Raw genomic sequence first — 72,089 nt, 5'->3', positions numbered from 1 at the left:
CTACGCTAATGCAGTCTACCTGGGTGCGCCTCAGGGAACAATCAAGAAACTTCAGATAGCTCAGAACTGTGTGGCTCGCCTCTTGATGGACATTCCAAAGCGTAAGTCGCCTAAGTTAGCACTTAGCCAACTGCATTGGCTTCCTGTCTCGGAAAGAGTCAGGTTTAAGGCAATGTGTATTGTTCATAAGTGCATCTCCGGTAAGGGTCCAGCTCTGCTTCAGTCCATGGTGAAATTACATGACACCAAGAGGACTCTGAGACCGACAATAAACATCTGCTGGTAGTGCCGAGGATTAAACCGTCACGGACTGGAGGATGGCTGTTCTCCTATAGCGCGGCCAAATTTTGGAACCAGCTCCCAGTCTTTATTCGCCTCGAGGCTCACCATCTTAGATTCAGGAGGCAGCTGAAGACTTTTCTTTTTGCCTGTTTAGTGATGAATGATTAGTGTTACAGGATGCGCTGGGATGCTCTTGGGTAGCCATGCGCTATATAAGTGTGTAGTCATTCATTCATTCATTCATTCATTCATCCTGGGAGCAGTGTGATTTGTGTGAATGAATGACTTGGCGGTGTTATGGGCCCCACCGACGAGTAAAGTGTGATAGCTCAGGGTTAATTCGCCCAGGGTTAATTTAGACCCTGAGGACTGGTCTAGGTATCGTCCCATCTCTTTGTTACCTGGGTTGAGTAAACTGTCAGAAAAACACGTCAATTCTTTGCTGTCAGCTCATCTTGAGGACAATAATTACCTCCATCCTACTCAGACCGGCTTTAGGTGTCATCAGGGCACGGAGACCGCTCTGTTTGCGGTGGTAGAAGAGTCAAGGAAAATCTTGGACAACGGAGGCTGCGCTGCAATTATTTTACTGGATCTCAGCGCAGCCTTCAATACTGTGAATCATCACATTTTGATCCAAAGACTCAGGGAGGTGGGTGTTGTAGGCATTGCCCTAGAATGGCTGACGTCCTTTCTTTTAGACAGGTGTTTTGTGGTCTTTGAAGAAGGGGCACTCTTACACCAGAGGACCTTGCAATGTGGAGTCCCCCAGGGATCGTCATTAAGACCCACCTTGTTTAACATCTATATGAGGCCATTGGCAGAGGTGGTTCTTCCCTGGGGGATCCACACTGTTATGTATGCTGATGACACTCAATTAGTGGTGTCTCTTAGTCAGCAAGATAAAGCTGATTCGGGTCTAGGGGCATGCCTTGCAAGGGTTTCTGAATGGATGGATGCGTTCTTTCTTAAACTGAATGGCGCAAAAACTGAGATTATGATTCTTGGCCATGATGCTCCTAATATTCTGGATTCGTCATGGTCTATTTGTCTTGGTTCACCGCCGGTCCCAAAGACACAAATTAAGAGTCTTGGTGTCTGGTTGGATTGTAACTTGAATTTTAAGGCTCAGGCAAGTAAGGTGGCCGCAAGTTGTTATGGTATGTTAAGGATGATGCGGAAGACTCTTCCCCTTCTCCCTTTCGACGCCAGGCGCATGGTGGTTCAATCTTTGATCTTATCGCGGTTGGACTACGCTAATGCAGTCTACCTGGGTGCGCCTCAGGGAACAATCAAGAAACTTCAGATAGCTCAGAACTGTGTGGCTCGCCTCTTGATGGACATTCCAAAGCGTAAGTCGCCTAAGTTAGCACTTAGCCAACTGCATTGGCTTCCTGTCTCGGAAAGAGTCAGGTTTAAGGCAATGTGTATTGTTCATAAGTGCATCTCCGGTAAGGGTCCAGCTCTGCTTCAGTCCATGGTGAAATTACATGACACCAAGAGGACTCTGAGACCGACAATAAACATCTGCTGGTAGTGCCGAGGATTAAACCGTCACGGACTGGAGGATGGCTGTTCTCCTATAGCGCGGCCAAATTTTGGAACCAGCTCCCAGTCTTTATTCGCCTCGAGGCTCACCATCTTAGATTCAGGAGGCAGCTGAAGACTTTTCTTTTTGCCTGTTTAGTGATGAATGATTAGTGTTACAGGATGCGCTGGGATGCTCTTGGGTAGCCATGCGCTATATAAGTGTGTAGTCATTAATTCATTCATTCATTCATTCATCCTGGGAGCAGTGTGATTTGTGTGAATGAATGACTTGGCGGTGTTATGGGCCCCACCGACGAGTAAAGTGTGATAGCTCAGGGTTAATTCGCCCAGGGTTAATTTAGACCCTGAGGACTGGTCTAGGTATCGTCCCATCTCTTTGTTACCTGGGTTGAGTAAACTGTCAGAAAAACACGTCAATTCTTTGCTGTCAGCTCATCTTGAGGACAATAATTACCTCCATCCTACTCAGACCGGCTTTAGGTGTCATCAGGGCACGGAGACCGCTCTGTTTGCGGTGGTAGAAGAGTCAAGGAAAATCTTGGACAACGGAGGCTGCGCTGCAATTATTTTACTGGATCTCAGCGCAGCCTTCAATACTGTGAATCATCACATTTTGATCCAAAGACTCAGGGAGGTGGGTGTTGTAGGCATTGCCCTAGAATGGCTGACGTCCTTTCTTTTAGACAGGTGTTTTGTGGTCTTTGAAGAAGGGGCACTCTTACACCAGAGGACCTTGCAATGTGGAGTCCCCCAGGGATCGTCATTAAGACCCACCTTGTTTAACATCTATATGAGGCCATTGGCAGAGGTGGTTCTTCCCTGGGGGATCCACACTGTTATGTATGCTGATGACACTCAATTAGTGGTGTCTCTTAGTCAGCAAGATAAAGCTGATTCGGGTCTAGGGGCATGCCTTGCAAGGGTTTCTGAATGGATGGATGCGTTCTTTCTTAAACTGAATGGCGCAAAAACTGAGATTATGATTCTTGGCCATGCTGCTCCTAATATTCTGGATTCGTCATGGTCTATTTGTCTTGGTTCACCGCCGGTCCCAAAGACACAAATTAAGAGTCTTGGTGTCTGGTTGGATTGTAACTTGAATTTTAAGGCTCAGGCAAGTAAGGTGGCCGCAAGTTGTTATGGTATGTTAAGGATGATGCGGAAGACTCTTCCCCTTCTCCCTTTCGACGCCAGGCGCATGGTGGTTCAATCTTTGATCTTATCGCGGTTGGACTACGCTAATGCAGTCTACCTGGGTGTGCCTCAGGGAACAATCAAGAAACTTCAGATAGCTCAGAACTGTGTGGCTCGCCTCTTGATGGACATTCCAAAGCGTAAGTCGCCTAAGTTAGCACTTAGCCAACTGCATTGGCTTCCTGTCTCGGAAAGAGTCAGGTTTAAGGCAATGTGTATTGTTCATAAGTGCATCTCCGGTAAGGGTCCAGCTCTGCTTCAGTCCATGGTGAAATTACATGACACCAAGAGGACTCTGAGACCGACAATAAACATCTGCTGGTAGTGCCGAGGATTAAACCGTCACGGACTGGAGGATGGCTGTTCTCCTATAGCGCGGCCAAATTTTGGAACCAGCTCCCAGTCTTTATTCGCCTCGAGGCTCACCATCCTAGATTCAGGAGGCAGCTGAAGACTTTTCTTTTTGCCTGTTTAGTGATGAATGATTAGTGTTACAGGATGCGCTGGGATGCTCTTGGGTAGCCATGCGCTATATAAGTGTGTATTCATTCATTCATTCATTCATTCATTCATCCTGGGAGCAGTGTGATTTGTGTGAATGAATGACTTGGCGGTGTTATGGGCCCCACCGACGAGCAAAGTGTGATAGCTCCTAGGATTTATAGTGATGGTTTGGAGGTTTGGTTTGGAGCAGCGCTGGATCACGTGTGACTCAGATGTCACACGTCCTCTTCATGTATGTAATTAATTTAGAGCGCGGTCCGCGCGTGCACATACTTGATCATCCACACTAGCTATCCTGTTGTGCTTCCCAAATTGAATTAGGGAAGTTTCTGCACAGCAATTGGATACCATATAAGTGACCAATTAAACCAAAATGAATTTCAAGCTACTGACCAACAGAAGAGTGAGGGAAATACACTCCCCGTCTATGAACATCACGCTCTTATGTGAGTTTCATTAATTAATTTTAGGAGCGTTAAATCAGTGCACATGGTGTTGGAGCAGAGGGGAACAACCCAAAACCTAGTATTTACTCTTACTTGGGTGGTAAAAGCTCCTGCATATGGTACAGTGGAAAATTTGAAGCACACAAACTGCTGTCTAAATCTGTGATGCCAGATCCCTCAACAAGGGAAATTGTGATACGTGAATGGCAGTAACATAGCAATACTCGCGGTTGGTTGCATCATTGGGTGGAACATGCATACATATTGTGTCTGATTGTGTACTAGGTGTCAGTGACATGGGAGCCAGCTGGGAAGGATACAGTTTGATGGTGATTTCCAGGATGCCCTAGACTACACCAGTAAGATATGAGTAAGATATGAGAGGAGATGCCAGAGAATGAATAAAATTCCGGTACCAGCATTATTGGGGAACATACAGGAAACAGCTACATCAGCACTTAGGTCTGCCATTGTCTAAAAGACGCCGGATGTCAAATATTACAGTATTTACATTTTGTCCTCTTTACATTCATGCAGGTTGCTACCTTCATTCTTAAAAAGGGAGTACGAGGGACTGAATCCAAGGCACCCTTATCCCACTAATATGTCACACAAAAAGCCATATTAGTCCGAAAATATTGTAAATTCGGCCCTCTTGTAGTGATTACAGGGTGGAAGTTTTTTTTTAGTTTTCTCCCATCATTTTTAAGTGCCCCTTTGCTAAAATTAGGTATGTTTGGGAGAACTGGAGGGAGGCGGGTGGCGGTAACTTCGCTACGGCCAAGGAGTGGGCGTAGTGTTGCCTGCTTCGCCTACTTTGCAAAGGGCGAAGTAGGCAACACTTCTATGGGGCAGTATTTTTCATTAATTTGTTCTACAAGGGCTTTTTATATGACGCTTTCCTTCATGCCTCTAGGAGGAAATAATTAAACAATTTCTCCACATTGTTGTAAAGGAATTTCGAGTTTTTGAGTCTTGGCAGAGGCTGGCTCAGAATGCTGCGTGGTGAGCCATATAAGATAGTCTGTGGCGTAGGACTACTTCCTTGAGGTCATTGCCATATAAATGACTCAATACTTGTTGAATTGAGTGCAGGCTTGTAGAGATCCTCACTTCAGGTGTCTCTGGGAGGGGGGAATGTGATTTCACTTCATTTTACTATACATTAGATTTAGAAAACATCAGTATATGAGAGTGTGAAAAAGCGGGAAGTACTAAAACATAGATACAATGGGAATACCATAGCAGAATCCGTCAAGATGAAGCCTGTGTGTCTTTAAAGTCGTATCTCTTTGTATTTGTAGCTGGGATTTTATCATGGGAGAGGCAATACGTGGAAGAGGCAATCTCATGTCCAGACAGAGCTAAGATTATCTTTAAAGTTGACAGACCCTTACTACCCAAGTCACCAAACATTCTGTGCATCTGCGTGTCAACTACAGTCCACTAATATTTGAATTTGTATTCAGAATTTCAGAATCCTGTTTCGCAAAATCTGAATTTACGTTAAGTACTTGATTAAATCCTCTGAAATGTGTGATATTCACAAACATGTAGAAAGGAAATTGTCACCCTTGGAATGACCCTATTTGTAATCCTATGAAGAGTAGGAGAAACTATGTGTCAAGATATGTACATTTCAAGGGAGTGTAAGTAAATAGGGTTCTCTCCTGGAAAATGTTTCCAAATAGATTTAGAAAGTGAAAGTTATTCATGCTAAATGCAATAGGTCTCGCAAGTTAGAGCGGTTGCTGTTGAAAATGTTTTTAACCTTTGTTTTTCTATTTGCAGGGGGGTTCTTATATTTGCATAGCACTATTGCCAATGGTATAAAAAAGCTAAAGTAAAAAAACATTGTCATTTTCAACACCAACAGCTCTAACTTAACAAATGCGAGACCTATTGCATTGCAAATGCTTGTTCTTATTCCCTCAACATTCTTATCAGTTAGAAAGAAACTAGGATTTCAGGGACTTCCATTACTTTAGTTGCAGACGTCCCAGAACCTACCCAGCTAGTACTAATGTGTTTAATCACTTTCGTGGCTTCTGTCACAGTAAAATTCATATACTTTCTGTGGTACATCTAGATACGGAGCTCCCTGGCGAGAGACGACGGGCGTTTTCGCTCGAGGACGACTCGGAATAAGACTTCCTTCATCCTAAGGACTATTTGAGTCCTCATTATCTTCCAACACGAGACAGACGGATATCCTTCGTCCTGCGACCTTGCTGTCAGATCCCAGCCATATCTCGGGAGCTATCAGGCGATAGTGGTCGCCCATCTAAGATTTTATTATAGAGGCCCATGGACAATGTTCCTCCAGACTAAATTGCGACGCCCGGCACACTCTTACAGCCAGGTTTTGCTGTGCTCGCATCCCAGGTTGGGCCGTCAATATTAACTAAACAGCCCCAGGATATCGAATATTGGACCATTCCAGAAAGTCTCTACTTGATAGATCCTAGGAACTTGCTATATTTACAGATTAAGATTTTGTTCTTCGATCATCATGGCTACCTGATGAAGGCGTCAGGCCGAAACACGCGTAGACATGAATATTGTTAGCCATGACTTTGTCTGTTTAATATTCATTATCTTATGTTCAATTTTGTTGTTATAGGTCATCTACTGTTGGCACACATAGCTAAGTCCTTTATCAAACAATATCATGTTTTGATGTATCAAAAAAACTTTTAAGCCATGTGTGAATGAACTTGTGTGCATGATTAGCCTTCTAACTCCTTTGCATCAACATTAGTTGTATGACGTGTAGGCAATCTATTAACTAACAGATGTTCCAATATCATGTTTTATAAATTGCATATCTTTTTTTCTCTCTATGTTTAAATAATTGAAACTTTTTCAACATAAAATAATTAAAAAATATATTTTTCAATAATTTTCTTTTCATTCTTGGTCTTTTTTGCATGTATATTTATGTCCACTCGGTTATCCATTCTCTAAATGCTTTATTCACATATTATACTCTCTGTGTACACCTTTGTGCTTTAAACTTTTAACTAGGAGCATATCATCAGCTTTGACAGACAATGCTTTTAAAGCCTTTAGTGCACTCAAATAGCATAAGAGAGAATGACGACCAACATTATATATATATATATATAGAGCTTTTGTTTCGCAACCTTTTGATTTCACTGGGTAGATGCTGTGCTTACCATTCGTGCAATTAGTGCTATCATAGGAATATGTTGCACATTTCTAAGATTTTTTCATCTGATAATGTGCTTGCATGTGTCAAACAAGGTCTGTGCATCCTCTGCAACAATAGAAGGCTTATCAAGCAATGATGTTACTAGGGGTCGATTTATATTTAGGCAGATGGCCCGTTCGTCTGCAATTGGGACAGAGTAAAATACTCTATCCCCATGAGGATGAGCTGCCCACCTATTTTATAAATGACCGCCAAGCAGGAAGTCATTTCTAAAAGTATTGGCAGCAACCACCATCACAGCAGTTACTGCCATTCATTGTACTCTTTGCTACAGGTCTGCATCAGCAGGATGTAGTCCTGTAGCACTGAGTATTGTTTTTTCTTTACAAAAAGAGAATCCCAAAACAGGATTTTCTTTTTGTAAAGAAAAAACATGGTGCTCCCCTCACCTTTGGACGTCTTCTCCCATTGTGGGTAGAGTGTAATTACAAATGTGCTATTCCTTACCACCAGGTTTTATCCATCTAAATTGGGCAGGTGGACATGTAGCCATTTCTCCAGGACCATAGGAGACGTTTGTCCATGGTGGAGACAGAATAGTCTCTGCCGAGGCCAAACTGAAGGTCCACCAACATTCAAATCAGGCAGGTGGACTTTCATGTTGACATTATGTATACTCCTACGCCATTGCAATGCAGTATACATACCACCAACATACAAATTGCCCCCTTATGTGCCCCATATTTGGATCCTCTTGACACACTAAAATAGTAAGATATATATAATTTTTATTATTACTTCCATTAGTTGCTATACAAAACCTTGGTGTCTTCTCTAGAGTCATCTTTACCTCGTCAGTAATGTACAGTACAATTACTTCATTAATTAGGTGACAGGCGTTATACTTACGCAGTCAAATTTTGTAGCTATCCTTGAATAAGGAAACACTAACCTAAAAAGTGAACCAGAGTCATCAGCCACTGCGAGGGGTATGTTATGTTCTATTAGGAAGCAGCCAAAAAACAAAATTTCAGCCAGATTTTTTCACCTTGTCATCAATATTCTCTAGTGCCTGACTGTAACCCAATCTGAAATTTTTGTAGTTTCAGTCTGTGACAGTACACATTTTTTTGTTTTGGCATATAGACATGCTTTACTATTTAATTCCTGCCACCATGGTTAATGCTGAGATCTGATGCACAAATTTCACAAAATGCACTGCATGGTCCATTCCTGAATTTAACAAGCATTGGCATAGCCAATAGGTCTCGCTTTTGAGACTTTATAACGCTTTTGAGACTTTATAAGTGTTTAGCCAGAGCTATTGGCTTTGGTCATTCCTTCCCATACTGATATAAATACCCCGCAAGATGGGTGTTTTTAATTTTAAGTCTTCCTCTCCTGTGCTTACACTCCCTTTAGATGCAATATAAAACAAGCATTTGCAATGCAATAGGTCTCGCAGTTGTTAGAGCTTGAGCCATTGGCATTGTAAATGGCAATGTCTTCTATTTATGTGTTGGTTTTTAAAACATTAATTAAAAGGCATTGCCATTACAATTATGATGTAGGGGGGGGATGCCTCAGCTCTAGATCGCTCCCACTCCACTCTTAGTGGGGCCCTCCTTGTTGTCACCGGGCTCCACTGCTATGCTACCCCACTCCGCCGTCTGCCGGTCCAAGGACCTCGACACCTGCCGCCTTGCGCCACTCCCTAAGACAAGCTGGTCTCCAAGCTCCACACAGGGCAGGAGGCCCTAGGATTACTATCCCCGTCAGCGTATAGTCAAGGCGAGACACAGGCCACAGTAAGGAAACGCCGCCTGTCGAAGCGCGAGCCGAAGATGGAACCCCAGCTTCCCACAGCACCCCCAGGCCGCGGCCACGCGGCAGGGCCTACTTAATATCCACACTAGGGGATAACATCGCCGTCCATCGAAACACGGACTGAGCAGCTATCTCAAAGGACAGGCGTCCGTGCTTTGCTACCTGCCCCCCCTTCCACACCCAAAGGGAAGCAGGCCCCCAGGCACCAGTCAGGGCAGCAGGCCCCAACAGCCCTCACCCGCAGGCTCGCAGGCGAAGCACAGCCCTGAAGAGCCAAGCACTGCCCGCCGATACACGGGCCGAGGGCAGGCCCCTCGCAGCGCAGGTCACCGCAACCCTGGTCCTACAGCACAGGGCCCGATAGCACCCACACCGGGAGGAAGGGGCGCCCAGCACCGCTACAGTTCTGTGAGCTCTACCACTGCGAGCAAAGCACTCCACGCGGGAACCTCTGTCAAGGCCACTCACTCCACAGGGGGGCAATCTCACAGCCAGGCGGGGGAGGCATATAACCACCGGGGCCACCAAAGCCACTGGGAAGGAGATAGCAAGGCCTCACTCTCCCTCCTCCTGCAGGCCTCCCACGGTATGCTGATATACGGACCTAGATCCCCGGTCCCTCTTCTGCCACCCACAACTCCTCGCCGGAAGGTCCGGAAGGTGAGCCACAGTCTCCCAAGAGGGCTCAAGCAACCAGTGGCTGGGGGGAGGAGGGGTCCACAAAAGATACCGTTCCTCAGGCCCCTCCGTGCTAGACACACCATCGCCTGCTGCACCCTCTGACACAGCCACCAGACTCCCAGCGCTATGTCCAATCCAGTCGGGGGGGGGGGGGTTGAGACGGCACACGGACCGACACAAGCAAGCAACAAGGCACCCAGGCGTAGTAAGGCCCCGCGCCCCCCTCTGTCCGTCAAGCCGCACACCGTCCGCCGAGGCGCGGACCGAAAGCAGGGATCCAGTGCCTCTCACCCCTCCTCTCCTCACCTCGGGGCCCTTTGAGCCACAAGTACCACGGTACCTCTCAGCTGTAGCTCCGCACAGCGGAGCCCGATCGTCGTTCACATCTGCTCCCCAGTGAGGCCTCTCTGGCCAGACATCTCCGGACTGCCCGGGCACCGCCGCCGTCCACACCTCAGAGATCCGCCGATCCGCGCCACATAACGGCGCCCTAAAGCCTGCAGTCAGCCTGTTTATCAGCGCTGCGCGCCTCGTGAACAGCACCGCGCGCCCCTCTGCAGACTCCCCTACATTCTAAAGTCAGTCACGTGAACTGTTCACGAGGCGCGCGTCGCGATCCGATTCTTTCGCCCATGCATTCTAATGCAGAAGCTCACACGCGCGACCTAATCCTATTGGAAAATGCTGCACGTGGCCAGCTCCTGACGCCCCTCGTTGTCGGCTGAGCCGACAGCTATAGTTCTCTGTCGAGAACGCGCTTCGCGCGTTTCTAGCCGAGACCTAAAAACACCTGGGCCACAACATCAATAATATAGCATGCCGCAGAAAATGGGCACATACAAAACCCAAAAGTTTTGCAAATATTACAAGTGCGTATTCACACCATCTAAGAAAACATTCATATTTATTGTAAAAGAGTGTGGATACGTTTAAAAAATGTATTAATTGTTTTAGCTCAAAAGGTAGAAGCATGCTGCATTTGCTAACAATGCTTCGCGCTTCTACTTCAAAGACAAATAAACAAACACACTTTTCAAAGCGCACTCACGCTCCCATAACGCTTAAAAAATCAAGATTGTTGAATGTTTGCAAATAAAAAGGCAGAAAGAGCAGCTGTATGACCACAGAGCATTCCTTTTCTACCAGAGAAACCCCACAGGGCGTGTGTTTTCTATTTGAACTCTTCCTCCCCTTTACTAACCCCTTCATCTCATGAAAGACCTTCGGCACTGCATCAATAACATCGCCTGTGTCTGAAAATGTGCACATGCAAATGCTAACAACTTAACAAATACAACAAAATATAACAGTGTAAAAAGCAACATTTCATAAAGTGGAAAGCAGTGCTGCAGCAAAAGTAAAATATAAAGCAGTGCTGAGTGCTGTTTGGCTAATCAAAGTAAAAAAAAAAAAGAAAAAGAAAAACACAAGACAACATATAAAAATGATACAAAAGTGAAACATTCACCTGATTTTATAATCCCTTAGCACACTGCACAAATACCCTTTCCTTCCGGCCGTGTTCACTGGCTTTGATTTGAAGCTAATTACAAAGGAGGGACTGAGGGCGTTTTAGACAGGTCCAGAATACATGCCCTAACAATAATGAAGATGCAAAAGGTATGCTGTTCCTAATATCGAGACAAGGGAAAACTGGTTTTATGTGTTCATGAAGTGTTGGAGGATGAGGATTCCTCCTCTTGGAATATAGGGCCCTCACACACCCAGGCAAGGTGTCATGCTTCATCATGTGGGCTGCTCCTCGTCAGGTCGGCGCTGCAATACCCTGACGGGCTCCCTATGAGGGGCTCTTTGGTGGAGATCTTTTATTCCAAATGATGTTTGGTGCCGTGGGGGTGAGGGGCCTAATTACTGTAGATGAAAGTGTGAAGGTGTATAACCTGAAAGAAATGTTAAAACAGCTAAGGGAGTACCAGCGAAAACTATTTTAATCAATGGGTCTCCCACCGTGATAAAAAGAAACAAAGGCGCATGTCTGAGATTATGTCTCAGGTAGAGCGCTCTATTGTGTGGTGAACATGTTTCTCACCTGGTAGTTAATCAATCTGGTGGCAACTTATAGAGGACCTAATAAAATAAAATCTATCTACACGTGGGTGGTTGCATGGTGTGATCTACCCTTTTAAACTAACCTTGGACATGCTATGTGTAGTACCAGATAGCAAATAACCAACCCTAGTTGGGTTTCTCTATCTACTTCATCGATACCCGGCAGGTATCTCACAAGGAATTTCCTTGTGTGGTTTTGAAAAGTCTGCAAAAGGCCAGCCGGCCTACCCTCTTCTGCCGGGATCGCGAGACGAGGAGCAGCCCATATGACGAAGCATGACATCTTGCCGGTTGTGTGAGGGCCCTTTATTCCTAGAGGAGGAGTCCTCATCCTCTTACACTGCATGACCACATACAACCAGTTTTCCCTTGTCTCTCTATTAGGAGCAGCTTACCGTTTGTATCTTCATTTATTGATTTGAAGCTCCCCTCTTCCATCTCCCACGTGCTAACGACATTGTAAACAAGTTTGCTTGGAGCACTGCATAATAAAATAGGCCCCCACACCCACCATTCTTAACGAACATGACACTGCTGAAGAGAAAACAGACATCTCCAAGTCGAAGATTTACCATCAGCTGCGAGAGGGGTTTACAAAACAACAATTCACCCCCTCCCGAAGGGCCTTGCAGTCTTATGTTGATGAGTATGAGAAACAATGCTGGCGGAGATCAATACAAGCACGAGAAATTTGTTCACAGCCTTGGACCTCCATTTCAGCCCCTACCCTCTAATTAAAAAAGCTTTCAATGCATAGAAAATGCCCTCCAAATCTTGCTCACTTTTCAAAACACTGCATGGCTGCAATGAAAATAACACAGAACCGTGGCAGTGGCATTACATAAACACTGAACAAAAGGGAGGAAAGGGTTATGGGGGGGTCGAGGGCAGGGTGACTAAGGAAACGTTGATAAAAGCCCTAACAATGCCAATCCTCTTGCAGACAGGGTGTGACATAACATCTAGAGCTGCCGATTTTGGAACTGGGAAACAGGGTTTGAGCCTCATTGGCTTTCCCCTGTGCCTTCCCCAAAAAAAAACATGTCGGGTCTCCCCTGACTTCAAAAAATAAAAATAAAACAAGCGAGCTGCGAGGAGGGGCTGGAAAGAAAAAGTAGTGCAGTGAAACAAATATATTGCCACTAACGAAAGGATCCATGTAGCAGGGTCAGTCACCTGGGCGTTAAATAAACAGCCACAAGGCAGAACAAACATTGACTGCTCACCAACCAAAGCAAGAGAATTTGTAAAGGCAGACTAAGCAACCAATCAAAAAGCGGAGGTGTGTTCAAACCTCCCAAGGGGATTACAGCATGCCTCGTAGAGCAGCGCATGCACTGACTATAGGCTCGACGTAAAGATGAATGTTAATTGAGCCATTTTTCTTTGAACGCATAATCATTCTTCTTTCTTTTCCTCCCCTTGGAGGCTTGTGATCTGAACACTTCCCGCTCATGGTCAAACTTATTCCTGTATTATGCAATAAAAAGGAAATTAATAAAAAGCACTGCACTTAAAAGCAAATTGTATTGCTTGTAGGGTTACCACAGAATAAGTGTAATGTATTAAAAATTAGCCTTTTCCATTTCTAGAATTCACCTGGAGAAGTGCTTAAGTACAAGGGGCCAAATTTGTCGACACTTTGCACCGGGTTTGCCTCACATGAGTGATGCAAACAGAAGCAAAGTGTGGATTTTGGGATTTACTTTTCAGAGTTAAAGTGTTTTGCACTGGAAAGTAGCCCCAAAGTAACACAAAGTATGTCTATGCACTATTTTACCTTAATGAGACGTAACATAAGTGGTACAGGGGCATTTCCATGCACCCACCTATGGTTTGTGACTCAAATCCCTATCTAATAAAAAGATAGACAAGGATCATAGCCAATAAAGTATTGCTCCTCGAGGCAGTCAAGAGAAACATCCTCATATCTTAGTATATATGGCGCTTTTCTGCTATCTCCCTTTGATTCAACGCAGCACAGCAACTTTTGTTGGGTTGTATGATGGAACCCCACATGGGTTTATACCAAATACCTTTTTCAACGTAGTCATTACCTCGACTGCGACCTTGTCACGCGTTACTTTACTATGCAGATCGTTACAATAGTTTTACATTAGGGGGCGCTGAACTTTGGAATAGTATAAATTACTATTTCAACTCCAGTCTGCACAACAGTAGAGAAGGTGATGGACTAAAAAATCCAAAACCAGTCCAACGATGCTTCCTCTACAGCAGCAAGTCCTTGTAACAACTTGCGCGGTAAAGTAACACGTGGTAGCATCGCATTCGGGTTAGTGACTTCATTGTAAAGGCTGGTCGTTGTTCTGAGTGTGGGGTAAAGGATGGTTCCCTCTAGAATAAATAATGGTGATTCTGAGCAGCAGGACTAACTAAATACTAGAAGTTATTGTCGGGTGGCATCATTTTGACAAAGCAGAGGGTCTGGCTTATGTTTGAAAATGAAAAATTTTCAGTTTGAAGTTTTGTGTTTATTAGACAGGGAAACCCAACAAAATTAGCTTGGCACTTTTCTGAATTTATCACTTGCAAAATGGAATGGATTAAGAGCACTAAAACTGACCTCCTTGCAGCCAGTCAGTGTCATGATAATTGTGCAGACTGTATGTTCATTCAATCTTTGGATTTTGGACGGAGTATTAAACATATGACATACAATTGTTAGTGATATTTGTGGGGTCAAAAAACTGAGACTTGCAATTTCTCGTAAATCTGGGAAAATGTCAAAAAACCATGGATGTTGCTGGGAACGCCCCCACCAACACCCTTGGAACGCTCTTGTCACGCAGTTTTCTGCAGGAATGGGGCATATATTTATAAGACCATGAAAAGCCGAGTACATGGCTTTACATAGCCTTATAAATACGCAAGGGGCACATTACGCCTCCACAAAAAAGTGACGTTCCAGCGGCGCACACATATATATATATTTATATATCACTCACAACAGGTGTTCCCCTGCAAGGACGCACTCAGAGGCAGTCGAAATCCGCCAGTAGTTGCAGCATTCTTTATTTTGGACGAACCGGCCAAACCTGTCCAATTATAATAGTTGCCCTACGCGTTTCGGAGCTGGTCTGCTCCTTGTTCACGGGCCATTATGCAGATGATTAAGCAGACAAAAAGAGAGAGTACAAATCACGTGTTTTATCGCCCTCTGGTGGGTCTGATAGTTCTCTCAGCTTTCTGGGACTTGTGGTTCTCCCTCTTTCATAATTAAATCCTTGGGTGGTTTCTGCTGTTGTCATCGAAATTTTGTAATTCCAGGAAATCTGTACGTTCGGTGGGTACAAATGTCAGGCCTCTGGAAAGCAGAGAAGTTTCTTCTTGACTGAGGCAGTGATCTGATAAGTTGAAAATGGGTATAGAAAGATCGGCAGTCCCTTCTGGGCCAATGCTGTTTACTGTGGGGGCCCCCATTGGTAATAGCGATTGCGCGTTTGGCGATCCCCTGCAAATGTTGGTTGGTATTGTCGGTTTCTTGTGGGGCGGTTTTGAGGTGGAGGTTGGCCGCGTCCCCGGCCTCTGGCTAAAAAAACACTTGGTAGTAGTGGCTGGGGTCTGTTGTTACTCCCAGATGTACTTGGGCCCTGGCCCGGATCGGTGTCCTCCCCAGAGGTGTTGGAGGAATCAGAGAAAGTAATTCTTTGATTATTTCGGAATCGTCCCCAATGAAATTTTTGTTGATACCTCGGATTCTCCTGATTCTCCTGATCTACTCAGTGGGCTCGAGTATTTACTCCTTTCTGTCCCTTTAAATTGCTCCATTCTATCGAGATAGGGTCCTTCCCAGCCACGCCCACTCATGCCCACTGACCGTCGATCCCTCCCCCTTCTGTCACGCAGTCACTCCCCCCAGTAGTTTCCCCCTTGCAGTCAGCGTTTGATGTCGCTCGCGATACACACGCTGCTCGTTGGCTTCCTGACCCTTGGCTGGCTCGCCGACCCGTATTCATTACGCGATCAGCTCCTGCAATTTTTCAGGTAAGCTGACACCAGCCCTGTTCTGAATTTCTTTCTTCAATCTTGCACATCACGGGCCCTGACGGATTTCTTCGGTTTTAGGTTCCCTGCTCCATTAATTACCGCGCTTACGAAGTGATGTTTTACCGGTCCATCTAGAAGATTCAGGTAATTCACATATCATTTAGAACTGCCTTTCGTGACCACAGTGGGGTTGGGCTTATATAATGGCCGGTCCTTTCCCCTCATAGAACCTAGATGCAAAGACGACTCCCCGCCGGATCCTTGGATCAGGGCCAAATTTCTACCCGTCTACAGGTAAGACCGAACTTCGGTCTTCAGTGCTCCTTTTCCACACGTGTGCGGGTGGGTGCTCTTTACTAACTCCCCTTCCTGTCAAACTGGACTCCTTCCCAAGTGTGACTCTATATCCGTCCCACTAACCAGCATGACGCGCCCTTCACGTCCACGGGTAGACCTAAGGGCTGGATAGCCCTGTATAAGTCTTACCACTTCTCTAGACTATCTAGTGGGCGGAGTGTAATTACAAAATGGCCCTATACATACCAATGTCATTGACTGCCGATCCCCGCGGTGACTTAAGGTTAATTTCCTCTGCCCCAGCGACTCCCTTCCACCCACCCCCCAATTCCTCCTGTCCCCCTGTCATTCTTGAGCTATGACCCCCCTAGGACCCTAACCCTTTTCCCTCTCTCCCGACAGCACCCCAAACGAGACAACCCAGTCCTGAAGATGGTCCACATTCGTTAAGGACCGAAACGCCGTCGACTCCACAGCGCAAATTATAGGCGCATCCTGCTGTGACTCCAATTAAAAATTGCGAATTGTGCAACATAAAGTCACTGATTCCTTGTCACATGTTGAGCTAGTCACTGTATATATTTCACCTTGCTCACCCTGCGCCGTTTAACGCTGTTCACCTTTTTCACTTGCGTGGCCACTTATCACTTGTATATATTGAGCACCAAGTTTTATCGGTTGTCAATTGAATCCTCTAATTGTGTGCTGTATATAATCTTTGTGGCATGAATTTGTCCTTCTATGACTTAAATATCAAGAAACTAAAGATCATTTTTTGACTTTCAATCCCTGTGAATAAGTGTCTCCTTTTTCTGACCGTTGTAATGCATTGTGCATGCAATATAAATTGCCTTTCCATTCATACCTGTTGGGATACTGTTATTCCTTTGTACCTTTGAACCCCAATCCCGATTGGTTTATGGGTCACACTCCTGTTCTTATCTACAGGACTGTTCCCCTGAGGCACAGGGTCAGACTGATTTGCATATGGCCATGTCTGAACTGGGGTGGCGGAGTGAGCTAAAGAATGGTGATGGATTAAACCCAGATCAGTTGACTGGCGGTGAGTGTTTCTAATGTCAACGCTCCGTCCATCACCACCTTTGGTTTTTCTTAGCTATTCCACCTTGCCACTTGACCTCCTCCAATGCACTCTGCAGCAGACAGTCAAACAAGAGAGAGCGAAGTCCATTCTAATGAGCTGCTGCTAAGAGGCATGGGGGCTCTGGTGTGGAATGGTACCTCAGAACGAAAGTATGAGCTCCTGTGAGGGCGCAGAGCTGGCCCTGTCACCTGGCACCACAGACAACTGCCTGGGAGTCAAGGGAAGGGGGCTGGAACCATCCTTTCATCTAAGAAAACCATTCAACATAAGCAGGATTATGTTACTGCCAGGTTGTCAGTTTACACGTGAACTTGTAAGTGTGGGCGGCTTCTATTTATATGCATCTCTCACTGAAACAAGAAACCATTACCTTTTTAAAAATAAAGTACAAGCAGCACATTGTGTTTAATCATTGGCACGGTAATTTTCTTTTTGCTTTGAAATGTTTTTACTTTGAGTGACGTCTAAGTTCAATATTTTCTTCTGGTGTGAAAGCAACACGTGAAAACACTAAGTGAAAATGGAATCCAAATGTGCTGGCATATTTATGAGTGCGATAGCACTTATTGCACGCGTTGCCTTCTGCAGCGTTCAGTCAAGAGGTTGTATACTCAATGATGTCCTCATTTGAAAATATTTGAAATGAGATATAACAAAAGTATTCATGAGAAAATAATTGCTGTGAAGATAATCTATGTCAGTCACTTTTGTATTTATGTGAGTTGTATTGTGTACCCTTATTCATAAACAGAATTTTCTACAGAAATTTGTATTTTTAAAGGATGCACCCGTTTTTGTATTTCTTGAATTTACTGTGTTGATATATTCGCTTTGAATGAATATAGTTAATTTTGTTAATTTGTTTGCATGAAGCCACTCATAAGTGCTATAAGAACTGCATTTTCTTTTGCTTTCCCTGTCACTATTTCAAGAGATGTGTACCTCCTTCACACAGCTTTGCATAGTGTAACAATTAGACCAGGAAATTGATCAGCGTTTTTGTCTGTAAAGTTAAGGACATGACTACCCATATATTCACCAATATATCCTCTACCTCTACTCTCTGAATCATCCTAGTCCTCATTCTACTACTATGATCTCTAAAATAACACGTTCTAGGCTCTTCCCTCCTCTATCCCGCCTTGGCTCACCCCAAACCTCATTGAATTACTATGATCTCCCTAATCGATTTCTAGAGACTCTTCCCTCCTCCATCTTTCCTTTACTCATCCCAAACTTCATCTTATCCCTATGATCTCCCAAATACCATGTGGCACTAATGACCCATGACGGCGGCCTTTATAATTTATTTGGGGACACTGACAGACTGTCAGTGTCCCCAAATAAATTATAAAGGCCGCCGTCATGGGTCATTAGTGCCCCTACAGTGAGCGATGTACAGTGCACCCCCCCCACACGCTTGCGGCTGTGACTTGTGCAAAAAACGCGAGACGGGCGCAGTCCCCTGCGTCCCCCACGTAATGCGTTTCAGGCGGAAAACAGTGGATTGGCTGGCTGGGTGTGGCTGAGACGGCGGCGTTGCCCCTCTGCAGCCAGTGATCGAGTTGCCGAGGCCGGGAGGCCTAACTGTTTGTTCATTGCGATGATGGGGCCAGCGAGATGGAAGCGGATGGCTGCAGACCCTGGTGAGGCATCCTGCTCTGGGGTGGGAGATCCGGAGCGGGTGCGGAGGCAGTGCCGCTGCCTAGCCAGTGAGGTGAGTGAGGCTAAGGGACATGCCGTAGTTAGGGTGACCAACTGGCATTGGTGCAAATTCAGGACGGTGAGTGTAAAAATTCAGGACAAAGGGTCAAAATTCAGGACACAAATTCAGGACAGGAGGTCAAAATTCAGGACAAAACTTCAGGACAATAGGTACGTTTTACAGACACATCAGAGGTCGCGCAATAGTATATAAGTAAGCCCAGCCATTTCCAAACATATTCAACCATTTGCAACCCTATCCATCATGCATCCTTCCATCATTTCACTCATCCATCCCATCATCCATCCCCTCATCCATCCTTTTACTCATCCTCCATTATCCATCCATCCATCCAACCACCCTTTCACCCTATCCATCTGTACACTTATCCATCCACTCTTCATCCCATCCATCCATTCACTCATCCATTCAGCCATTTACCCTTTCACCAATCCAGCCATCCTTTCACTTACTAATCATTCCACCCATCCACTCTTTTAGTCATCCATCCATCCTCTCTTTCTCTCTCCATCGACCCTTAGCCATCCTTCCTTCCATCCATCCATCCATCCATCCACCCATCCATCCATCTACTCATCCACTCATGAATCCATCCATTGACCCTATCACTCATCCATCTATCATTTCACTCCTTTACACATCTATTCATCCTTTTGTCCATCTACCCTCCCTTTCACTCACTCATCCATCCTTACATCCACCCTTTCACTCATACGTCCATTCATTCACCCTTGCACTTATCAATCCATCAATCCATCCATCATTTCACTCATCCACCTACCCACCCATCTTCCACCCAACCATCCACCCACCCACCATCCACCCACCCACTCATCCACCCTTTCACCCACCCACCATCCAATCCACTGATCCATCCTTTCACCCACCCACTATCCACCCACCCCCTCATCATCCATCCATCCTTGTTCCTCATCATCAATCCATCCTTCCCCTCATCATCCATCCATCCTTTTCCCTCATCATCCATCCATCCATCCTTTCACCCACCCACTCTCCATCCATCTATCCTTTCACCTACCCATCATCCATCCATCCATCCGTCCTTCCCCTCATCATTCATCCACCCTTCCCCTCATCATCCATCCTTTCACCCACCCCTCATCATCCATCCATCCATCCTTCCCCTCATCATCCATCCATCCTTCCCCTCATCATCCATCCTTCCCCTCATCATCCATCCATCCATCCTTTCACCCACCCACCCATCCATCCATCCTTCCCCTCTATCCATCCCCTCATTCATTCATCCATCCTTTCATCCACTCACCCATCCATCCATCCTTCCCCTCTATCCATCCCCTCATCAATCCATCCCCTCATCCATCCATCCTTCCCTTCATCCATCCATCCTTCCCCTCATTCATCCATCCTTCCCCTCATCCATCCTTCCTTTCATCCATCATCCATCCTTCCCCTCGCCCATCCATCCATCCCATCCATTTATCCTTCCCCCTCATCCATCCATCCATCCATCCTTCTCCTCATTCATCCATCCTTCCCCTCCATCCATCCATCCATCCGTCCTTCCCCTCATCCATCCATCCATCCTTCCCCTCCATCCATCCATCCATCCATCTCCTCATCCATCATCCTTCCCCTCATCCATCTTTCCCCTCATCCATCATCCAGCTACCCTTCCACCCATACATCCAGCTATTTACATTTTCTCTCCATCCTTCCCCTCACTCATCAATCCATCCATCCTCTCTCATTATCCATTTATTCAATCTTTCATTCATCCATTCACCCTTTCACTAATTCATCCAGCCATTCACCCATCCCTTCACTTACTTACTCACCCACCTTTCCATATTAATTTTGAGCTGAGCCCTTTTGAGAAGAGGCCCATCAAGAACTTCACCCTCGCTGTAGGGGCCGTTCCAGGACTGGGACAGAAGCCACCCAGGGCGGAGACAGGATCCACCACAGGGGGGGACAAGAGCCATCACAGGTGGGAGTGGACTGGAGCCACCATCTGGGGGGACAGGAGCCATCACAGGAGAGGGAACAGGATCCACCAGGGTGGACACAGGGGTGGGCATGCAGTATTCTTGTATCATCTTGGGCTCCTCGCCCCCTCCTGCACAAGACAACGAGAAGACAGGCTCTCTGTCCAAAATGCCATCCCCCACTGTGATGTACAGTACTTACAGGAGATACTCTAAGAGAACTGATTGAACTGATTTTCCTCCATACTTTGTTAATCAGTGTGGGTGCGATTGTGCCATTTCTTTATTGTATTACATTATAGACTGCATGTTTGAAGAACCGAGGTTTGCTTACAATTTAGTGACAGTAATTACGCTCTGTGAAGAGAACCACGTGCTGCCTCGGTGTAATCAGGGGTGTAATCTGGCCGAGTCTAGGAGGTTTGGGGCCCTGGGTAGAAATGGAATGTGTGAGCCCCCCTCTAAATAGCAGAGACATGACACATCCAGGGCTGTTTGCATCTGAATAGATGCGCTGCTCCTGAACCTGCAGCCCCTCCCTATCAGTCACCTTCGAAGCACCTCTTAACAGGTCATCAAGGGCTGGAGGTGTGAGGGTTGCCATCTCGCTGTGCCTCTCCAATGCTGCTGAGTATCTGAGGAGCTTTGGTGCTGCATAGGAGTGAAGAAGGGAGGTGGGTGCAAGCTGTGCTGGCTTTAGGGTGGGGCAACCGGTGCCCTGTTAAAATGACGGACAAATGGCGTCCGTTAAAGAATCCTTCACGGACAACGGACAGACGGCCGAAATTATGGACTGTCCGTGAAATTTGCGGACGGTTGGTCACCCTAGGTAGTAGGGCCCCAGGGATCTGGCGTCAGTGCCTGTGTGCGGCTGAGCGCCTGGAAGATCGTGGCAAATTACTAGCCCTGCAATCCAGCCTACGTAAGAGCCGCACTCCCGGCTGGTGGTGCAGCGGCTCTGGATCTGGACTGTCCTGTCTGGCTGCTGTGATGTGAACACACGGGTGCCGCAGCGGCGACGTATCCCCGGGGGTGAGAAGGTGCAGTGATTTGCGACATGCATTGAAGTGTGGGAAAATGTGTGTCTGAGGCCTTCTACCCGAGGATGCATATTTTTTGCCTGCCGTCTGAGTGTGCATGTGGCAGACTATCTCGCTACGCTGCAGGGTCTGGAGTCAGCGCATGCTGCAGATGCGTTTTCAGTATCCTGCCAAGTTCCAACAAACTTGGGCCCCCAGGAAATGCTGCCTCCAGCCGAGCTTCACTGTGCCCACTAACCTCAACACCAGGACATTTCAGGGCAGCCCTGGGCATCAGGCCGCTCAAAGTTGTTAAACTTTGCACTTTCTGCGAAGATTGCTGCAGGCTTCCCTCGTCGACAAGCGCAGGGCCGCCCTCCTTTTCCCTATAGTTTTTGTTGCTTCAACAGCCAAGGTAGCAATGGTTTGGCTTTTCTTTAAATATCAACAGTATTGTTTGTTTCTGCTGTTGTGGTGCAGGTGCCCGGTGCACATAGCGTGCGCCAGGTTTCCCTCTCATGACTGTATTCCATTTTACTTTTACATCAGGCAGTGGAGAAGTCTGTGTGCTTTGTATATTACAGTAAGCGATGCAGTGCTGGACCGCTTACTTTTCTTTTCGAGCTCCATCTGCAAGTCAGAAGCACCATGGTTCATGTTCTCCTTTCTCTTTGCTCAGGAAGCAATTTAAATGTCAAGATAACTCTGGGAAATAATATTCCTGCTAAAGCCAGATACGCGTTTTGTCTAGTGGCAGTTTCACCCATCATCAAGTAGTGCAGATGGTCAATGTGCCTGCTGCACAGAACAAGTGCCAGACAGATCACTACACTGCATTTTATGTGGCAAGCTCAGAGGGTTACTGCTCTTGTCACAGAGATCCTTTTGTTATTTGAAGTTTATGTTTCAATCCTAATATAACATATATACATATGAAACACAATCAATGAGCTGCATCTAAACTGCATGGTATAGGTTAGAAATTAATTCTCCCCCCCCAGGTTTTCATTATCCCAATGTTGCTAACAGCGTTAGGTGGGGTAGAAATACATTCTTTTTAATAAAACCAACCACAGTGGTACGTTTAAAATCCTGCGTTTGTGCCTCTCTGGACCACACACACTTAAAATATACTGCCTGCTAATAAGGGTGATGTGTGATTCCTACATGTTGTAGCGTAGAGCATGATTGTGGGGGTTATTCCCAGCTAGGGATACAGCCGGATGCAAAGAGGCAGTCTGGCTGGGAATGGATCTTACGTTTAGCTTTAGGATTATTACTGCTCAGTGTCTCGAATTGTCTTTTTGAAATAATACAGCATAGATATCTAGCCTATGTGTTCCTCAGTCAGCCTCTTCTCCTGAGGCTTGAGCCCCCATCATGCCTCATTGTATTGTAATGTAATTACTTAGACTAGCCATGCAACTTACTTTCAGCCTCAGGTTAATATAGCTGGTGGCGCTGTGAGCAGTGCTGTAATCAACTAATTGATTTTTATTAAACTGTTCAATATGTCTTCTGAAATAAATAGCATCATTATGCATAGCTGCCTAGGTTTCAGATTGCTGTGTGTGACATTTTTAGAGTTTCAGTGTATTATGAGTGACATTTCAACAACTGTGAGTGACACTTCCGCGTGAGCAAAATCAAGCAATGAAGATGATGGAAACGTATAAAAATAATAAATTACACCCATTTGAGCAACATTAAACTATAAGAAGATCTTAAAACGGCTGGAAAGCACCAGAAATGGATGGGCACGCACATAGCTAGGGATCGCAACCCAGGCTGGAAGGTACTGAATGTGGTGATGAGGAATGAGGTTAAAAATACATGATAACGGGGTGGAGTAATGGAGTATGTCAAACATTATGACGTAAAACATGCCAAGAATGTCGGAACACAAAAGCAGTGTAGGATTTCGCTAAGTCACTAGGCCTAGTGAGAAACGAACTTCTATATATCAATAACAAGCTGGAGGTTTTTGGCGTGATAGAGCCAAGCTACACGGTTGACTTCATTTGGGGCTTCGGAGCAAATATGTCCTTTTTTCCCAAGCCCCCCTCTCCCCCTCCCGCTATCGGTCATGGGTGGCAATCTGAGGGATGGCCCTAGGCGCCAGAAGCTCTAGCTACGCCCCTGCTTTTGAGACTCTTTCCTCTTCAACCCCTCCATTATCCTATTTAATCCAGCTAACAGACTCACATGTCCAGCGCTCAAATGAACTCATATTTCCCTAAACTAATACACCACTAATCCTTTTGGGTTCAGGAGTAGCCTGCCACTCACTGATAAGCTCTTTGACGACTCGTCAGGGGTAGTAAGCGCTATATAAACACAATTACAATTACAATATAGTCCCCTGTAGAGAATCGTTTCAAAGTCAATCTTTTAAAATAAAAACATTTCACATCCAGGAATGATGAAAATAGTTCGGCAGGCACAGGTCACATCAAAAGATCCGAGGTCATTCGAGGCAAAGAGTATCTGTAAACCTGCAGTTAAATGTGTAGCAAGACGAGAAGAGTAGAAAGCGAAAAGACACTTACCAGAGCAAAGATTAATTACCAAGCTGTCCTGAGGAGTCAAGGGTCCAAGGAACACTTTATCATCTCAACTGTGTCCCCTGGAAACCAAGAAAGGGAGAACACAGGGTTACCAAGGTTCTTGTCAACCAGCTCAGACACAGGATACAACACCACATTAATTACACTCCAACATGTCTGACATTTCAACAGCTCCCGGAGCGCATCGTTGCTTCCAGTAACATCTATCCTCAAAATGGCTGCCTTAAAAGGGCACTGTTAGATGATCTCTTGAAGTATCAAGAGTGCAGCGAGCACTTACAGATACATCAGCGGGGAATGTTCAAACCTCTTAACCACTAAACGCCAGGTGAACTTCCCCTTCTAAGCGGTCCAAGTTCAACACGGCACAGGGAGGCTTTGAATCTGTCCCAGTTTTACAATCTAATGTGCCAATTGGTTCCTATGGTCTCAGCCCTTTTGTTTTCCCTTTGATGGTAACTTTGCCTCTCCTGGTTCCGTTTTGTACTTTGGAACCAGCAGGCGATACACAGGTGTTGGTGCCTGCTCAGTGGAATTGCGGCATCCGTTGCCGACTTTAGCAGATATGTTTGTGTTATTTCTGAATGCCTGGGTGAACTGTCCATATGCATTGCCCACTCTTCGTCTGCATTGCTGATGTACTCATTCTCCGGGTTTATGTCAGTAAAATACTCACTTTGACCCAGGTTTATGCTTGATTAATTCAATATTCTGTAGGCAGAAAACGGAGGGAAGTATCCCTGTGATGAAGGGCAGTATCCCTATGATGAAGGACAATATTTTTATAATGAAGGGCAGTATTCCTCTGTTGAAGGGCAGAATCCCTATGATGAAGGGTAGTATCCCTATGAAGAAGTGCAATATCCCTTTGAAGAAGTGCAATATTCCTATGATGATGGGCAGTATCCCTACGAAGAAGGGCAGTATCCCTATGATGAAGGGCAGTATCCCGCTGAAGAAGGGCAGTATCCCTATGATGAAGGGCAGTATCCCGCTGAAGAAGGGCAGTATCCCTATGAAGAAGTGCAATATCCCTACGAAGAAGGGCAGTATCCCTATGATGAAGGGCAGTATCCCGCTGAAGAAGGGCAGTATCCCTATGATGAAGGGCAGTATCCCGCTGAAGAAGGGCAGTATCCCTATGATGAAGGGCAATATCCCTATGAAGAAGTGCAATATCCCTATGATTAAGGGCAGTATCCCTATGAAGAAGGGCAGTATACCTATGAAGAAGGGCAGTATCCCTATGGAGAAGGGCAGTATCCCGCTGAAGAAGGGTAGTATCCCTATAATGAAGGGCAGTATCCCTATGATACTGCGACCGCCGAGCCTGTAACCAGGCGAGGTCGCCCCCACACACCACTGCTTTTGACCCGTTCTGCTTACCTGCATTGGGTTCTGACCCTCGTGGTTATTTACTTTTGCCTCTGTATTTGCCGTTTTGCTTGCCTGCATTGCCTGTTACCCTCGTGTATATTTTCTCATTGCCTCTGTTTTTCTCGTTTTGCTTGCCTGCATTGTGCTTTGCCCTCCGTTGTATTTTCCCTTTTCCTCCGTTTTTCTAGGTCCCCGGACGACCCAGCCGCCGCTGAGCCGCCCTCTGTCCTCCTTTTCCCGCCGCTGACTGCCTGCGGCCCCGCCCCCCTCCTGCCCATTCGCCACCCCGCTCCCGCCACCCAGCTGCTCCTCCCTCCCGGCTCCTCTCTTATGACGCCCACGCGAACGCGCAGCGGGCGCGCCGATTGTGCGCCGAAGGCGCGCCAAAGGCAAGCCCGTCTGCGCCCATCCACGCCTGGACCGCGCCCAGCGCCAGGACCCCTGACCCCCGAGGCTGCCAACCCATGCGCCGGTCCTACGACACCCCTACACTCAATGCACTCAACCACGGCCGAACCTCCGGATGCTACCGAGCCACCCCGAGACGTTCCCACGGACCCTTCTGCTGCCGAGCCTGCAACTTCTCCTGCATCCGGACCTGCACCGCACCCGCCAAGACGAGCACCAGCAGTAACCACCTGAAGTGCATCCTGCTCAACACCCGCTCCATCCACAGACACGCCGTGGAACTCTGGAACCTCCTCGACACCACACCTCCAGACGTCGCCTTCCTGACAGAAACCTGGATGAACGCCTCCTCAGCGCCCGACATCGCCATCGCCATTACGGACGGATACAAGATCACCCGGAAGGACCGCGTCAACCAGACTGGAGGAGGCATCGCCATCGTCCACAAGAACACCATCCGCATCACGACCAACTCCGACGACGCCCTCTCGCCGGCCGAACACCTTCACTTCCAGATCCACACCGACCCGAAGACCACCCTCAGAGGCACCCTCATCTACAGACCCCCAGGACCCCGCACACAATTCAGCGAAGACATCGCCGACTTCATCAGCCCACACGCCCTCCCCTCCGCCGACTACATCCTCCTCGGGGACCTCAACTTCCACCTGGAGAACAACAACGACCGCAACACCACCACCCTGCTGGACAACCTCGCCAACCTCGGTCTCAAGCAACTGGTCAACACCCCCACCCACTACGCCGGCCACATGCTTGATCCAGTCTTCTCATCCAGCAAGCACATCACCTTCAGCCACTCCACAGGACTTCACTGGACCGACCACAGCTGCGTCCACTTCAGCTTCAGAAGAACCACGACCCACCACCACCCGCAACAGGTTCCCCACAGGAGCTGGAGCAAGATCACCGCCGAACAGCTCACCACCTCCCTCAGTCAGAACCCACCCGCCAGCACAACGGACCCCACCGAAGCAGCACGCAACCTTACGAAGTGGCTGTCCGACTGCGCTGACGACCTTGCACCACTTAAGAACCCTACCAGCAGACCCAGAAGCAAGAAAGCCTCCTGGTTCACCGACGAACTCAAGGACTCCAAGAAGAACTGCCGCACCCTCGAGAAAGCCTGGCTCCTAGACCAGACCACAGACAACATGACCGCCCTCAAACTCGCCACCCACAAGCACCACCAGCTTATCCGCACCACCAAGAAAAATCACTGAAGGAACGACTGGACAACAACACCCACGACAGCAAGGAACTCTTCAACATCGTCAAGGAGTTCTCCAACCCCAGCACCGGCAACAACGATATCACTCCTTCAGAAGGCCTCTGCGACTCTCTCGCCTCGTTCTTCCACCGCAAGATCGCCGACATCCACAACAGCTTCCGCACACCATCAACGCACCCAACCGTCGAACCAACGCCCTCCACCACCACCCTCAGCACCTGGACCACGGTGACCACCGAAGACACAGCCCGCACGATGAACACCATCCACTCCGGATCTCCGACCGACCCATGCCCCCACCACGTCTTCAACAAGGCCGACTCAATCATAGCCCCCAACTGCGGGACATCATCAACGCCTCCTTCAACACCGCCACCTTCCCGGAGAGCTGGAAGCACACCGAGCTCAGCGCCCTACTGAAGAAACCAACAGCGGACCCCACTGACCTCAAGAACTTTCGCCCCATCTCGCTCCTCCCTTTCCCTGCCAAAGTCATCGAGAAGACCGTCAACAGACAGCTTGCAGCCTTCCTCGAGACGAACGGATCCCTCGACCCCTCGCAGTCTGGTTTTCGAGCCAACCACAGCACCGAGACCGCCCTCATCGCAGCCACCGACGACATCAGAACCCTGCTGGACAACGGGGAAACAGCGGCCCTCATCCTCCTGGACCTCTCTGCAGCGTTCGACACCGTCTGCCACCGCACCCTAGTTCAACGCCTCAGCAACATCGGTATCCAAGAGAAGGCACTGGAGTGGATCATCTCATTCCTCACCGGCAGAACTCAGAGAGTGCGCCTCCCCCCGTTCCGATCCGAGGCCACCGAAATCATCTGCGGCGTACCGCAAGGATCATCACTCAGCCCCACCCTCTTCAACATCTACATGAGACCTCTCGCAACCATTGCACGCAAGCACAACCTCAACATCATCTCCTACGCCGACGACACCCAGCTGATCCTCTCCCTCACCAACAACCCTGCCACCGCCAGAACCAACCTACACGAAGGGATGAAAGAAGTAGCCGAGTGGATGAAGAACAGCCGCCTGAAACTGAACTCAGACAAAACGGAAGTCCTCATCCTTGGATCATCACCCTCTGCCTGGGACGACTCCTGGTGGCCCCCAGCCCTGGGCAGCGCACCCAAACCAACGGACCACGCACGCAACCTGGCTTCATCCTGGACTCCTCCCTCTCGATGACCAGACAAGTCAACGCCGTCTCCTCATCGTGCTTCAACACCCTACGCATGCTCCGCAAGATCTTCCGCTGGATCCCGACCGAGACCAAGAAGACGGTCACCCAGGCACTCGTCACCAGCCGACTGGACTACGGAAACGCCCTCTACGCCCGGAACCACAGCCAAGATACAGAAAAGACTCCAACGCATCCAGAACGCCTCCGCCCGTCTCATCCTGAACATCCCCCGACGCAGTCACATCTCCGGCCAGCTGAAGGACCTGCACTGGCTCCCTGTCAGCAAGAGGATCACGTTCAGGCTCCTCACCCACGCACACAATTCTCTCCACAACCTAGCACCCAAGTACCTCAACGACCGCCTGACCTTCTACACGCCCACCCGCCAGCTACGTTCGACAAGCCTCGCCTTCGCCGCCGTACCACGCATCCGCAGAGCCACCGGTGATGGCAGATCCTTCTCCTACCTGGCGGCCAAGACATGGAACTCCCTCTCCATCCATTTTCGGCTGACCCAGGACCATCTCGCCTTCAGGAGACAACTCAAGACCTGGCTGTTCGAGCAATAGCAGACCCCTTACCCCAAGCGCCTTGAGACCCTGCCGGGTGAGTAGCGCGCTATACAAGTGTTATGATTGATTGTCCGGGCCGGAAAGGATTGACAGATTGATAGCTCTTTCTCGATTCTGTGGGTGGTGGTGCATGGCCGTTCTTAGTTGGTGGAGCGATTTGTCTGGTTAATTCCGATAACGAACGAGACTCCTCCATGCTAACTAGTTACGCGACCCCCAGCTTTTGTTAATGTTTGGGTGCATATATCTGTAAATTTTCACGCTCCTTCCTTATCTTTTCAAATTGTTTGGGTAGCAGGGAGGTTAGCGATACCTCTATAGGGGGTTGAGCGTGCCCATTTGATATTATAACTGCATGATTGCCCTGTAGAGTGACCAATCCACACCCCTTATCGCTTAGTTCACAATTGAAGTCCATAAAAGAGGAGGCAGGCACTCTTCCTGTGGGGGAAGAGGAGGAGTTAAACTTCGGGGTTCATTTAATCTTGACAGGAGTGAAGCAGATGCCGTGAGAATTCCAAAAGAAATAAGGGACCAGAAAAAACACTTCCCAAGAAAGAGGAGGGGTACTGAAGTAAATCAAGGACTCTGACGTGAACTTCATTTTTGTTCACAATTTGAGCACAAGGCAGAATCATCAGACAGACAACAGATGACGTGTACATGAGGACATTTACAAAGGGACCAGGTCAGCAGGTAGAGTGGGTACATCAGCAAGTTAATGCTTTCATTCCTCCCTGAATCATTCCATGTGTGTGGAACCAAGAGCAGCCCTGGCAAAAAAGATCAAACCAGCCCGCTTCTTTCCTCCCCTCGTGCATCCTCTCTCTTTCCATTCATTCTTACTCTCTCCTCTTTCTCTTGCTCTTTCTACTCTCTCTCTCTCTCTCTCTATTTTTTCAAGGTTCCCCCCTCTCTCTCTATTTTTTTTCAAGGTTCCCCTCCCTCCTGCTGTAGTTGACCCCCGGGAGCTGGGTAAAGTGAAAGAGGTACCAGGAGCGCCCTTCAGCTCAGCTTTCAAAACCAGCCTGCAAGAGCTCCAACTCACCGGTGAAGTGCCCAGTGGAATAAAAAAAAGGCCTGTCCGGCCCTGGGCGTGGGGTGCATTCTCAGGTATCCATGAGAGCACGTGATGCTCATCGTCCAGGCACAAGGATCTGCTAACCTGTCTCTTCACCCATCACATTACTGCAATCAAGCTACCCAACAGGCCCAACCACATTCTTGCCCTCAAAAGGCGAAACCACTCCACAGCACCTCAACACCCACCAGCCCTGCAGCTCTGATCCTTATTTCCCAGAGTAGTACTCTGTGTAGTTCCACAACACTGGAAATTCGGTGAAAAGGGGTAAATCTTTCACCAGAGCATACCATGACAATAATTTAAACCCATTTTGTGGTTTTTGGTATCTTGGCTGGATTCCCTATCCTTTGCCCTATCCAACACTTTAGTGCCTTTCACAAGTTACTGAATAGAATCTGCCACATGGCACAATTTATACAGAGCCCATTTCCGTCAGTCACACCCAGTGTGCAGCAAACGCAGCCTTGGGGGATGGCCAAGACTCTTTATGGAGTGTACTTTTAGATTTGTAAATTATTACCAAGTAATTTATGTCTCTCCTCTTTCTGAATTGCACCTACCAGGAAACAGTATATCTTATTTTAGGTCTCACCGAGACAGCGCATGCGCCGGCTCATCGAGACATTTTGTTCTCTAACAGTGGCCTTGGACCCAGCCCATTACTTACCATTGGTTCGCTTCATTCTCACTCTCATTTTCTGGACATTTTTTTTTATCAATCCACTCCTTCCAGAAGAGCGCTCTGTTGTTGATCTTCAAGGATTTATTGTACCATATTGGGATTTGGGAGAGAAGTTCATCATGAGAGAGATAAGAACGAAACAGAGAGAGAGAGAGAGCTTTGGAGTGATTAAAAATGGGAGTAGAAAAACATTTCGGGGGTTGAGACGTATGGGTGGCTGTAAGAATGAAAAGGGTGAGAGTTGAGCGAGCTCGAGCGCACTATAAGTTGTTAAGGGAGGAGTGGGGGAGTCAGTTAAGAATGGCCAGAGTTGTTCCAGAGTAAAAGCAGAGCAGAGCAGCTGATGTTAGGGAAATTGACGCCGCCTACGTTTTTGGGTTGCTGGAGGCGGGAGAGGGAAATCCTAGGTTTACGATTGTTCCACAAAAATTTTGTCAAGGAGTGATTAATGGTACGAAAGAAATAAAGCGGAAGATAACTGGGAGCATAAAGAGGTAGAAGTTAACAATGGGGAGGAGCAACATCTTGATAGTGGAGAGTCTACCCCACCAGGAAAGAAAAAGCGGGGACCAACTACCTATAAGAGCAGAGAGTTTTTTTGAGGATATCCGCATGATTAATTTTTATAGTCTCCCTGGACATTTTTTTTAAAGAAATATTTTTGATTGAATTTTAACGTAATAAGTATTGCTTTCACAGAACAAGAACAATGTAAACAAAATATCACACTGATACCCACCTCCCCGTTCAATCTCATAGGTCAGAAATGCACAGCTTTCACCACCACCCTGATCAGGCATGCGCCTTAAAACCGTAAAAAAAAATACCATTTGTCCCACACCTTTCCATACTTGCAGGGACATCTGTGTGCAGTATATATAGTCTCTTCCACTGTTGCGAACAATTACAAATCTTTCTTCCCGGCAGTAATGGGAGGAGTGCTGGAGAAGTTCCAGCGTTTGGTTGTGTTCCTTTTAGCCAGCACTGTAACGAGTCCCACCAGTGTCCTATCCCCATGGGATCCCCCATGTGCTCCAGGATACCCAACAGAACGATTCTAGGGTTGACCTCGAGATGCTATCCCACCACTTTGGAGAGTATGGAGAATATGTGTGACCAGTTTTGCCGTATAAAGGGGCAGGCCCAAACTGTGTGGAAGAAATCCCCTGTTCGATCTGTGCAGGGAAGGCATGCAGGAGAGGGAGACACCCGGGCCCTACTGAGGTGATACAGTGTAAGGTACGCTTGTTGGAGATATTTGAACTGAATGGGTCTGAGTTGTGGGGAGATCGCCAGCACGTGGGGTGCCACACAGGTGTCTAGCCAGTCTGTCTCATGCAGAAGTCCAACCCATTCTACACATTTGGGCTCTGAGGGGACCCATCTGATCTGGGGAGTGCACAACCAGAGCTTTGTAGATTTGTGTGATCTCGCTTTTCCCCAAGGGACCCATCAGTACCTGTACCTCAAGTGGGCTGTATTCTGGGACCTCCTTAAATTCATCTCTATAGTCGGAGAGAGCGTGTCGGAGCTCTAGGTACAGAAAGAATTGGGATTTATGGATATGGAATTCAGATTGGAGGTCTCGAAAGGAGTGAATATGACCTTTGTACCATGCATTTCCCAGGCATGAAATGCCAAGCTGGTCCCATCCACGGAAACCCTTGAGACTAGCCACATGTGCCAACCAGTGGCCCGCCAACGGGGAAGTCTCCAGTGTAAGTCGTCGGTGCCAACCTGTTCACCACACCACAGTTTTCCATGCCCAAAACACTTCTTCGTTGTGTCATGGATGGTGCCCTATATAAAATATGAGCTATGTTCTCCACGCCTACCAGCACTATTTCTGCCTGATATGTTGGGTCCTCCCAGCCCCCATGTAACCAGTCATTTACTATCATCATGATGTGGGCTGCCCAATAATAGAAACGGACATCAGCCATGACGAGTCCACTGTCATATGTGGGATGGACGCATTTACCAAAGGTAGCTCTGGGGGACCTTGCTGGTCAACAGGAACCGGAGTACCATTGAGGCCAAAGTGTTAAACTATGCCTGTGGAATACGGAGAGGGACATTTTGAAGGGTGCATATCAGCCAAGGGGGTATCGTCATTTTGCACAAAGCGATCCTATCCATTAGGTTAAGGGGCACTTTATCCCATCTAGTCATGACCTCTCAGACCATACGCATCAGAGGGCGGAGATTCAGAGGGAGCCCAGGGTGCCAGGCCTCATATTGCTGGTCGCCCGCAGTGGGATCAAGAGAGACTTATCTCAGTTAACCCTCAGTCCAGAGCTCGAGCCAAAGGTGTGCAGAATATGGATTATTCCAGGTGACTTCATGGCAGGTGGGAGAGAAACAGAAGAACATCATCCTCATATAAGGCGATCCTGCCCTCTGTCTCCAAATCCCAGTCGAAACCCCACACCTGTGTATCACAATGCACCCAGGCCTCCTGGGGCTCGATAGCAAGAGAGAATAGGAGGGGGGACAAGGGACAGTCCTTCCTGGTGCCCCGTCGAATAGGAAATTTTGGGGACAGTACACAGTTTATCCTGACCTGGGTCTGTTGGGCTGTACACAGGACCCTGATATCTGCCCGATATTGTGGACCGAAGTCCGTCTTAAGAAGAGTCTCCTCCAGGAACGACCAGTGCAGGATATCATAAACGTTCTTAAAGTCAATAAGCATAAATAGCGCCGAACTGCCAAGTAAGCAGATACGGGCCAGCGCCAGCTGGATTCTCCTAATACTATTTCTGGTGCTGCGGTATGGAATAAACCTGCATTGGTCTGGATGGACCAATTGAGTCATGACCTTCAGAAGATGATTAGCTAGCAGCATAGCATAAAGCTTGACCTCTGTATTAATGAGTGAGATGAGGCAATATGAGGCGCATTTGTCTGGGGGACGGCCTGGCTGGGCCAAGACCACCAGCGTCGTTAGGTCTAACTCTGATGGAAAGGGGCCCTTAGAGACTGGTTCAGTGAACAGATCTGGGATGGCAGGAAGGATACCTGGGCAGAGCTTATGATAGTTCTCCACTGAGAAGCCGTCCGGCCCCAGGGTTTTACCTGAGTTATGGTCAGAAAGTGCCTCGCCCACTTCCGTAAGTATGAGTGGCTGGTCCAGGTCAATCCTGTCGGCCTTCAACAGTCGAGGCAACGGTATGTCCACGACTAGGGGAGTGCTGTCCGCACACAGCAAGTGGGTACATTGAACGTACAGACTCTCGCAATAGTGATATCAGTGGCCTTCTCCACTGTCACCCCAGCCCCGTTGGTCACTTTGGAAAGTATCTGGACTCGGTGTCTTTAGTGGATAGCCAGTAGAGAAGTTTACCAGAATTGTCCACCCCATTTGTAGACCCACCTGGTGGAAGTCATCCAACAATAACAGGCCTCTTCCAGGCATAATTGACGCAGGGAGGCCATGTCTAACTCCAGGAAATGCATCATTTGTTCTGTCGGAGACCCCTATGCCCTAAATTCCTGAGACAATATGGATGTTTTGAGTGTTGTGATCTTCGCCAACTGTTTGCGGTCCTTACCCCGAATATATGAGTGGCCAGTTCCCCCAATGGAGACCTTGCAGGCTCCCCACAGCACGCCCGGGGAGTCTACAGCGCTCCTGTTGATATCAAGAAATACCTTGAGTTCCGCAGTTAGGTAGGAAGAAAAGCATTCATCCATTAGGGACCAGGCATTCAGACACCAAACAAGCCCCCTCAGGAGGGGCACCAACATGCACTATCACCATGGCATGATTAAATATCCCGTGGGAGTATAGTGGAACCAGTGGTGTGCAGAAGGTTGGAGGCCAGGAGCAGCAGGTAGTCAATGCGGGACATATGTGTGTAGCCCCAATGTCCAGGATTCCATATACTTAATATGCCAATCCATTACCCCAGTCAGTCAATGAAAACCCTCTCCCCATCCTCCAAGATGACCCTTTAGAACGGTGTCAATCTTGGTCATTGAAGTCTCCCCCAATGATCATCCCCCGGGGCAAGCTCAGTATGAATTCTCCCCCAATGATCATCCCCCCTGGGGCAAGGTCAGTATGAATTCTCTCAGGCTCTCCATTGTGAGATGGGACAGTGCGGATGAGACATACACACATATCAAATTAAACAGGTGCCTTCCAACCAGTCTTCAAGGATCACATACCTTCCCTGTGTGTCTTGGGAGACCCTGGAAACCACCAAGGGCAGTGAAATGAAATGAAATGAAAATTATATTTATATAGCGCATAATCTACCCTGAGGCCTCGCAGCGCTTTGGCTGAAATCAGAAAGGCGACAGGGTAGGGCGCTAACAGGCTCTTCCGAACAAATGAGTTTTTAAAAGCTTTGTAAATGCCAGCAGATTGTTATTCTCTCTAAGGGCAAGAGGAAGGGAATTCCATATTCTCGCAGCATTGTGTGAGAATGAGCGGCCACCCCAGCAAGCTTTGTTTATCTTAGTAGTGGTGGCCAGATGTAACGAGCTGGAGCGGGGAGCTCTGAGGGGGAGGTAGGGAGTAGCTATAGGGTACATTATGGCTGGACCTGTTCTACGTATAGCTTTCTGGACCAGATACATGGCTTTAAACTGTACCCTAGCTGCCACAGGAAGCCAATGTAGCATCCTCAGGGCGGGTTTGGCCGACTACCAGCGTGGAATTTGGAAAAGCAGTCGGGCAGCACAGTTTTGGGTGACCTGAAGTTTGTTGATCGCGGCCACCGGAGCTCACAGGTAAAGAGCATTACCGCAATCCAGGCGAGAGAGTATCAGGGCCTGAACCATGATTCTCCTCGCCTGGAATGGAAGCAAGGGAGAACTTTCCGGAGCATTCTCATCAGCCCAAAACAGGTAGATGAGGTTTTGGTGGCCTGGAAAGTGAAGTCAAGTGATTTATCTAGCCAAACTCCCAAGCTTTTTATCTGTGGTTTGGGAGGAGGGGGGGGGGCCTAGGCACGTAGGCCAGACGGGGGCCAGGATGGTAGGTGAGGGGTTGCCCAGTAGCATAATTTCCGTTTTTTCCCCATTTAATCTGAGGCAGGAGAGTTCCATCCATCTGGCCACTGCCTCTAAACAAGGGCTCAGAGTGCTAGACGACCCCTCAGCGTGGTTCAATGAGACCACAAGCTGGGTGTGTCGTCCGCATAGGTGACAATTCGAACGCCAAATGGATGGACTATCTCCGCTAGGGGCCTCATGTAAACATTAAAAAGTGAGGGGCTCAGAGCAGAGCCCTGGGGGACCCCACAACTGAGTGGCTGCTTGGTGGATACAGCCTCTCCTTCAAAGACCTAAAAGAAGCGCTCGTCCAGGAAGGAGGTGAGCCATGTCAGAGCCGCGCCCGACACTCCCATGCCATTGAGTTGGTGTAATAAAGTGGCATGGTTAACCATGTCGAACGCGGCGCTGAGATCTAATAATATGATGGCTGCTTTTCCTCCCCGGTCCAGCACAGTTCTTGTTTCTTCGGTCACTGCCAGCAAGGCTGACTCAGTCCCATGTTGGGGACGAAATCCCGTCTGGGAGGCACATAACAGATCATTGGATTCTAAGTAATCCACTAGGATGTTGTTAATGTGCTTCTCGAGCAGTTTGCTCATCCAGGGTAACAGGGAAATAGGGCGAAAATTAGCTAAATTGCTTTGGTCTAGATTGGGATTTTTTAAGAGGGCCCTGACCATTGCACATTTCCAAGATGTCAGAACTGTGCTCGAGATGATTGAGGTGTTAAGAACATCATGAATGACTGGACGGATTGAAACAATGACCGAAGTGAGGAACTGTGGCGGTGCTGGGTCTCTAGGGGATCCTGAGGTGACTTTGGGAATTATTTTATCTAAAGAGACAGAGACTAGGAGGGTAAATGTTTGCAGGGTACAGGGGGCCGGTATGCTGGGGTTCACTATTGTAGCAGCATCAGGTTCAATTCTGTCAGAGACAAAAGATGAATAGATGGTCTGAATCTTCTGACAAAAAAAAGTTGCTAGATTATTACAACGAGCAAGTGCCCCATCTAATGGTGCTTGCTCTGGGGGAGGGGAAATCAGTGACTTGGCTATCAAGAACATTTCCTTAGGACCATTTGCAGCTGAATTAATTTTTGTTTCGTAAAACAGGGCTTGAGTTGCCTTAATTTCGGTTTTATAAAGCCTAATTGCGGCTCTATAGTCTGCCTTCCTGTGCTGTGAGCGATCTTGTCTCCAGATCCTTTCTAATTTACGGCATGATTGTTTCATGTCCATTAATCTAGGAGTATACCAGGGAGCTACTTTTTGGCTTTTTATACAATACAAGGGTGAGACTGAGTCAAGGGAATTATGGATCCAGTTGTCAAAATTATTACTGGCTGTGTCAGGATTAGAAGCCTTCAGAGGTTTAAGTTCAACAAGCGCAGATTCCCATTTGGTGGAAGAAAGTTTAGACCACTTTCTTCCCCAATGTTTTTTAGGTTCTTGCACGGGAGGGGTATTCCCCGTTACCCAAGTGAGGGGTATTAAATAGTGGTCAGTCCAGGGTAATGGCAGAGGCGATTCGGTGTTTAGGTTGTCAAGATTGCTATACACATGATCTAAAAGATGGCCTTTATTATGTGTCGGAAGGAATCCCTTTTGAGCCAGATCAATCGCTTGAAAGCTCAGCCGAAGACTGTTGGCTGCGGAATCAAGTGGATCATCTAAATGCAAATTTAGATCGCCCAGCACTGTAAATTTCGCCGAAGTGAGCGCTAAATTGGTGACTAGGTCAGCCATGTTCGAAATAAACTGACCTAGTGTTCCGGGTGGTCTATAGACCAGAAGGCCTGTAAAGGTTTTTGTAGAGGATAGTTCTAACGAAAACAACAAGCTTTCACAGACTGATGTTGTGGTAGGGGTAATACGACATTTGTACCGCTCTCTATAAATGATGGCTAGACCATCTCCTCTGCCCATGTTTCGGTCTGATCTCTTTATAGTATAGCCTTGTGGGGTTGCCCATTCCGTGACTGGATCGGCTTCCAATTAGAGCCAAGTCTCCGTTAGGAAGAGTACATCGGGCTTGTACTCTTCTATTAGAAGGGCCAACTCTGTATGGTGTTTGGGCAATGATCTACAGTTGAGGAGGAGCATCCTCCATGTGCTAAAGGTGGGGTGTCTCCCTATGGTGTTGGATGGTAGTTCCCAGTTGCAATAAGCGCAATTGGTCATAGTGCCCGAAAGGCGCATGGAGTGCAGACATTTAGAGTTAACGACTGTTCTTAACTCGTGCAAGGATGGTGAATCATAGGTGATTAAGTTACCAGCCATATTGCCAGGGATCCTGGGATCTGGGCATAGCTGGGCGCGGACTGGTGCAGACTGGCTTCTCTTAGGCGCCTCTTCGGTGCTTCTACGGCGCTCCCGCTGTGCGTAACCGCTGCGCGGTGATGACATGTGACCTAAATATATTGGGTTCCTGGAAAGGCTGGAGTGTCACCCTGCCAAGATGGCCGCCCGCTAATGGCACCACCAGGAAGTGCTAAGCGCTCTATTCTCCCTCCACAACTATCAGCATTAATCGCTGCGGTGGAACGGGGAGTCAGCGCACAATTTATCGAGTGTCAGAGAACAATTTTAAAAAGGTACGTGGTTTAAAAAACAATTGCAGCAGTAAGCACGATATTTGCACCCAAGCGCTAGCGCAGCAATGATCAAAGTTTCCAATTCTAGATCCTGCGCGTCGGCGCTCTGAGTCTTTAAGTAGTCAGGGTTCCTGGAAAGGCTGGAGCGTCACCCTGCAAAGATGGCCGCCCGCTAATGGCACCACCAGGAAGTGCTAAGCGCTCTATTCTCCCTCCACAACAATCAGCATTAATCGCTGCAGTGGAGCAGTTTGACCACTACCCTCGACCCTCAGGAATAATCAGTGTGGAATACCCTGCCATAACATTAGCAGGTCAGGAGTGGGTACTAGTGTCCTGAAGATGAGTTTCCTGGAGCATTACGATCATTGGGCCGAGTGTTGATGCACAAACTGCATCACCGCCGCTCTCTTAATTTGGTCCAGAAGCTCAGTGAGGTTCCACAACATAGCTATGAAGGTGTGTATATGGGCCATGGAGGATGACATTGACAGGTGACCAGGGAAGGCGCATATAGTCCTGATACGTGACCAGTGCCATTGTATCTGAGCCCACAATGGGGGTCACAAAGTGTTGTGCGTGAGTGTGTGCAGAATGAGCTCAGTAGAACAGACAAACAAAAAACATGGGAAACTAGGTCCAATAACCAAAACAAATCCTACCCCCTCCAAATCCCCCCCACTCTGTACTTCCCTTCCTGAAAAAGCATCTATCACCCAAATCCCAACCTAAAATCAGATCATACTCAGGAGTGATACATTTAGGCTGCAAAGATTTTAAGCCCATCCTGGCTCCACCAGAGGAATGGTACGGAAGAGTACATCAACAGGATACAGTGTTGCTGGCATTCAATATGCTGAGGTAAAGCCTGGCCACCTGCGGAGTCTCCCAGTGATTTAAGACTCCGCCCCAGTTGCCAGTCGATTGTCATCAGTGGTAGTTCCCGAGTTTGTCTCCTTAGAGTGCAACTTGCTGGCTTCACTCTGCTTCTGATGTTCACCCTCCTATTTGTAGAAGACCTCGGTGCCCACTGAGCCCTGTTTCCGCTGTTGAGATCATTTACAGCGCTTCACCAGGCTGGTGCCCACCAATCCTCCCCGGCCTGGACGTGAGGAAGCGGGTATCTACCACATGAGAGTCAGATGTGGTGTAAGTTGATGGAATGCCATAAACCAGATCCATGCCTCCTCTGGGGTTTCATAGTATTGTTATTTCAAGTTGTGGAGCACCCCCAACTGTGCAGAGTAAAGGAGAATATAGGAAAAGTTCAGGTTACAAAGTTTCTGCATCACTTGATCATAGGGTTTCCTTCCGGATTGGAACTAGAGAGTTTACTCTGGGAAAACCATGATGCGTTCCTTCACCCTCGCTCCTTATAGGATTGCATCCTATCTTTACAGTGCAGAAATCTAGCTATCATAAGGCGAAGACCCTGGTGGAGTCCTCTAAGCCAGCGATCTATGGGCCCTCTTGATGATAAAGCACGGGAACAAGAAAGCATCCTCCAGCCAGGCCCAGATCCACTGTTCCAAAAATGGTTCTGCTGAGGTGTCGTCAGCCCCCTTGGTGAACCCAACAAACTGGAGATTATTAGGATAGGCCCTGTTTTCGGAGTCCTCCACTCAATAGTGAAGAGTTTTAGTGGATTGCGATAGGTGGGCTAGCTTATCGGAGAGTCCCTGCACTGTGTACTCAAATTCGCAGATCCTACCTTCCGCTTCTGTTACTCGGTCGATGGTCAGTCTAAGGTCCTGACCAGCAACAGCCACATCAGCTTCGACTTCACAGAACTTGGTCTCCAGCGCAGACTTACAGTCCTGAATAGCTTGCAATATGACAGAGGTGTTGTCATCATTATGAGGGACAGAATCACTGGGTTCTACCCCGGGGGCACCCCTCGCTCCCCTGGGGCAGTGTGTTTGTCCATATTAGTCTGGCATTGGAGACCTTTGTCGCAACCCATGGTGTCTAGTATTGCGGATAGCAGTGAGTCTTTGCTGATGCAGTTGGGCCTCCACTCCACAGCCCACCCCTCTGCCTCTTGGGCCTCAAAATTCTTGGACAGATGATGCTTGGGTATCTGACCTGCTGCCCTGGAAATCCATCACTGGGGGGGCAGCACGCGCAGTCAGATCCTGGGAGACGAGAGCCAAGTATCTTGAGCCAGGCCCTTCTATACTCTTTCCCAGATCACATGATCAAGTCCCAGGGCCATCTCCCCAGCAGCCAAGGCAGGCCCCCAATTATGACTTCCCACCCTTGAGGGGTGGCTGCCAGGTCTCCCAGGAACCTCATTCATCTGCCGAAACTGGGATCCCAAATCCAGCGCCAAGTCCGTGCTCTGAATGTCCCCGTTGATGGGTGATCACTGCCCTGCCTAGGGTTCCATACCAGCCCCGCAGCCAGGTCTTGAAACGCACTCCCACAGGAGGACCGCATGCTGTGTGATTCCTTGCAGGCCTCACCACAAGGACTCCGGGCCTGAGAGGGAGCGTCAACCAGTTAGGCTGCCCTAAGCTCCAGATTCAATCTCTTCTTTTTTAACCTCGCACACAGTGAGGGCCTCCCGGTTGGCCATTGCTCTCTTCTCCTCCGTTCGGCAAAGCTGCAAATGGGGATGTCGCAACCCCTGCCATAGCTGCAAGGTGCATCTGGGCTCGCTCGTCACACCTGGGCTGCCATCTTGCTGAAGGTGCGGCCCGTTACCACAGCTGCGCATATTCTTTGCCATCAACTGGACCGCTGATGCCGATACTGCTCCTTCAGTGCTCGGGGGCCCAAGAGGCACTAAGGGCCCTGCCGAGATCTCCCGTGCGGCATGACAGCACCCAGGAGATTGCTTCTTCACCGGAGCCGGATGGGAGCTCAGAAGAGCATTTCACCATCTTGGCCATCCAGGCGCCCCCACCCCCCATTTCCTCAAAATGTATTGGTCTGATGCACCAAGCTTCCCTCCTTTTCTGTGTGTTTGTCACTTGCCTGGAGCATGGACTCATTACTGTTGCTCCTCTACTTTTTGTTTTAGGCGCTACTTTATTCTTTCTGTTTCATAGCTCTATCAGAGTGCATCTTATTCAGCTGGCTCCATGATGTTGTGTACTTTTGCCCCCTTGGTGCCCCTCCCTCTGTCTTCCCTCCCTCTTCAGGGTTGCTTGTCCCCACCAGCCCTCCATCTGTTGGTGCCCTGTTGTTGCTTTCCCCCACCCATTCACTCCCCTTCCCTCATTCGGGTGTTGCACGTCCCCCCTCTCTCTTTCTGTTGTCTGTTGTAGCCAGCATCCATCTTTTATTTGTTTTCAGTTGCAGCTCTTACAACCAACGTGCCAGGTACTATGTGGGCTTTGGAAGAGCGTGCCTACTCGGGCAGTACACAACTGTAGTTTCTCTGGCATTGAAATCTTTGGTCTGCAGTAGACACATCCCCCCCTATCAGTGAGTGCTTCCTCTGTGGTAGATAGCAGGACTTGTTTTGTCTGGCAGGCTAGCTGCCCCTCACCTTCACAAAGCTGATGGGGGTAGTGGTGCCTTCGATGTCCAGAAGTAAAACTGAGGCCCTCGCAAGGAACTGCTCAGGATGTGGCACCCTCTCCTGACAAAATGAGCAGAGGCCGTCCAGCAGTCCAAGCACTACAGTCAGCGGCAGGACTCTGCTTTCTCTCCCACCCTAAACCGCCTTTGCGAAAGAACTCTAAGCACCCTTCCTGTGTTGCCAGATAAGGGCGTTTCAGACAAACGCTGTTCTCACCAAATGCGAATGACCCTTCTACAGTGATTAGTTAATTTAAATAAAGAAAAACTTGCCTAATCTGCATTCATATTTATTTCTGAATTATAAGTTTAAGTTTACATAGAACGCATTGATGTTGAGCAGAAGAGTTCAGCTCAGTGTCCAACAACACACTTTCTAGAAACCTTGATTGCTAAACAAAGGGATGTCATTATAACGCAATACTAGTCCAAGATGGCTGCAACATTACCTTCAGTCAAGCTATGGTCCATGTGTGCTGGTGATTGATGATTAATACAAGGGCGAATAAGCACCTTAATGCAAGCACCTTCATGTTCTCCACCTCCACATGCCTTCCCATTCGCCACCCCCCCCACCCTCCCGTTCTCCACCCCCACCTGATTGCCAAAGCCAATAGCTCGTCCTATTGGCTTTGCTAATGCTTGTTTAAATTGTTGTGGTCACCTCCTTGTTCGTAGGTTATTGCGTACACTGTGGTATGGTTACTTATATGTTATAAATAATGACATTGAATGTAAACTTTTTTGTGCTTCCAGCTTTCTTCTCTGACCTGTTTTTGAACTCAGCAGAGGCATTTTTTGGCTATAGCCAAGAGCTCAGTTGACGAGGGCTATTTCTTGGCTATAGCTACGAGCTCAGGATAGACTAGATTATTTCTCTGTGTTGTCTCTGAGCTCAGCGCAGACAGGGTTATTTCTCAGCTATAGCTATGAGTTCAGGACAGGACCAACAGGATTCTGTCTTTTTCCTGTCTCTTAACTCAGCACATAGACGGTTATTTGTCGTGCTGTCTCAGAGCTCAGGACAGACAGTTATTTTACTCTCTTGTCTCTGAGTTCAATGCACGGAGAGTCATTTCTCGGCTACTGGTCAGAGGGTTATTTCTCTATCCTGTCTCTGAGCTCAGTACACAGAAGGTTATTTCTTTTTCTGTGTACTGTCTCTCTTTTCTGTCTTTGAGCTCAGTACGGAGAGGGTTATATTTTAGTCCTCGTCTGGGCAGCACATGCGCTGTCTTGTTCAAGACACACTGTATCTGCTCTATGGGCTTTTGGCACTCCCATCACTTCCCATCACGTTCATTGGTTCTTCTTTGGCCCGTCTAAATTTCTTTCTTTTGTGTGGTGAATTCTTCCCATTTTTCCCTCATATGGATGTGTTGCACTCATCCATGGAGACTGCCCCTATTACTTGAAGACTTCCACTTCTGACTATTCAGGTTAATTTGGGTGCACTATTTTTCTCTTTTGCTTCGGCTCGTTTTTTCTCCTCCTGCTCAATCAGTTTGTGTGTTTGTGGACTTTTCGTCAGGCTTATTTATATTTTGGAGCCTGTATCATGGTCATCTCTCCCCGCCGTAATCCAATACCCCAAACAACCGCCCCCACCACCATCATCCCCACTACAGATTTACCTTCTTGGCTGCTTCAACTCACACATGCTCCTGTGGTTTCCTCCTGTCCTTCATGTTAATGTGCTTAAGCAGGTGAGGGACATGGAGAGGTGGAGGGTCTTGTCACCCATCACCCACCACACGAAACACCAACACCATTGCACGCTTTAGCAACACAGCACTATGTTGAGGGTCAGCGGTCGCCCTTGCTGCTTGCTGTAAAAGACTGTAATGCCCTACCTCCTAGTTGGGGAACATCCTTTACGACGCAACTATTACCCCGCGGGGATTACAACGACTTCCGCTGGAGGGTGCTGTTGGATAGGGAATAGTTTAATTTTCTATCCAACACCTTCCCTACTATCCACAGGGACTGGAGTTGGAATAGAAAATTAAACTATTCCACTATCCAGCGCCCCCAACGCAAGTCGTTGTAACGACTTGCGTTGTAATCCCCGCGTTGTAATGGCATGCGGGGTAAAAGCATGCGTTGTACTGATATACAACCTCCTAGTTGTGCCACTTCTTTCCAACCACCGCTGCTCCTATTGTCCAGCCTGGATTTTTTATGCACGAAAACAAACTGTGCTGCGTTATGAGTATTGTAGTCCTGCACTAATTTAATAGACTGCGTATGTAGGCGGAGGCATATTTTCTATTGTAGCCATTTTCAAAGTTGCATGTAAAGTTAATGGGCGTGGGAATTACTAGGTGATTTCATTCTTTCTTTTCCAACCCTTCTGCAATTGGTGTCACCAGCTTTACCTCATTAGCTCGGCTTCTGTTCCAGTACTTTTCAAGCTGGCACCATGTTTCAGACATGTGTTGTCCTATTTTTGTGTCTCTGAAATCGCACGGTGGAACCACTATTCACACCATGCTCCAAGGAAGTAGTCCTGTTGTAGGGTGAAAGTAGTAGTCTGGTATGCTCTGCTTCTTTGCCAATAGGGTGGCACTCATTTCCCAGCATGCACCGCGGTTGTTGACAGAACATCACGCCTCTCAAATGTTCGTGTTATTGATGTTGCCGTCTTATGTTACCCTATTATCCTTCATTCCCCACCTGCACCCTTTGTGTTGCTTCGAGTCAAGTAAATCCTCTGTGTTACAACCACATAGACAGAAATGCTCTTGGGCTGCATTTCTTTATATATCAATCCAACTCAGAGTGGTAAAAAAAAAAATAATTTAAAAAAGCATTGCGAGACCTATTGGCTATGCCAATGCTTGTCTCTTTCTGTCTCTGAGCTCAGCACAGACAGGGTTATATTTCTGTCCTTACTTTGAGATCAATACACGGAGGGTTATATCTGGGCTATAGCTCTTAGCTCAGTACACAGAGGGTTATTTCTCTCTTTTCTGTCTCAGAGCTTAGTACAGAGAGGGTTATTTGGGAAACAGCCATTACAACGTGGCTGTTTCCCAGCATGCCATTACATCGCAAGCATTACAATGCATGTGCTTTTACAACACGTAGCCATTACTGCGCTTTTTTTTACATCGCATGCGCTTTTACAATGCATGCGATGTAAAAAAATTGCTATCCTTTTTGTTGTGAGAAAACTGAGGTTCTTCAGTTTCCTCCCAATCAATCAATCAATCATAACACTTGTATAGCGCACTACTCACCCGGAAGGGTCTCAAGGCGCTTGGGGGAAAGGGTCTGCTACTGCTAGAACAGCCAGGTTTTGAGTTGTCTCCTGAAGGCGAGATGGTCCTGGGTCAACCGAAGGTGGATGGGGAGGGAGTTCCATGTCTTGGCCGCCAGGTAGGAGAAGGATCTGCCTCTGGCTCTTCGGATGCGTGGGCGAGGCTAGTAGACCGTAGCTGGCGGGTGGGCGTGTAGAAGGTCAGGCGGTCGTTGAGGTACTTGGGGCCCAGGTCGTGGAGACACTTGCGTGGGTGAGGAGCCTGAATGTGATCCTCTTGTTGACGGGGAGCCAGTGCAGGTCTCTCAGGTGGCCGGAGATGTGGCTGCGTCGGGGGATGTCCAGGATGAGTCGGGCGGAGGCGTTCTGGATGCGTTGGAGTCTTTTCTGTAGCTTGGCTGTGGTTCCGGCGTAGAGGGTGTTTCCGTAGTCCAGTCGGCTGGTGACGAGTGCCTGGGTGACCGTCTTCCTGGTTTCGGTCGGGATCCATCGGAAGATCTTGCGAAGCATGAGTAGGGTGTGAAAGCATGATGAGGAAACGGCGTTGACTTGTCTGGTCATAGAGAGTGAGCAGTCCAGGATGAAGCCCAGGTTGCGTGCGTGGTCTGTTGGCTTGGGAGTGGTGCCCAGGGCGGGGGGCCACCAAGAGTCGTCCCAGGCGGAGGGCGATGGTCCCAGGATGAAGACATCCGTCTTGTCTGAGTTCAGTTTCAGACGGCTGTTCTTCATCCACTCGGCGACGTCTTTCATCCCTTCGTGTAGGCTGGTTCTGGCGGTGTCGGGGTCTCTGGTGAGAGAGAGGATCAGCTGGGTGTCGTCGGCGTAGGAGATGATGTTGAGGTTGTGTTGGCGTGCGATGGCTGCAAGAGGTCTCATGTAGACGTTGAAGAAGGTGGGGCTGAGTGATGATCCTTGCGGTACGCCGCAGATGACTTCGGTGGCCTCGGATCGAAACGGGGGGAGGCGGACTCTCTGTGTTCTTCCGGCGAGGAACGAGATGATCCACTCCAGTGCCTTCTCTTGGATGCCGATGTTGCTGAGGCGTTGAACTAGGGTGCGGTGGCAGACAGTGTCGAACACTGCAGAGAGGTCCAGGAGGATGAGTGCTGCTGTTTCCCCGTTGTCGAGCAGGGCTCGGATGTCGTCAGTGGCTGCGATGAGGGCGGTCTCGGTGCTGTGGTTGGCTCTGAAACCGGACTGCGAGGGGTCGAGGGATCCGTTCGTCTCGAGGAAGGCGGCAAGCTGTCTGTTGACGATCTTCTCGATGACTTTAGCAGGAAAAGGGAGGAGCGAGATGGGGCTGAAGTTTTTGAGGTCGGTGGGGTCCGCTGATGGTTTCTTCAGCAGGGCGCTGAGCTCGGCATGCTTCCAGCTCTCCGGGAAGGTGGCGGTGTTGAAGGAGGTGTTGATGATGTTCCGGAGTTGGGGTGCGATGGTGGAGTCGGCCTTGTTGAAGACGTGGTGGGGGCAAGGGTCGGTTGGAGATCCGGAGTGGATGGTGTTCATCGTACGGGCTGTGTCTTCGGTGGTCACCGTGGTCCAGGTGCGGAGGGTGGTGGTGGGGGGCGTTGGTTCGACGGTTGGGTGCGTGGATGGTGGGGAGGCGGACTCTCTGTGTTCTTCCGGCGAGGAACGAGATGATCCACTCCAGTGCCTTCTCTTGGATGCCGATGTTGCTGAGGCGTTGAACTAGGGTGCGGTGGCAGACAGTGTCGAACACTGCAGAGAGGTCCAGGAGGATGAGTGCTGCTGTTTCCCCGTTGTCGAGCAGGGCTCGGATGTCGTCAGTGGCTGCGATGAGGGCGGTCTCGGTGCTGTGGTTGGCTCTGAAACCGGACTGCGAGGGGTCGAGGGATCCGTTCGTCTCGAGGAAGGCGGCAAGCTGTCTGTTGACGATCTTCTCGATGACTTTAGCAGGAAAAGGGAGGAGCGAGATGGGGCTGAAGTTTTTGAGGTCGGTGGGGTCCGCTGATGGTTTCTTCAGCAGGGCGCTGAGCTCGGCATGCTTCCAGCTCTCCGGGAAGGTGGCGGTGTTGAAGGAGGTGTTGATGATGTTCCGGAGTTGGGGTGCGATGGTGGAGTCGGCCTTGTTGAAGACGTGGTGGGGGCAAGGGTCGGTTGGAGATCCGGAGTGGATGGTGTTCATCGTACGGGCTGTGTCTTCGGTGGTCACCGTGGTCCAGGTGCGGAGGGTGGTGGTGGGGGGCGTTGGTTCGACGGTTGGGTGCGTGGATGGTGCGCCGAAGCTGTTGTGGATGTCGGCGATCTTGCGGTGGAAGAACGAGTCGCAGAGATCTTGTGAAGGAGTGATGTCGTTGTTGCCAGTGCTGGGGTTGGAGAACTCCTTGTCGATGCTGAAGAGTTCCTTGCTGTCGTGGGCGTTGTTGTCCAGTCGTTCCTTCAGTGATTTCTTCTTGGTGGTGCGGATAAGCTGATGGTGCTTGCGGGTGGCGTGTTTGAGGGCGGTCATGTTGTCAGTGGTCTGGTCGAGGAGCCAGGCTTTCTCGAGGGTGCGGCAGGTCTTCTTGGAGTCCTTGAGTTCGTCGGTGAACCAGGATGCCTTCTTGCTTCTGGGTCCGCTGGGAGGGTTCTTCAGTGGTGCGAGGTCGTCGGCCCAGGCGGTCAGCCATTGCGTGAAGTTGCGGGCTGCTTCGTTGGGGTCCGTTGTGCTGGCGGGTGGGTTCTGGCTGAGGGAGGTGGTGAGCTGATCGGCGGTGATCTTGCTCCAGCTTCTGTTGGGAACCTGTTGCAGGTGGTGGTGGGTCGTGGTTCTTCTGAAGCTGAAGTGGACGCAGCTGTGGTCGGTCCAGTGGAGTCCGGTGGAGTGGCTGAAGGTGATGTGCTTGCTGGATGAGAAGACGGGATCAAGCGTGTGGCCAGCGTAGTGGGTGGGGGTGTTGACCAGTTGCTTGAGTCCGAGGTTGGCGAGGTTGTCCAGCAGGGCGGCGGTGTTGCGGTCCTTGTTGTTCTCCAGGTGGAAGTTGAGGTCCCCTAGGAGGATGTAGTCTACAGAGGGGAAGGTGTGCGGGCTGATGAAGTCCGTGATGTCTTCGCTGAATTGTGTGCGTGGTCCCTGGGGTCTGTAGGCGAGGGTGCCTCTGAGGGTCGTCTTTGGGTCGATGTGAATCTGGAAGTGGAGGTGTTCGGCGGCGGCGAAGGTGTCGTTGGAGTCGGTCGTGATGCGGATGGTGTTCCTGTGGACGATGGCGATGCCTCCTCCGGTCTGGTTGACGCGGTCCCTCCTGATGATCTTGTACCCGTCCGGGATGGCGATGGCGATGTCGGGGGCTGAGGAGACGTTCATCCAGGTTTCCGTGAGGAAGGCGACGTCTGGTGATGTTGCGTCGAGGAGATTCCAGAGTTCCACGGCGTGTCTGTGGATGGAGTGGGTGTTGAGCAGGATGCACTTGAGGTGGTTGCTGCTGGTGTTTGGCTTGGCGGGTGCGGTGCAGGTTCGGAGGCAGGTGAACTTGCAGGTTTTGCAGGTGAAGGGTCCGTGGATGCGTTTTGGGGCGGCCCGGCAGCAGGCGGGGTTCCAGCCGGCATTGAGTGCGTTGAGGGCGGCGGCGTCGTAGGTCTGCCGGGTCGTCTTGCATCGGCGGGGGCCAGGGGTCCTGGCACTGGGCGCGGTCCAGGCGCGGACGGGCGCAGACGGGCTTGCCTTTGGCGCGCCTTCGACGCACAATCGGTGCGCCCGCTGCGCGTGCGTGTGAGCGGCATAAGTAAGGAGCCGGGAGGGAGGAGCAGCTGGGTGGCGGGAGCGGGCGGCGAATGGGGAGGAGGGGGGCGGGGCCGCCGGGAGTCAGCGGCGGGAAAGTGTCGGCCCAGCGGCAGCTGGGGCATCCTAGGCAACAGCGAGGCAGGAACGTCAAGCGGCAAAAAAGCGAGGCAGGAGTCGGCGGGAGCAGCGGTGAGTGGGGGCGACCTCGCCTGGAAGTAGGCTCAGCGGTCGCTCCCTTCACCTCGTGCGCGGTCCCCTTAAGTAAGGAGCCGGGAGGGAGGAGCAGCTGGGTGGCGGGAGCGGGGCGACGAATGGGCAGGAGGGGGGGCGGGGCCGCCGGGAGTCAGCGGCGGGAAAGTGTCGGCCCAGCGGCGGCTGGGGCATCTTAGGCAGCAGCGAGGCAGGAGCGTCAAGCGGCAAAAAAGCGAGGCAGGAGTCGGCGGGAGCAGCGGTGAGTGGGGGCGACCTCGCCTGGAAGTAGGCTCAGCGGTCGCACAACGTGCGACCGCCCCTCAGAGCTAGCATGAAGCAGGAACCAGGAGGAGAGAGAAACCACAAGGAGAGAGAGGTAAGGGGGATTGGGCCTGGGGCAGAGGTTACTTTTTTAGGGTAAAAGGGGGTAAGGTGGGGTGTGTGTAGTGCAGGGTAGTGTTTTAGGTTTTAGGGTAGTGTTGTGGGGGTCGTGCAGGGTAGTGTTTAGGTGTAGGGAGAGGACTGGAGGTCGGGGGAGGGTCGTGCTGGGGTAGTGTTTTATGGTTTAGGGTAGTATCGTGGGATCATGCAGGGTAGTGTTTTAGTGTAAGGAGAGGACTGGGGGTCGGGGAGGGTTGTGCTGGGGTAGTGTATTAGCGTTTAGGGTAGTGTCTGGAGTCATGCAGGGTAGTGATTAAGTGTAGGGAGAGGACTGGGGGTGGGGGAGGGTTGTGCAGGGGGTAGTGTTTTAGGGTTTAGGGTAGTGGCAGGGGGTCATGCAGGGTACTGTTTAAGTGTAGGGAGAGAACTGGGTCGGGGAGTGTCATGCAGGGGGTAGTGTTTTAGGGTTTAGGGTAGTGTCAGGGATCGTGCAGGGTAGTGTTTTAGTGTATGTAGTGGACTGGGGGTCAGTGGCGTTGTGCAGGGGTAGTGGTTTGGGGTAGTGTCGGGGGGGTCGTGCAGGGTCGTGTTTAAGTGTAGGGAGAGTACTTAGGGTCGGGGGAGGGTCGTGCAGGGGGTATTGTTTAAGGGTTGAGGGTAGTGTCAGGGGATCGGGCAGGGTAGTGTTTAAGTGTAAGGAGAGGACTGGGGGTCAGGGAAAGGGTCATGCAGGGGGTAGTGTTTTAGGGTTTAGGGTAGTGTCAGGGGTCGTGCAGGGTAGTATTTTAGTGTATGGAGAAGACTGGGGTCAGGGGAGGGTCGTGTTGGGGATAGTGTTTTAGGGTTTAGGGTAGTGTTGGGGGGTCGTGCAGGGTGGTGTTTAAGTGTAGGGAGAGGAAAGGGGGTCAGTGGCGTGGTGCAGGGGGTAGTGGTTTGGGGTAGTGTTGGGGAGTCATGCAGGGTCGTGTTTAAGTGTAGGGAGAGAACTTAGGGTCGGGGAGGGTCGTGCAGGGGGTAGTGTTTTAAGGTTTAGGGTTGGGGCAGGGGATCGTGCTGGGTGGTGTTTAAGTGTAAGGAGAGGACTGGGGTCAGGGGAGGGTTGTGCAGGGGGTAGTTTTTTGGGGTTTAGGATGGTGTCGGGGGTCGTGCAGGGTAGTGTTTTAGGGTAGGGAGAGGAATGGGGGTTAGAGGGAGGGTCGTGCAGGGGTATTAAATTAGGGTATAGGGTAGGGCAAGGTAGTGTAATTTACCTTTCATACTTTTACCATGAGTATACATTTATCACGCATGCTTTTGCGTTGTAATGGCATGCGTGGTATAGGCATATTTGTGGTAAAAGTATGCAATGTAATGGCACACGTGGTATTAGTACGTGTTATAATAAGTCATATTCGGGTTATTTCTCTCTTGTCTTTGAGTTCAGTACATGAATGGTTATTTCTCTCTTTTCTGTCTCTGAGCTCAGTACACAGGGGTATTTCTCTGTCCTATCTCGGAGCTCAGTACACAGAGGAATATTTCTCTCTTATCTTTGAGGTCAGTACACAGAGGATTATTTCTCTCTTATCTTTGAAGTCAGTACACAGAGGGTTATTTCTCTTTTTTCTTTGAGGCCAGTACCCAGGGTTATTTCTCTCTTTTCTGTCTCGGAGCTCAGTACACAGAGGAATATTTCGGTATTTTTTTAGCTCAGTACACAGAGGATTATTTCTGTTTTTTCTGTCTCTGAGCTCAGTAAACAGAGGGTTATTTCTGTCTTTTCTGTCTCGGAGCTCAGTACACAGAGGATTATTTCTGTCTTTTCTGTCTCGGATCTCAGTACACAGAGGATTATTTATGTCTTTTCTGAGCTCAGTACACAGAGGATTATTTCTGTCTTTTCTGTCTCTGAGCTCAGTACACAGAGAGTTATTTCTCGCTTTTCTGTCTCCGAACTCCGTACACAGAGAGTTATTTCTCTCTTGTTTTTGAGACCAGTACACAGTGGTTTATTTCTGTCTTTTCTGTCTCTGAGCTCAGTACACCGTGGGTTATTTCTCTCTTTTCTGTCTCTGAGCTACGCACTCCTGGGGTTATTATTTCTAGGCTATAGCTCGGAGCTTAGTGCACAGTGGTTTATTTCTGTCTTTTCTGTCTCTGAGCTCAGTACACAGTGGGTTATTTCTCTCTTTTCTGTCTCTGAGCTACGCACTCCTGGGGTTATTTCTAGGCTATAGCTCGGAGCTTAGCACATAGAGGGTTATTTCTCTCTGTCCTGTCTCCGAGCTCAGTACACAGAGGGTTATTTCTCTCTTGCCTTTGAGGTCAGTACACAGAGGGTTATTTCTCTCTTGCCTTTGAGGTCAGTACACAGAGGGTTCTTTCTCTCGTTTCTGTCTCTGGTCTTAGTACACAGAGGGTTATTTCTCTTTTTTCTGTCTCTGAGCTCAGTACACAGAGGGTTATTTCTCTGTCCTGTCTCTGAGCTCAGTACACAGGGGGGCAGGGTTATTTCTCTTTTTTCTGTCTCGGAGCTCAGTACACAGAGGGGGCTATTTCGCTCTTGTTTTTGAGGCCAGAACACAGGGGGTTATTACTCTGTCCTGTCTCTGAGCTCAGTACACAGAGGGGGACAGGGTTATTTCTCTTTTTTCTGTCTCTGGCTCAGTACACAGAGGGTTATTTCTCTTGTTGGACCCGGTGATTGGTCTACCCTGCATTTTGGCTGGAAGGGGGTTGTGTTGGACCCGGTCCTTTGGGCAGGTTCACCCCGAGACTTTTTTGCTTTTTCCTAGCCTGTTTCTGGAAACTGGGTTGGTGATTTTAGGCCTCTGCGCACTTTTTCACTGTGGTACAGTGTAAAGTGCGTGTGCTCTCTGTGTATGTGTGGTGAGTGACCTGCCCTCCCATAGGAATGAATGGGGAATATGTATGCCCATGGTAGTTCCTGATGTGTGGGGAGTGCAGGGTCGAGTTTGATATGGGTGAACTCGTGAGAATGAATGCTGCATAATGGTGTATGCAGCATGGTTGTGTCTAGTCTAGAAGCGCCACTTTTAGAAGTTGGCATATTTGTGTAGTGAGTCTGCTGGCACGTGATTGGCTGGTGAGCCTGGCCCAGGAGTGCCTGGGCCTGCTTGTGGATTGACTGTCTGGTCTGAGGGTGAGAGGCGCGACAGAGCCCCCGGAGGGAGGGGGTCGGAGTCAGCCCGTAGATGAAAGGGCACATCTGCTGCCAGGGAAGCGGGAGGAGATAGCGTCTGATGGTGCCAGGCTGTGTCTGCCTGACCACCATGCTGGCTCCCCCTCCTGATGGCCCACTGTCACCTCTGACCTGAGGCTGACAGGAGAGGGAAACCAGAAACACCCAGGGCTCAGGGCCCGCTTACACAAAGACTTCAAAGGACTTCAAAGACTTTTCTGTGTATAAGAAGGGGCTGTGTCCCCTTCCAAAATGTTCTTGTTTCTGACTTGAATCTGCCAGGGGCGTGCTGCTGCTTGGATTCAGGGGAATCCCTGAGTCCTGCCCAGCCCCTGGACTCCTGATGGACTTTCCTAGATTCCTGGACTCTTGGGGGACCCCTCTGCCTTGCTTGGGCTGATGGGGGGACTTGGCTTTGCCCCCCTGGGAAGCTCTGGGACCTTTGCAGCAGGGAGAAGCTGCATTTCCCTGCAGAGAGCGCTTTATTTTGACTTGAACCCTCTTTGCTGCCTGCTGGCGCTTGGGAGCGCTTGATTCGTATTTCTAGCACCTGGAAGCGCTGTGGGTCTCCCTGAGCGCCTGGGAGCGCTCTGTCTGGCTGCTAGCGCTGGGAGCGCCGTGGAATGGCCGTGGGCGTTTAAGAGCGCTTTGTTTTGCAGAGGCCGGTGCCCACCCGGCATGACCAGCGCAACGAGGACTTCCCGAGCGCTGGGAGTGCTTTATTTTTATGGCCGGTGCCCACCCTTCATTTGCCCGCAAAAATCAGCCCCCGTCTGCCTGCCTAAGGAGAAGGGCCGCTGCGCTGCCCGCAGCGACCTGGAAGTGGTCGGCCGGCCGGCCAATCCTTGCGCGGCCGGCCGGAAGTGCCCATCCCCGCAGCCCGGGGGAAGAAATAAGAAGGCGGGGGAGAGATGGCGGCCGGTGCCACCGGTGCGGGGCTCCCATTGCTGTGGGAGAGCCCCGCAGGCACCAGCCAGCCGTGAGGAGAGCGGAGGGGGCGCGGGGCACATTGTCGGTGCCCGCCGCCGGTGAAGCTGCCCGAGAGAGGGAAGCCAGGATGTTTCCTTCCGGTCCCCCGTGAGGAGAGGGAGACCGGAGATGCCCGCCGCCGAGAGAAGGAGAGCAGCAGAGAGCAGCTGAGCATGCAGGCGGGGCCCCGTGGTGGAAGACGAGCCCCGCGCTGCCCAGAAGAAGAGAGGAGGATGTGCCGCCTGCTGCTGGGGCTCCCGTGTGCTGAGGGAGCCCCGGAGAGAGAGAGGAGGCTGGCGTCCCGCGTCGGAGTCCCGGTGAGTCTGGGCTGGACCGGGCAAAAGCGAGGAGAGACTGCGAGGAGCAGGAGCTCCTCAGATGCCGAAGAGCCTCCCCCGCCAGAGCCGGTGAGTAGGGCTCCGGGGGGGAGGCGACGGATGTGGTGCCAGTGAGGGCACCAAGCCAAGAGCGGCCCCGTGTGCTGAAGGGGCCGCTCCGACCATTGGGGGGCAGGTGGCGATTTCGAGTCCTCCGTGAAGGACTCCAATGAGGGCAGAAGGGAAGGGAGGGGCGCCGGGACACATTGTCGGTGTCCGCCCCCCACTCCAGTAGCGCGAGCCCGCGCTTATTCAGTATGAAGCCATAAAGGCTTCAAGGGCGGCCCCGGTTGGCAGTGGGTCGCACCAACGTGGAGATAGAGCCCAGATAGGCTCTGGGGGCATGCTTTGCTCTGTGGAGCCCCGAGAGGCTCCCGCCCCAATTTTGTTTCTCGAGCCCAGAGAGGCTCAAGGGGGCACCGAGGTTTTAAGGGCCTGTGTGGTTCCAACGTTGGGCACGTGTCATGCCAGAGCCTGTGTGGCTCCAACATGGACGTAGGTGTTTGTAGGGCCTGTGTGGCTCCAGCGTGGCGTAGTTTGCGCCTGAGGGTCAGTGAGGACCCTGTCGCAGTATGAAGTTCCCAGCTGCCCAGCAATTAGTGGGCAGCTGCACCGTTTAGGTTTTGTGTGATTCCCAGGTGCCCAGCAAGTAGTGGGCACCTGCTACGTTTAGGCTTTTCTTGAGACTGCCGCTGCATGGCAGCGCGCCCTGACATTGAGACTCAGGGTATCTTTGCCCCTACAAGGCCAGTTTGCCTAGGGACTGCCACGGGTGGTGGCTTATGTGAGGTTTTGCGCAATTGTATGGTTATTGCACCTCTGAATGTGATTTCTTGCATCATGTTTTATTCCTGCACCTCTGAATGTTTTTAGACATCATGTGACTTTTGCGCTACTGCAGTATTCTGGTACCTCTGAAGGTATTTGTATTGCATCATGTGCTTTATTCTTAACACCGCTGAATGTGTAGGTTTATACATTATGGGTTTTCCTTTACTACTCCTCTGAATGTATATTTATGCATCATGGGTAATGTGTTCTTTCTTAGACCCCTAAACGCTGTGTGATACTTAGGTGGTTTTCCTTTACTACTCCTCTGAATGTATATTTATGCATCATGGGTAATGTGTTCTTTCTTAGACCCCTAAATGCTGTGTGATACCTAGGTGGTTGTTCTTTTTAGTACAGGTGGTCCTAGTGAGGTCCTGGTCCCCTGCGTGACAGTCTCCTAAGGGGTTAGGGTTGCGTAGGTGGTACTTACCTGTTCCCAGTAATTACTGGATGTGATCTATAACTGTTACTTTGTGTTACAGTGATTTTATATACTTTTATTCTAATTTCTAACAAGTATTTCTATATCTGCAAAGTGTTGATTATGACAGTGGCCCATGTGGCCCTGTCTTGTAAATAATCCCTTGTGAATATTGCCGTGCCAGTTGGCACCATGTACAGGTGTGATTTCTATCTGATGTGATTTTTACAATACAAAAGTTATTTTAATATAACCTTGTGTGGAGTTCCTTTTGTGGTGTGCCTAGTGTGTTGTTGCTGTTGTGCGCTGGCGCAAATGCTTTACACATCGCCTCCGAGTTTAGCCTAGACTGCTCGTGCCAAGCTACCTAGAGGGTGAGCAGGGGTTATCTTGGCGTGTGACTTCCTTGCCCTGACTAGAATGGTGGTTTCTGCCTGGCTTTGGAGTCAGCCTTAGCCTACCAGAAATAGCCGGTTCTAACATCTCTCTATTCTGTCTCCGAGCTCAGTACACAGAGAGGTATTTCTCTCTATTCTGTCTCTGAGCTCAGTACACAGAGGGTTATTTCTCTGTCCTGTCTCTGAGCTAAGCACACATGGGGTTATTTCTGGGCTACAGCTCTGAGCTCAGCACAGACGGGGTTATTGCTTGCCACGGCTCTTAGCTCTGCTCTGTTTTCCTTCCCCGGAGCCTTCACGCATGACTGACCCTGAACAATATAATTAAAGTGGAGATTCCTTCCCCCACACTGCCCTTTTATCTCACACTCCCTGCTCCCACTCCCCACACTCTGCCCTTTCATCTCTTCTCCTCCCATCTCTATTTATCACCATGTTCTCTTTTCACCTCTTCTTTCCCTTGTTCTCCTCTGGCAGACTCGTCTCCCACTATTTTCTCTATCTCTCATGTGCCATTTCCCTGTTCTCCTTTTTCCCCATTATTCTCCTTTGACAGTTTCCTCCATCTCCTTTGCCTGTCATCCCTCGCCCTTCCTTTGCATTCTTCACATTTCTTTCTCTTATTCTCATTCGACAGTCTCTGCCTCTTTTGTTTTCAGTCTCCACTCCTCCTTCCCTGTAGCCTTGACACTCAACAATTCCTGCAGCTCCCCCTCTTTCTCCCTCTCACCTTTCCATCATGACTGTTTTTCCTCTCCTCCCCTAAATTCCTATAGGATCAGGTTGTCACTCACTCCTCTGTCTCTCTCTTTCTCTCTCGCTCTCCACCTCTCTCCTTCTCCCTTCCATCGCCCTCTCCTCTCACCTCCATCACCCCGCCTCTGTAATGCTAGGGGGTAGGTGCACGACCACCCATAAGCCTGCATCTGGACGGGGGTTGCATGGACTGCTCTGACGCACATTTTAATTGGTGCAGATGCGGTATGCATCTGGTATTTATTATTAAGGCTCCCTGTTTTCTGTTTTTACAGATGTTTACAGATAAATACATGTGGAAAACAATGTATTTCCTTGTTGTATTTATGTTTAAATGTAGATAAAAACGGAAATTGTGTTGCTTTATGCGTGATTCTAAACACTCTCTGCCGTGACTGCCAAGCCAATAGCTGTGCGGATTGATAGGGGGTATATGGTTTAAAAAATAGAAGGGAATTTTAGTAAAGAGGCTTAGACAGTAGTAGATATGCACAGGGTTGACACTAAAATGTACCAATATTTTTATATAAGTGCCTTGATTTTTCTTCGGCAGGTGTTTATATCACTGATACCTGGCAGGCATTCAAGCATGTGTGCATATTTATTGGTTACACAAATGTGGAAATATACGAGTTTCAGCTTCATTTTATTCACAAAACCCAAAATATATATGGATAAATGCAGATAAAATCAGCAAAAAATAAATATGGATAAATACAGACGGAAATGTAAAAAAAAACAAATAACAGAAAACCGGGAGCCCTATTTATTATGTAGAATAGTGTTTATTGGTTTTTACTGCTATATTTCAAGCGGAACAAATGTACTTATTTGGTCTACAGATATATATAGTCCAGTGCCACTAAACGCATGTGCCTCAGCTGGATCCAGTAAAACCATCTGCAACTAGTGAACTGGAAATCCCATCAGGGCCACCGAGTCCCGCGCCACTAACCTTGTCGTGGTTTCCAAGCTCGGAAAGTCGAGGCTTCAACAGGACGTATTCTGGAAGATAGATAACAGAAGTCACCTGGAGCACCTGGAGTGGTGGGCTGAGGAAGGCCTGTAAGGTCTGTAAGTGTCTGCGGCTCTTCATGCTGCCAGGGCTGAGTCTCTAGAAGCAAGCTGTCTACCTTCACAAATCCTCAAAATCCTAAAATGCAGCAGAGCGAAGCCCTGCAAGCGAATTTGTTTCAGAGAAATAGGTCAGAGCTCCCTGGAAACACATTCACCTGAGGCCTCCCACAGGCTCTTTCCCTGGCACCCTGAGGGATTTTCAGGCTTACTTGTGTTTACGCACACAGAGACCCACCAACACCCAGGCACAGAAGTAGACACACAACTAGACACACAGACACGCCAACAGAAAACCCAACAACCGCCGACAGTCAACAAACACATCAAATCAGCAGGCATGCTGACAACCGGTAAACTAAGCACATAAACAGGTTAACTAAACAACCGTGTAGATGCTGGACACTAACCAACTAACTATCTGACTCCCGGGCAAACGAGGAAGCCCAGCGTTAACTGAACCACTAGACATCCTAGTAGAGGTCGGCATTGAGTCCCACACTTTTCAACATATATCTCACCCCTTTGATCCAGTTAGTAGAAAAATTAGGAGCAAAAGTGACATCCTATGCAGATGACACACAACTGCTCTTCTGGAACAAGGGAACAGAATTGAAGGGCACTCATATTAAATCTTGTCTCAGAGCAGTTTTTCATAGGCTAGCAAAGGCGCAATTGAAATGCTGTGAGGAAAAAAATGAAATTCTCCTCTTTGGGGAGTTCCCGCCACCGTTCTGGCAAACTGTCTGGACACACGATGCACCCCCGCCTGAATTTTGAAAGGGATTCTGCAAAAAATGTGGGGATTATTTTTTATAAAAGGCTGTCATTTGGTCCCCAAATGAAAAGGTTGGCAGGGACCTGCTTTGGTATCATGAGATCCTTAAAGAAATTTCTGCCTTTCTTGTCTTTCCATGCAAAGAAAACAGTTATCCAGGCACTGATTACATCCCGAATAGACTACGGTAATGCCCTTGTGTAGATAGCTGGGTTTCTGTTGCAGTAACCCCCTCACTTTTGGCCAGATTTCTGATGCACTGTGCCTTGATGTGCCCTGGGACCCTGCCAATCAGGTTCGCAAAACTGTTTCTTTGTACACTCAATTAGCACCTCTCTAATCACCACCCCCTTTTGTACCGCTATGGTATAGATAAGACACCCCTCTAGCTGGGTGCACTATACCACTGGCGAGGGTATAGTTGCATGAGCACTGTGCCCCTACAGTGTCTAAGTCCATTCGTAGACATTGTAAGTACAGTAATGCCATAAAGAGCATGTGGCGTGCGAGTTTGTGATTACGAACTCCACAGCACCATAATGGCTTTACTGAATTCTGAGAAGTTTGGGATTTATTAAACAGTCAATCAATCAATCAGTTACTTGTAAAGCGCACTACTTACCCGTGAGGGTCTCAAGGCGCTGAGGGGAGGGGGTGCTGCTACTGCTCGAAGAGCCAGGTCTTGAGGAGTCTTCTGAAGGTTAGCAGGACTTGGATCTGCCGCAGATGGGTTGGGAGGGTGTTCCAGGTCTTGGCGGTGAGGAAGGAGAAGGATCTGCCACCGGAAGTCGTTCGTTGGATGCGGGGGACGGTGGCGAGGGTGAGGCTGGCGGAGCGGAGCTGGCGGGTGGGGGTGTAGAAGCTGAGTCTGCTGTTCAGGTAGGCTGGTCCAGTGTTGTGGAGTGCTCTGTGTGCGTGGGTGAGGAGCTTGAAGGTGATTCTCTTGTTGACGGGAAGCCAGTGCAGGTCTCTTAGGTGGGGGGTGATGTGGCTGTGGCGGGGGATGTTGAGGATTAGGCGGGCGGAGGCGTTTTGGATGTGTTGCAGTTGTTGTAGCTGTTTGGCCGAGATTCCTGCGTAGAGTACGTTGCCGTAGTCCAGCCTGCTGCTGACGAGGGCTTGGGTCACTGTTCTTCTGGTTTCGGTCGGGATCCACTTGTAGATTCTGCGGAGCATGCGGAGGGTGTGTAGCAGTAGGAGGAGATGGCGTTGACTTGCTTCGACATGAAGAGGGAGGAGTCGAGGATGAATCCTAGGTTCCGTGGGCATCGGTGCTGTTCCCAGTGTGGTCGGCCACCAGGAGTCATCCCAGGCAGAAGGGTTGGGGCCGAGGATGAGGACCTCAGTCTTGTCCGAGTTCAGTTTCAGTGCTCCTCATCCACTCGGCGATGGCCTTATTTCCTCATGGAGGTTGGTTTTGGCGGTCTGTGGGTCCTTGGTGAGGGAGAGGATGAGCTGGGTGTCGTCGGCGTAGGACATGATGTTCAGGTCGTGCTGGCGGGCCACTTGTGCGAGGGGGGCCATGTAGACTTTGAACAGGGTCGGGCTGAGGGATGAGCCCTGGGGTACGCCGCAGATGATGTTGGTGGCTTCGGATCGGAAGGGTGGGAGGCGGACTCTCTGGGTTCTGCCGAAGAGGAAGGACGTGGTCCAGTCCAGGGCCTTCTCCTGGATTCCGGCTTCTTGGAGGCATGTCCTTAGTGTGTGGTGGCAGACTGTGTTGAAGGCGGCTGACAGGTCCAGGAGGATGAGGGCTGAAGTTTCACCGCTGTGTAGTTGGTGCCTGATGTCGCCTGTGGCGGCGATGAGGGCTGCCTCAGTGCTGTGGTTTCGTCTGAATCCGGATTGGGACAGGTCTAAGATGTTGTTGTCCTCGAGGTGGTGGGCCAGTTGCATGTTGGCGTTTTTCTCGATGACCTTCGCCGGGAAAGGGAGCAGGGAGATGGGCTGGAAGTTCTTGAGGTCCTTGGGGTCCGCCTTGGGCTTCTTGAGGAGGGCGTTGATTTCGGCGTGCTTCCAGCTCTCCGGGAATGTCGCTGTCTCGTAGGAGATGTTGATGACCTTCCGTAGTTAGGGTGCGATGGCTGCATCTGCTTTGTTGAATACATGGTGTGGGCAGGGGTCTGAAGGTGATCCTGAGTGGATGGACACAGAGGGCATCTTAGAGATGCCACCTGAAATATGACCAGCCTCTGGTGGGGTCCCTGACTGGTAAACAGCAGCCTGCCACCACAAGACATGTTTCAGGACCCCTGTGGTGGGAATCCAACTGCATTTCAATTGTATTTCAACTGCCATATGCCTGAAAAGTATTATTTCACTTACCTGCACCAGGCCTAGCTTGGTTCTAGAAATAAAATAACTAAATTAAATTTTTTTATACAAACAAAATGGTCTGAGTTCAGTCTTTGAATGTGTGACATAATTTCTTCCCTGAGTGTGTACAATAAATGCTTAACACTACCCTCTGATGAAGCCATACTGCTCGCTCACAATTCCACAAATAGAGTGTAAGGTATTATCTACTTTTACCTCTGCCTACCTTTAGAGTTCCACTGGACTCTGTGCACACTATACCTTACTTTGGTATAGTACATACAGAGCCAACTTTCTACACCTTTACTTAGGCCTTCCGGAATATCTCTTGGATAAACTTCAGGTAATCCAGAGCGCGGCTGCTTCACTTTTGCTTAAGCTACCAAGGCGGAAGCGTATCTCCATTGGCTGCCCATCTAGGAAAGAGGTAAATTCAAGACTATGGGTCTGGTACATGCAGCCCTCTATTATACAGGACCAATCTAGCTTAGTATCAGATTCTGCTTCTATAACCTTCCAAGACAGCTAAGATCCACTAATAAATATCTGACATGCACCCCCCAGAATCTGAAGACAAGAGGTAGATCGCTAACTTTTTGGGCATGTCTGCTTGGAATCAGTCTCCCTTGGAATTGCGTTCTGTAAGCGACCCAGGGCTTTTTATTTAAAAGCCTGGTTCTTCATGCAGGACTAACATTTTCCTCACCAACTTTTCAGCTAGAACTGCGTCAGGACACTCCTTGGAGTAGCTGAGCGCATTATAAATAGACTAGCCTATCAGAGGAAACTGAAGACTGAGAACCAGACAACCAGATACAGGCAGTATAATAATAGACGGACAACTAGTTAGAGCAGTAGACTCTCAACAGAACTAGACACTTGAAGAGGCCAAGTGAAAACCATAAGGGTAGGCACTAAGATCCCACACAACCGGATAAGAAAGGATAATCAATAAACAGATTATGGGTAAGGAAACCAGCTATCAACTTGGACGACTACATACACAGAATTCATAATAAGTGGACAGTCTGATAGCCTGACCAACAACCACACAAACATCTACAGTCACATAGGTGGATTAACAATTAAGCATCCAGACTGCAGACTGGCTGATTGTGAAACATACAACTGTTATGTTATGTTAACCTCCACTTATAACGTGCATGGCTACTCAGAAGTGTCCCGGCGCTGTGCCCTTATGATTCTGAAAGTGATTTATGAACATGAAGAGAAGCTGTAGATAGCTGAATAATAAAAGAAGTCACGGAAGTCCCGCTCCCACTCAGAGTTAATGGTGGGGACCCGTTACCGCTCTCAGGGCGAATCCCGCAATAGGTCTTTGCTGCAGCCCAAGTCTTCCGCTATGTCAAAGCGGAAGCACAAAAAAAGGCTAAACAGGATTCATCCCAGCCCCACCAATATGAACCTGAGAAGTCACAAGGTCATCACGGTGTCTATTGGTCTCTTTGCAAGACCCCACCAAGGGGTCAATCCTGCAGCGGAACCTGATGCAACCAAAGTTTCCTAACATTGAGGCATTCAAAAAGGTCATGTTGTATATCTTTGCCACTCTTCTGGCTCCCTCTGGTGCACCGTCGAGCCCCAAGGATCTCCAGAGGCCTCCAGTGGGGTTACTGCTGGTGGGACCACCCTTGGCGCTATCTATGCTTCTTAAACCTGTCTCCACTTTGCTCCAATGCTGGAGCAGATTTCAAATCCAGCACCAAAATCCGTGCTGGTCCTTTTGACATTGATGCCAACCCCAACGGTGCCAGATGATGACTCTGCTCCAATAGTCCTTTCCGACTCAGAGACAATCTTGTCTCGGCCCCAACCGAGGATGCATCCCATTCTCATACCAAGATAGCTGGTCCCAGCCCAATCTGATTCTGACATAACTGTACCTTTGCCTCAGGGCTGCATCCCAGCACTCAAACAGCATTTTAGTTCAGCCTCTGACCAGAGTTAACCAGCCTTTAAAGAAGACAATGGAGATGAGGGATTAATTTCCACCACACTAAGAGGCCAGTGGGCTGGACAATTCTCTGGAATTTGGGCCGTATTCTCCCCCTGGGCTTTCAATGGGAAAGAGTGCCTCCCTTGGTAATGAAACAGGAGAGGTCTTGGATTTACAGCTGCCTACTCTGGAAGTCAAAACGAATATCCTGACAGAAGCTTGGCGACCTGGATAAACTTCATCCGAGCCCTTTCTTCCATTCAATGAAGCCCTGACTGACAACCTTATGGGCACCTGATCTAAGACTTGTTCCTGTCCATCAGTGAACAGGCTAATTGCCAGGTGCCACCGGCCTGTGCCTGGCAAACCTGACTTCTTGATGCAGCACCCTACACCAGACGATTTGGTGGCTTTGGCCTCCATCAGTAGGGTGAACGCCAATTAATTATTTACAATTCCCCCAGACAGAGAGTCAAAACGAATCTAGGCCTTCAGGAAGTGGATGATTTCTTCAGCCAGCCTTGCCTTCCTGTCAGTCACTGCCAGCATTTGCTGCAGAGATATACCCAGGCTTTATGGGACATGGATGGCGACCTCTTTCCTGCAGTCCCCAAGGAACTTTGGGTCTAACAGGCTCAAACCATCCGGGGTGGTCAGAAAGCCACAAATGTGTTATCTGTTCAGGTCTGGACACTACCATCTGATTGGGCAGAGCAGTTGGCACTAGCATGTTGCTTCAGCAGCATGCTTGGATGAGATCTAGGGGTCCCAAAGTTGCACAAGGCATCTTGCAGCAGTGGTGAGAATCCTGGCTAGATCTTTCCCGCCACTGCTGAGAACGGGCTCTCCTTCCTCCCCATTTGGTGAATGGTCTTGTTCTCCATCTAAAAAGTTCCCAGATCTTCACACTGGTACCTCTGATTATTGATGGTACGGATAGTCTAGAAAAAATTGACATTGACGCACTGGGGTGGTGCTTATCTGCTTCTCAGTTGTTACTTCTGGTGCTGAACTAAGTCAATGAGCAGCGGCACTGCGCCACCTACTGACAAGCAGGAGTAATGCTGTTTAAAGCTTCTGAATCCAGTCCGGTACCTGGGAATATTCTAAAGGTGAGGAATCTGCAGTTGAATAAGATATGCACCAGAAAGAGCATTACCGACGGTAGTAAACTTGTTCAGCTATAACATGCATAAATAGTATATGATTACACATAGTGGCTGTAATAGGATAGAATAACACAACCATAAACCCAAAACACCTTTGTGGTGAAAGATCTGGAAGACAAGCAGCCATAATCCACCAAAGACTCTTGAACTGCACTAGAAAAGGTACAGCTAAAGTTTTTGGGGCAGCAGTGCTTCTTCTTCCAGCAGAGTATCTCTTCAGTATTAGTGGTGATGTACCCTGTGCCGCCAGCAATGTGCTGGGACAAGTTAATGTACCACAGAACCCACACATCAAGAGAATACAACAGTCAAGGCCTTCTGACTTGATGGATTCAAGACACGGTCCTGCAGTTAGAGTGTGTACCACAAGACAACTGTCTGAGCTGAAAGCACAAGGGGCGCTCTCTTCCGAGTACTGAGAGTGCTTTATAGCATCATGCATTTGTGAGCATGCTCCAAAACAATGACACTCCTGTGTATATGTTCCCCTGGGAAGTCATTTTATTCTGCATTCACTAGTGATTGTCTTCCTTTTGTGAAAAGGGCTGAAGGCATAACCCACAGCAGCAATAAGAATAGTATTTGACTCTCAATCAGTGTGGTCCATGATCCACACCCACTCCTATGCCAACCAGCTCCTCTCTGTGCCATCTCCTCTTCAACTGAACAGCTTTCGTTTTCCAATAATTAGTGTATCCTTGTGTCTCCAATACAACATCGAACAAGGTCCAACGTTAACTGTTGCACCCTTTGAAGAATTGATGTTGCTTCACCGAAATGAAGCATGGTGGATGCGGGAGGGTCATGGTGAACTCAAGACACATCCATTCTGCAGATTGTGTTGTCCATTCAGTGGGGCCCAGTGCTCTTCAGGTGGGTGCGGGGACAGTACCCTCCGACCCAGTGGTGGCTCTTCTGCAATGGTGGAGGAACGTCGCCCCACTGCCTGGCTAAGAGCCAGCAAATGTAAATGAAAACGATGTTCTTGCATTGTTTTAATTTACAAATGCTGGGTCTTAGCCAGCGCTGTTGAGAGGGGCGGGGCCGAGGTATGGGAGGTGGGAGGAGGAGTGCTAATGCACTCCACTCCCTAAGTGCGCCAATGTGTTTTGGCTGGCCAGCTCAGGCAGACCAAAATACACATGCGCACTTAGGTTTTCTCCAGCCCAGCTGCATTGAGCAGCCGGGCTGGAGAAACCCCACAGGGATTGGACAGGGTGTCTGTCCCAGGGGCTGCTGGGACCAGTAAAAGGAGGAAGAGAGATGTCGTGAAGAGACGCAACACTGGAGCGACCAGTAGCAAAAGATAAGTATTCTTTTTTTAATATTAAATCCCCCCACACACCCCGTGCAACGCCTCCCACGCGACCCCACCTGCCTCACCACCCTTTGTTAGTGGCGGCCGCAGATGGTCCGACTCTTCAGGACCAGGTAATGAATTGGTCAATGAATTTAATAATGATGATTGCTGCAACGTGTTTATCAACTGCCTTGTTATATGTTAAGTTGGCTAGTGTTTACATAACATATGGCGATATGTGTAATTTATCTATCATCTAAAATGATTTGCATGTCTAAACAGTATTGAATGTACTGCTGTAGTAGGTACAGACAGGTTTCCTTTCTGGGATTTATATGGCACCTACAGTAATATGATGTGCACAAGAGTTTTTTCAATAATGGTGTTAAATTGCAATTACGGGTAGAGGTATGTGCTTAGATATCGTACAGATTGATGATGTCTTGTAAAGGGGTCTCAAAATGCACTGGGGTTGGTTTTTGCAGCAAGGCAAGTATCTGACACCTCTTCGAAAGTGAGAGCGTCTCTAGAAAAACTGTTAAAAGCCACATTCCTTTCGAGTACTATTTAAAATCGTTTTATTTCTACAGGTATACATCCACAGATTGCATGCTATCTGAATAAAATCTCCACCTGCTATATTCCTAGAACCCTGCATGAAAAATTGACTTTGACTTAAACGTTTAATTGTATTCCCCACCATTATTTATTTTGAATGCCCGGCTCCTTCCCTTCTACCTTCTACATGCCTTTACTCTATACAGAGTTCTCTAAATTGCATGCCTGTCTTAAACTGTTTCTTTGAAAGCACATTCCTGCAACCTAGCCATTTCTATTACTTTCATCAGCCATTTGCTCCTCTCATACCCCTCTCTAACGATCACACCTAAGTCATTAATGTACCACAAATAAACTAGAATAAAGGCATAGAATAGTTTGTTTGAGAGCACAAGACGAATCCCAAGGACCAATGGATTGACCACTAACATTGGGCTCCCGCGTAGTGTGCTACTCGCCGTAAAGTGCATCATCAATTTCCCACCTATGACTTCAATAGAGACCAGGAGTAGCCGAATATGTGACCTGTGGCTTCAGTACAGACACATTTCTTGCAGATTACAATGGAGTCACATTTTAATTTATTTCAGATGTTTTTATATGGCTGGACCATAACCCAGTAGGGTATCAGACCGCTGTACATATAGCAGTCAGGTCATACATAATGGCAAGGAGTAATAAGCAAGGAAGAAAACAAATACAGTATATACACATCAGGCTTTTGGTAGGATTTCTGGCTGGCAAACAGACATGGCCACTTACCTCTCCGCACATGACCTCGATCAGCATGTCCTTGTGCGTCTGGTGAAATAGCGCCCACAAAGCTAGAGTAAAAAATTCAGTGTGAAACAATTTACTCTTTCAGAATTGTAAGCAATAAATGGCTGTCCAGGCACTTGTGCGGTGGGACAAGACTTTGCTTAGAAAAAAGCCTAGAGCTAACCCAGGCTCTATCCGAATGCAGTGCTCATGGGTGGTAGGACAGCAAGTAGTTTAGAAAAAATATGTGACATTGCTAAGTAGTGATCTACATATGTTAGCATTGCTGATCTGCTGCTGACTGGTCACTACATATCATAACTGTCATTTCTCTATACTGCATGAGTAAAATGAAGAGTCCTAAATTCATGCACAACTTTCCACACACAAAATATAGCAACATTTTCCCCGTGTGAAGGCCATGTTTTCAACAGTTGGTGCATCTAACTGGAATGCAATTTAGACAACAGAAGTACTAATAGGACAAAGCTGTAAGTTAAAAAGTGGAAGACATTTTATAGGCCAGATGTGTAGGACTTGCTATATTTAATGAAATAAGGTCGTATTTCCACGAATACTCTAGCATGCTAAGAGAAAATAACTTTACAACTTGAGTACTCTGTGGTGGTTCAATGTGAGGAAAGGGCATCTCTTTTAACATTACCTTACCCTTAATAATGAATATTGCTCACAGCATTCAGCCTTGTTTCAAATATGCTGGGTAGCCTCTGGGCAGGCGTTTCAAGGGCAGTGCCAGTGCTTTAAATGGCATCTGCTATCACTGTTGATTCCTGAAACCCTTAAAAGGACTCTGGCAGTGCCTTCCCCTCAAAAAATATTGGAGCTACAGGCTTCCATGGATATCATAAATCGATTTTTTGTTCAAACCCTTTGGTAAGAACACCCATGGGAGTATGTAACAAAAAAGACTTTTGTGATTCTCAAATTGTGATTTTTAGAGAATCGCAAAATGCACTGTATGTAGGATTTGCTAACTATTTTGCAAATCCTACATATTCCCTAATTGCGAATCACAAATTGAGATTCGCAAATAAGGAATACCTTCCCATTCATTCCTATGGGCTAGGAGACCCATAGGAATGAATGGGAAGACATTCTCAATTTGCGATTACCAATTAGAGAATCGCAAATTGAGAATGCAATCTCGAGGTTGCAAGGTTGCACCCCTGAAATATGTATGTGTGCACATATGGCGCACACACATGCCCTAAAGGCATTTATGTGCGCCACATGGCACTTTTAAAAATGCACAAAAGTGCATTTTTCAAAGAAATTGAAAATTACCACAAACCTAAAGTTAAGTAATTTGCGAATCCTTAAGGCCAAATCGCAATTTTTCTGTGCTTCCTACATTGCATTTAAGGAATTGCAATTTGCGATTCCTTAAATGCAATTGCAAAATAGAGACTCACAAATTTTGCGATTCTCTAATTTGCGATGCCCTTTTGGGATGATACATCCCAAAAGGCCTTTCCCCATTCGCAAATGGGCCGAATCTGAGAATCGGCCTGTTTGCGAACGGGAAAAGGGATTGATACATATGCCCCCCCAGTGCTTTATTCACAAAAATGAAAACAAGAGCGCTGGGCCCAAAGTTTCTTAGGAGCTGTTAGTTAGCAATTCCCCCTGCTGGGGTTTTCAAACATGAAGACTGTCTAGTCTTGATTCCACCGCATTCCTTTTTCTTCCACCACCCACTCATCTTGTCTTTTTAACATTTTCATCTGTTTTCCATCTTTCTCACCGTTTTCCTATCTTTCTTTTCCTTCTTTTCTTCCTTTTTTCTCTCTCTCCCTCTATCTCTCTTGCTTTGGGTCAAAGTGTGACCAAAAAAAAAAAAAAAGCAGGCCTCAAACATGCATCCCCTGAGTCTATGAGTACATGCATCCTATAACTATCTTAACAACAATAACCCGTCAAGTCAATTAAATACTGCCTCCATGGGCCAAACTATAACCATACATCTTCTCAACTTTGACTTTTGGGCTCCCCCAACAACATGACCGAATCTCGAGTGAAAAGTGCGTGTTATTTGTATCCTGTACACATTTCAACAATGAAACAAGGAAGGTTGCATGTACTGGCTTCTTGTAGTTGTACGGTTTTGCAATTCTGAGGTAGTGCTGTGGTGGCAATGTTCTAGAATTGGAATGAGGGAGAGTGAAGTATTTCAGGGAGTCACCTTGACTTCCCGAAAATGTACGAATATTCAAAAAGAGACGACCCACTATCACAGGTTCTTTATCTCTCTAATGTCCACTGTGTAGAGCAGCCTTAAGGTTTTATAGGACTTACACCCCCAAGGGTTACCAGTGGCATATCTCATCAGAAACTGAAAGGTCTTTATGCGGCATGGAACCTACTGGGCTCGGGGACAGAAGGAGCCAAGTAGGTTGCATGGTTTTATTTATTTATTTATGCGTTTTTGGGTCTCGCTGGCAATGCATCCTGCAAGGATGCATTTGTCCAGCTGGAGACCAATAGCGATCAGTGTGGGGGGAAGGAGGACAAGAGGGTGTACAAGCGCTTTCTCCTGGATTCGTGTGTGCGAACGCGCACGTCGCGTCCCGCGCCATACACATGCGCGCGCAGACAGACACTCGCTCACACACACACACCCCCTCCCCCACAGTCACACACACGCACTCCAAGACACACGCACGCACACACACATACACAGCCCGCGGCCCCCCCCCACGCGCGCGCGCACACATGCTCTCCCCCCCCCCCAGCAACCCACTCACCGGCTTCCTTCATGCGGCGGCTCTCCTCAGCTGCAGGGCCCGGCAGCAGGACTCTTCTTCCCTCCTTCGGCACCGGGGCGCAGGGTAGGCTCCTGCCTGCTCCGGTGCTCCAAACACGGCTCCAATCGCGGCTCTTCCGTGGGAGGCGGGGTAGGCTCCCGCCCTCCTACTTCCTGTTTCCGGTTGTCGCGCCGGCCTGCCTGACTTCCTGGTCGCAGGCCGGCAGAGTGACGGCGGTGATTTGCGGTATTTATTTATTTAGTTATTTATGCATTTTTATATAGCGCGGACTTTACCCGAAGGCGGTATTTATTTATTTATGTATTTATGCATTTTTATATAGCGCGGACTTTACCCGAAGGCGGTATTTATGTATTCATGTATTTATGCATTTTTATATAGCGCAGACTTTACCCAAAGGCGTCAGAGCGCTTCACATTAGGAACAGAAATGAAACATAATGAGAAACATTACAAAAGAACAGGTTGCAAAAACATACGTTACTTACATAAGGTAATAGTGACAATTGTGAGCAAACAAAATACATGAGGTAGTAAAAACTATGAGCAACCAAAAATACATGAGGTAGTAAAGGTAATAGTGACAATGGTGAGCAAACAAAATACTTGAGTAAAAATTGTGAGCAACCAAAATACATGAGGTAGTAAAGGTAATAGTGACAATCGTGAGCAAACAAAATACTTGAGTAAAAATTGTGAGCAACCAAAATACATGAGGTAGTCAAAAGTGCACAAGAGGAAAAATTGTGAGCAACCAAAATACATGAGGTAGTAAAGGTAATAGTGACAATCGTGAGCAAACAAAATACTTGAGTAAAAATTGTGAGCAACCAAAATACATGAGGTAGTTAAAAGTGCACAAGAGGAAATGAAAGTGACAAGTGTGCAGTTATAAGAGAAAACAAGTATAATTAGAGGTATAGTCCTGCAATAAGTGCTAGACACTCAGGCTCAGGAGCAAGCGTTACATGGGCAAGGTGGCACTTGTGCAAGTATCAAAGGTAAAGACATGTGAGAGGTAGCAGCCGTGTGTTGCAAGGGCAGAGTGGTGTGTGCATGTTACAAAAGGGCACCGAACACCAGTACATGGAAAATACTGCAAAAAGGCAGACCCTCCAATCACAGGCATACACTGGGAAGGCACTTCCATGGTCATGGAAAGTAGAAATTATCAGTAGTGGGAAGTCTTCCTCACAAATAGCAAGAGGACGTGAATTACTTTTGGAGGTGTCTCTGGAGGAGGAGAACTTTGAGGTCCCTTTTGAAGGCCTGGGAGGAGGCGGTGGTCCGGAGCTTTTTTTTGTCCTCTCGCGGTTTGTAAATACAAAACATATTGCATTACAAATGCTATAGGTATCACATTTGCGAAAGTTATAACTATTGGCATTGTAAATGACGAAGCTATTAATTTAGCTATTTAAAAAAAAAGAAACATAAATAAAAACTTTGCCATTTACAATACCAATAGCTCAAACTTTCCTAATGCGAGACCTATTGCATTGCAAATGCTTGTTATATAGTGCAGACTTTACCCGAAGGTGTCAGAGCGCTTCACAATAAGAACAGAACTGATACATGAGAACATTACAAGTGAACAAATTACAAAAGCAAACGTTACATTACATGAGGCAAAAGTGACAATCGTGAGCAAACAAAATACAAGAGGTAGCAAACGGTGCATTACAGGAGGAAAAAGTGACATGTGTGCAGGTTACAAAAGTGTACAAAGTACAAGTAGAGGTATAATACTGCAATAAATGGAGGACACTCACACACAAGAACAAACGTTACGTAGGCAATGGTGGCACTTGTGCAAGTATCGAAAGCAAACAAAATGTAAGAGGTAGCAAACAGTGCGTTACAAGAGAAAAGTGACGTGTGCATGTTACAAAAGAGTACCAAACACAGGTAAAAGGGCAATACTGCAATAAATGGCAGACTCTCAAACCACAAGAACACACCGGGAAGGCACTTCCATAGTCATGGAGAATAGAAATTTTCTATACTAAAAGGTCTTCCTTCAGATAATAGAGAGGGCATGAATTAACTGTGGAAGTGTCTTTGAAGGAGGAGAACTTTGAGGTCAGTTTTGAAGGCCTGGGAGGAGGTGGTGGTGGTCCGGAGCTGAGGCGGAAGTGAGTTACAGATTCTCACTGCGTTGCCTGAAAAGGATTGGGCCATCGATCTTTCTTTCTTGAAAGTGGGAGGTTCAAGCAGTAGATTTTCCGCATTTCGTGATGGTCTAGAGCCTCCCGAGAGCTTCAGTTTATTCACCAGGTAGCGAGGAGAGGAGGAGTGCAAGGCTTTGTGGGTAATGCAGGCAGTCTTGTAGATAGATCTTGCCTCGATGGGAAGCCAGCGGAGGGTGGATAACATGGGTGTGATGTGGTTAGGCATGGGCGGATTTTGCGGATCCGCGGATTTGCGGATCGTGGATCCGCAAAATCGGCGGATTTGCGGATTTGCGGATCCGCGGATTTGCCTTGCTGCAGTGCTGAATGAGTCACTGATTTTGAGCTTCAACTAGTTCCAGCAACCATGTGTGTGTTACTATGCAATCGCCCCGAGGGGCACAGGGGTCCCTTGGGTGAGCTGTCCATCATAGTGGGTCAATGGCGGGAAGACGGTGCACACTGCGAGTGTGTGGGGGGGGCTTCCATGCAAGTGCACAATCATGCACAGCCGATTTTCGACGGTAGATTTGGGAAGAAGGCACACATGCCCAGCCTCGACGATGCTCACGATTGTTTTGGGCTGATGAATGAGTCACTGAATTTCAGCT

At 48.5% G+C, this 72,089-nt stretch overlaps 1 long non-coding RNA gene across 1 annotated transcript; it reads right to left on the bottom strand.

Moving 5' to 3' along the window:
* Window positions 1–13,131: 13,131 nt before the first annotated feature.
* On the bottom strand, window positions 13,132–66,589 carry LOC144753917 (uncharacterized). Its single transcript, XR_013594600.1, has 3 exons — window positions 66,526–66,589; window positions 24,405–24,481; window positions 13,132–13,200 (listed from the first exon to the last, which is right to left on the bottom strand). It is a non-coding gene; the product is annotated as an uncharacterized LOC144753917 (long non-coding RNA).
* Between the last annotated feature and the right edge of the window lie 5,500 nt (window positions 66,590–72,089).

The sequence above is a fragment of the Lissotriton helveticus genome, chromosome 5_1, assembly GCF_964261635.1.
Source record: "Lissotriton helveticus chromosome 5_1, aLisHel1.1, whole genome shotgun sequence".
NCBI classification, from domain to species: domain Eukaryota; kingdom Metazoa; phylum Chordata; class Amphibia; order Caudata; family Salamandridae; genus Lissotriton; species Lissotriton helveticus.
The sequence above is the reverse complement of the archived record's forward strand: the minus strand, read 5'-3'. Positions and strand labels throughout refer to the sequence as shown.